Consider the following 70,609-nt stretch of genomic DNA (forward strand, 5'->3'; position numbering starts at 1 on the left):
GGTGGGGTAGATGTGGTGTCAGTTGCCAGCTCTGACAGCAGGAAATGTGTCTGCCTGAGTGCAGGACCCCGGGCAGGCCTGTTGCTGCTGACCCAGTCCTAGTGGAGATGGGGGAGGCAGCGCTGTGGGGATTTGAGGTTGGTGCCCTCCCACTAGGGCCAGGTACCTAGCCTCCACGTTTCTCCTGCCCCTCCTTGATGACACAGCTGTGTGATGTGCAGAGACACTGCACGGTTGACCTTGCACCGGCCTGACCTGAAGGCGCGACCTTGGTGCGAGTGCGTGCTCACTGCCGGGATGGTGAGCCCCCACCGCGGGTGGTGCGGACGCTGAGCCTTGGCACATCCACTCTCCTGCCTTGGCTGGTGCTCTCAGCCCCCCGCCGTGGCCGCTGGCGGCATGCTGCCCCGGCACTCCGCCATCCGGTGCGCCTGCCTCGCTCTGCCTGACCCGGCTTTGCTGGGCGGTGGGTGGGCGGTGGGTAGGCAGCGGGGGTGGCCCCCCGGTCTCCACGTGGAGGCGGGGAGAGCGGGTGCCATTCCCTGTCTGTCCCGTCTCGCCTGCCAGCCCGGCGCTGGGCGTCTGTCCACGGAAGGGCCGGGGGAGCGCTCTCGAAGCGAGAAAAGCGTTGTCCCAGGTCGGGAGCGAGGGCTCCCTGCCCTTCTTGTTTGGGTCTGCCCTTCCTCCCCCCCCCCCCCCGAGCTCTGTGCTTGTACGGTCGGTGAGGCGAGCCCGCTCTTCCCGCTGTCCCTCGCTCAGCAGCCGGCGGTGGTGCGAGGAGGGAGGTGGAGGGGAGGGAGCCCTCAGAGGCTGCCAATGCGGCCTGGTCCCCCTGCGCGTGTGGTGGGGACTGAAACCAAGACAACTCTTAGCGGTGGATCACTCGGCTTGTGCGTCGATGAAGAACGCAGCTAGCTGCGAGAATTAACGTGAATTGCAGGACACATTGATCATCGACACTTCGAACGCTTGCAGCCCCGGTCTCCCGCCAGGACTACCCCTGTCTGAGCATCACTTGATGGTCTATCCTCAGCCCCCATTGGTGCAGCGGTCCCGTCCCTCCCAGGGGATGGAAGGGGAAGCATGCGGCAGCAGTGGTGCAAGGCGATGTGGTGTGGCTGGGACACCTGGCAGGCCCTCACCCTGCATGGCTGGGCCGTTGCCCCGCTAAGTGCAGACGCGGAAAATCCTCGCTCCTGGAGTGCCGCTTTGTGGAGTTCATCCTGCCGGGCCCGAAGGGTGGGTGGGTTGCCACAGCCCAGCACCTGTCGCCGCCGCCCGCCACTGCTTGCCATTGCCACCATACGGGCTCCTCTCCATCACTCTCCTGGTGGTACGCTTGTATCCCATTCCCCTCTGAGGTGTGGCAGCTGGCTGCCTGTCCCCCACCCCTCTCCTTGACTGCTGTCATCTTGGTGCCCACCAAGTCTCCCCACCCCATCCCCACAGCTTGCCCGTGTCCGTAGCATGTTTTGAGCCACTTCCACCCACTGGCTGGCATAAGCCGTGGGGTTATGTTGAGGTCGGCAGCAACGGGTATGGGTCCCGCATCTGGGTGGAGGGGGCAGCGTAGGCCCCAACTAGTGTGAAGGAGGGAGGAGAGGGGAGGGGAGAGGAGAAAAAGGGAGGGGAGAAAAGGGGAAGGGAGAAGAGGGTGCCGTGCCGCTCCGCACCGGGGCGAGAGCGGAGGCAGCGGCCGGGAGGAGGAGGAGGAGCTCAGCCCCAGCCACCGGAGGGCTGCGCGAGCGCGTGAGCGAGCGAGCGTGTGTTTGGGAGCCGGGCCCGGGGGAGGTGCGGACCTTGTCCCCTGTCCCCGCCTGGCTGTCTGCGGGTGGGTACCGCAGAGGTACCGCACCACGCTGCCACGCATGCGTGTCGGAGGTCCCCCCCGCAGTCCTCCCCATTGTGTGGCAGCAACCTCAGGTCGCCGTGCCTCTTCCCCCCTGGTCCTGGCTAGGGGCCTCTGGCCGTCTTCTCGCCGGTGGGCACGTGCCCGCTGACTGAGCCCTGTCTTGGACCTCCTCTGGGAGTCGAAGTGCGAGGGGCAGGTGCGCGTGTGCCCACCCCGCCTCCATCTGATTGCGACCTCAGATCAGACATGGTGACCCTCTGAATTTTAGCGTATTGGTGAGCAGAGGAAAAGAAACTACCCAGGATTCCCTCAGTAATGGCGAGTGAAGAGGGAAGAGCTCAGTGCCGAATCCCCACGCTGTAGTGGGGCGCATGAAATGTGGCGTACAGAGGTCCCATCCCCGGCGCCGCTCTCAGCGCAGTCCGCCCGGAGGATTCAACCCAGCGGGCTCGGTCGGCCGTCTCGGGTCTCGGCGAATCCCCGCCTCCTCCTCCCCTCCGTCCCCTTGGTGAGAGTGGGCAGGCCAGGGACCGCTGCCCAGCCAGCTGCTGACCCCCATTGGGCGCACTTCCCCCATGGTGGTGTGCTGTGACTGACTCTGCCACTCTGGGAAGGGCCCGGTGGGCAGGTCTGTTTCTTCCCACCCCCGCTTGTGGCGGGCAGGGAGGGCGCCACAAGTTGACGGTGGCGGTGACGGTGGCCCCCATCCGGGGGACGGTCCCGCCAGTCCCCAGCATGACTGTCAACTGGGGCAGAGTGTCCTCAGTACACCCCGACCACTTTGTGCCGCCGGGCAGGGTGTGGCCATGCTTGGGCGCCCGGGATCTGCGGCGATGTCAGCTACCCACCCGACCCGTCTTGAAACACGGACCAAGGAGCCTAGCATGTGTGTGAGTCAGCAGCTCGCTCGAAAGCCTGTGGCGCAATGAAGGTGAGTGCCGGCGCGCGCCGGCTGAGCTGGGATCTCGAGGCGGAGGCAGAGCCAAAGGCGCACCACTGGCCCGTCTTGCATGCTCTGTCGGGGAGGCGGAGCATGAGCATCCATGCTAGGAGCCAAAAGATGGGGAACTATGCCTGGGCAGGGCGAAGCTAGAGGAAACTCTGGTGGAGGTCCGTAGCGGTCCTGATGTGTAAATCAGTTGTCCGATGCAGGTGTAGGGATGAAAGACTAATCAAACCATCTAGTAGCTGGCTCTGTCCAGAGTTTCCCTCAGGATAGCTAGCACTCATGGGCAGCAGTTTTACCTGGTTAAGCGAAAGGTTAGAGGTCTTGGGGCCAAAACGATCTCAACTTCTTCTCAAACTTTCCATGGGTAAGACGCCTGGCTTGCTGATGTGGACAGAGAACATGGAATACAAGTTCCCTTACGGTTGAGCCTGTACATTGGGACTTGGAGATCCGGTCCCCAAATGACAGTCTCTGGATTTGACTTGGCGGACAGGCCACCGCTCAAATCAACTGGGAAGAGGATCCATAGAATTCCATGGTTTGTAAATAGCCAAGTGCCTCACCAGCTACTTAGTGATGTGCATGATTGGGTGGATCCCAGTCCTGGGGTGCATTAGGAAGAGTGTCGCCAGCAGGTCGAGGAAGCTGATCCTGCGCCTCTGCTCAGCCCTGGTGAGGCCTCATCTCAAGTACTGTGTCCAGTTCTGGGCTCCCCAGGACAAGAGAGACATGGAGCTACTGGAGAGAGTCCAGCATAGGGCTACGAGGATGATCAGAGGGCTGGAGCATGTGCCCTGGGAGAAACATCTGTGAGAGCTGGGCCTGTTTAGCCTGGAGAAGAGCAGACTGAGGGGGGATCTTATCAATGTGTATGAGTACCTGAAGGGAGGGTGTCAAGGGGGTGGGGACAAACTCTTTTCAGCTGTGCCATGTGACAGGACAAGAGGCAGTGGGCAGAAACTGACCCCCAGGGAGTTCTGCCTGAATATGAGGAGGAATTTCTTCCCTGTGAGAGTGACAGAGCACTGGAACAAGTTGCCCAGGAGGTTGTGGAGTCTCCTTCTCTGGAGATATTCAAAGCCTGCCTGGCTGCAACCCTGTGTAACATGCTCTAGGTGACCCTGCTTGAGCAGGGGGGTTGGACTAGATGATCTCCAGAGGTCCCTTCCAACCTTACTGATTCTATGATTCTATGCTTGGATGGCGTGGAGCCGGGCCGTGGAATGGGAGTGCTTAGCGGGCCACTTCTGTTAAGCAGAACTGGCGCTGCGGGATGAACCGAACACCGGATTAAGGCGCCGGATGCTGACACTCATCGGACCCCAGAAAAGGTGTTGGTTGATATAGACAGCAGGATGTTGGCCATGGAAGTCGGAATCTGCTAGGGAGTGTGTAACAACTCACCTGCCAAATCAAGTAGCCCTGAAAATGGATGGTGCTGGAGCATTGAGCCCATACCTAGCTGTCGCGGGTGATGCGAAGCCACGTGGGCTACACTGCGACGAGTAGGTGTGCAGCTGTGGTGTGCCTTGAAGCCTGGGGTGTGGGCCTGGGTGGAGCTGCCGCAGGTGCAGATCTTGGTGGTAGTAGCAAATATTCAAACGAGAGCTTTGAAGACCAAAGTGGAGCAGGGTTCCATGTGAACCGCAGTTGAACATGGGTCAGTCAGGCCTAAGCGATAGGCGAGCGCCATTCCAAAGCAATGGGTGATGGCCTCCGTTGCCCTCAGCCAATCAAAAGGGAGTCAGGTTCAGATCCCTGAATCCAGAGTGGCGGAGATGGGTGCTGCGAGGCGTCCAGTGCGGTAACACAACTGATCCCGGAGAAGCCATCTGGAGCCCCAGGGAGAGTTCTCTTTTGTTGGGGTGGAGGGATAGTGTAGTGGTTATTACATCTGCTTTACCTGCTGAAGGTCCTGGGTTCACCCCCCAGTGGAATGAGCACCAGGAAGTCTTTGGGAGGTAAAGGAAGTCGGCAAGTGGCATCTGTAACTTGAGGCTAAGGATTGGCTGTAAGGGCTGGGGCAGTCAGGTTGGGGCAGAAAGCAGAGGCAGATGTGCGCTGTGGCTGGACAAATCCCTGTGCACCACACCCATTTCCCCAAGGGGGCACGAGTCAGTGACTCTGGTTGCCAGACCCTTCCAGTGGATCGCCCCAGCTGTGGCAGGCACTGCCTGGCCTCTCCCTCCCTCCTCCTTGAGCACCAGCAGCCACCACTGCCCCTCCTCCACCCATCTGCAGGGCTAAGGGTGGCTGCTGGGGCTCGCGGACGAAGGAGAGTGGGGCCAGGCAGTGCCCTACCTGTGGCTACCTTCAATGGTTTAGCATGGGGAGCCAAGATCCTGGACTCGTGCCAGGATCGTCCCTGTGGGAGAGGAAAGAAAGTGGATGAAGCGTAGGGCGGTGAAGAAGGGTCATTACCTCAGATACCAGAAGCTGTTCAATCTGGATCGAAGGAAGCTTGCTGGTATCATTCTTGATAACATCGAAGCACTATGGTGCCCCCTTCCGATGGAGGAACTGTATAGCTCCTTCCAAAAGAAGTGGGAGGAGGGAAAGCCTTTCGGTGGCCTGGGTACCTTCCTTAGTGCAGGAATGACGGATAATTCTGCGTTCAAGTTTATGATCTCCCCGGCGGAGGTCGGGAAAAATCTGGCGGAGATGAATAAAGCCTCTGCCCCCGGTCCGGACGGCGTGTCGGTAAGGGACATTATCAAGATGGATCCCCACGGCAGCCAATTGGCCGAGATGTTCAATTTATGGCTCTTGGACAGGAACATCCCGGACTGGGTGAAGGAATGTAGAACGGTCCTGATTCCAAAATCTTTGGACCCGGCAAAAATAGAGGACATTAAGAACTGGCGACCCATCACCATCGGGTCGATTATTTTACATCTATTTTCACAGATCCTAACAGCACGGCTGCAGCGAGCATGCCCGATCAATAGCCGTCAAAGGGGTTAAATATCATCCCCCAGCTGTGCGGAAAACCTGACGTTTCTCCAAATGTAATCAAGCATGCCAAGAAAAAACATAAGGCATTGGGCGTTGTCTTCGTGGACCTGGCAAAAGCTTTCGATTCTGTCTAACACCTGCACATCTTCCAGGTCTTCCGACAGAAGGGCGTGGATAGTCACATTTGTGACATCATTGCGGAAATGTATAAGGATAGTATTACACGGATCGAAGTTGGGAATAGCTGTTCCGAAAAGATTAACATCCTCACCGGGGTAAAGCAAGGTGATCCAATGTCCCCGCTTCCGTTTAATCTATCAATAGATCCTTTGTTATGTAAGTTGGAAGATATGGGAAAAGGATTCAAATAGGGAAACAGCTCCATAACATCGTTAGCTTTCGCAGACGATCTGGTCCTATTGAGTGACTCTTGGGAGAATATGCAGAGCAACACTGAAGTGGTGGAAGAGTTTTGTCAACTTACCGGGCTGAAAGTCAATGCTTCCAAATGCCACGGATTTTTCATTAGGCCCACAAAAGACTCGTATGTTATTAATGACTGTGATCCGTGGAAGATCGACGGTGCTCAACTGGATATGATTGAGCCCGGTAGCTCTGAGAGATATTTGGGCCTTGGGGTGGATCCGTGGATCGGTCTCGTCCGCCCGGAGCTACGTGAGAAGCTGGCTTTATGGGTTGAGAACCTAGGGAAAGCCCCTTTAAAGCCACTTCAGAAGGTAGAAATCTGCAAACATATGCTATCCCTCGACTGCTATATGCAGCAGATCGTGTTGGTGCAAATGCCACATACCTTCACTCCCTGGACCTGGCGATTAGAACTGCAGTGGAAGGTTGGCTTCACTTACCTTCCAGCATATGCGATCCATCTTGTATGTCAGCAATAGAGATGGCGGTTTGGGGTTAACCCGCCTTGCAAGTCAGATTCCATCTTTGCAGGCTCGCCGCTTGTTGCGGATCGCTCGCTCCAGTGATAACATCACTAGGGCTGTGGTCCTAGAAGAAGGGATCCAGGAAGAACTTCAGAAAGTCTGGATCGCTGCTGGAGGGAGAGCGGATCAAGTTCCATCAGTATGTGGCGAGTTTTTGGTGGTTGCCCCCTTAGCTCCGGAAGGCGACGAGTGCTCTACACTAACGAGAGTTAGAAAACTGGGCCAATCTAAGATTTCAAAGCCGCGGGATTAAGAACTTTGAAAATGATATCACCAGTAGCAATTGGCTAATACACTATAGAGGCATTCCTCACAGGAAGTTGTTGATGGCTATCCAGCTACGCGCCAATGTTTATCCCACCAGGGAGTATTTGGCGCACGGGCTGGGGCCAGAAGCATTGAAGAGTTGCAGGCATTGTTCTGCAGAATGGGGAACTTGCTCCCATATTATTGGATACTGTCCTGCAGTCCAGGAAGCCCGGATCCGAAGGCACAACATCTTGTGCGAAATGCTGATTAATGAAGCAAAGAGACTGGAGTGGGAAGTGTTTGTTGAACCCAACTTCAGAGACAGAAACAACAAGCTTCTTAAGCCAGATATGATAATGGTGAAGGGATCCTGGGCGAAAGTAGTCAACTTTACGGTACGCTGCGAAAGTAAGATGACATCCTTGAGCGACGCAGCGGCAGAAAAAGTCCAAAACTATCGACATCTAGAAGAGCAAGTGAAGGAGATGACAAAAGCTGGAGAGATGGAGTTCCTGGGCTTCCCGACTGGTGCGCGAGGGAAGTGATATGAAGGCAATGAAAGATTGCTCGCCGAGCTTGGGCTCTCCCAAAGCTGCATGAAGGGGTTGGCGAGGGCCTTCTCACGAAGAGCTCTGCTGTCCTATCTTTACGAGTAAAGGTAAGGGTGTGTGATCTTTCTTATTTGTATTACAAAGTTTCTTTGTATTACAATGCCCTTCTTCAGAAGGCAAGAACAAAATTCTTCACTCAGACGACTGAGCTTGCTCTTTCTTCTGGAAATGCTGAATTTTGTCCTTGCCCGCTCCCTTGTGGTCGAGCGTTATCGTAGGGACATAAGATCTAGTTCCCAAATGACCGTTACTGAATTTGACTCAGGTGGACGGGCCGCCTTTATAACTAACTTGGAAAAAGAACCGTCAGGTTCGTAAATAGACAGGACCATAGTTACTAACTGGGCTTAGCTGCAGAGGCCACACCTCCACGTGGTCCCACTGGAGGCCCATTATTGGGTAACCGAGTTGGCCTCTTCCCCAGTGTGTAGGGTGTTATAGCCGCTTCCACCCTATTGATTGAGTTCACCGTCCAATCAATAGTACTCTAGATGATGCAAATTTTCGACCGCAGGTGTATCACATTTGTGTGTCCAAAGCCCTTTGCCTGAGGGCTACATTTAAAGGCTCACCAGTTGAACTTGGGGGATTGGTTCTTCTGGTTGTATCTGAACCCCCATAGACAATCTGTACGTTCTTAGGTTGTGAATTTCATTTCGGTGGATACCCAAACGGGAGAAATTTCCCAGGAAACTGCAGTGTTGAGGCCTGCAGTGGTAACATCAGGTGAATGGGTCCACGTGACACAAAACTTGACATTTTTCAGCTCGACTTATGAGGGTGAAGAGGAGAGAGATCTGCCCCCCATTCCTGATTGCATTAAAGATCTGCCAGAGGTTTATGAGGTGTTGCCATCTGCCAAATCACCCCCAAGGGTCGGAGCTGAAATATCAGCCCGACAGGAGGGGGAGGAGGAAGGCGATGTGCCAACAACTTCCTCAAGGCTTGCAATCTTTTTTGCTACTGTGACAAGTCCGATCCTTGGTGCCAGTGGGCCGGTAGCAACTGATGTGAGCACACCGGTTGTGAAGGTCCCTGATCCAGCATGTCCATGCTGCGGCATGAGGATGGGGAAGATGGCGGCTCTAATTGAACATCTGAGGAGGGCCCATGTTCGGCGGAGAATCTTATATCAGTGCTCCCGTTGTGGGAGGACTAATGAAAAACATCACAGTATTGCCTGCCACTTCCCAAGGTGCCAAGGGGCCCAATGGGAACCTGAAGAGGATGATGGACTGGGAAAGGACGATGGGAGTTTGAGATGTGAGGAATGCGAGAGAGTGTTTAAGACTAAGAGCGGCCTCTCTCAGCACAAAAGATTCATGCACCCACAAACTAGGAATCTGGAACGTATAGAGCAAGCTTGTCCGAAGGGAAAAGGAAGGAAGGGTATGCATAAGAGCTGTTGGTCTGAAGAGGAGACAGCGTTATTGCTCGATTTGGAACAGAAGTTCCACGAAAGAAGTGCCACGAAAACACCAAACAAATCAGCGACAAGCGACAGCAGCTGGCGAGTGCGAAGCCAACAGCATCAGCTGAGAAGGCTGCCCCAGGGGATGTACCGGTGGAGAGTGTGGATATACAGCTTGTTAAGAAGGAATATAGAAGGTTTATTGCTGAAGCGATTTATTCAGGACCCCAGTCTTCGAGCTGGAAGGAAGCGTGTAAGAAGATCCAGGAGGGTATCGAAGATGGTGGGGACATCGTAACAGAGGCATCGGAGCAATGTCTATCACAGCTGGCGGGGCACATTCTCACTGCTAAATTGAAACAACGCAGGAGGAATCAGGCCAGGACCGTTCCTGTGAGAGAGGAGAGGAAATGGATGAAGTTCAGGGCGGTGAAGAAGGGCCAGTACCTTAGATATCAGAGGCTGTTCGATCTTGATCGAAGGAAGCTAGCTGGTATCATTTGGGATAACATCGAAGCACTACAGTGCCTCCTTCTGATGGAGGAACTATATAGCGCCTTCCAGAAGAAGTGGGAAGAGGGAAAACCTTTCGCTGGTCTTGGTACCTTCCGGAGTTCAGGAGAGGCTGAGAACCCTACATTCAAGCTTATGATCTCCCTGGCGGAGATTGGGAAAATCCTGCTGGAGATGAACAAAAGTTCTGCTCCTGGTCCGGATGGCATGTCGGTGAAGGACATCATTACAATGGACCCTCAAGGCAGCCGGTTGGCCGAGATGTTTAATTTATGGCTCTTGGCCGAGAAGATCCCGAAATGGGTTCAAGAATGTAGGACAGTCTTGATTCCAAAATCTTCGGACCTGTCTAAAATAGAGGACATTAACAACTGGCGACCCATTACCATCGGGTCAATTATTTTGTGCCTATTTTCGTGGATCCTGACTGCAGAGTTACAGCGAGCGTGTCCGATCAATAGCCGTCAAAGGGGCTTTATCTCATCACCCGGCTGTGCGGAAAATCTGACGCTTCTCCAGATGCCAATTAAACATGCCAAGAAAAAACACAAGACATTGGGTGTTGTCTTTGTACACCCGGACAAAGCATTTGATTCGGTCCAACACCAACACATCTTCCACGTCCTACGGCAGAAAGACGTTGACAGTCACATCTGTGATGTCATCGCAGAGATGCACAAGGACAGTGTTACGTGACTCGAAGTTGGGAATAGCTGTTCTGAAAAGATTAACATCCTCACCGGGGTAAAACAGGGTGATCCAATGTCCCCGCTTCTGTTCAGTCTATCAATAGATCCTTTATTATGCAACTTGTAAGATATGAGGAAAGGATTTAAATATGGAAGCAGTTCTATAACATCATTAGCATTCGCGGATGATCTGGTCCTGTTGAGTGACTCATGGGAAAATATGCAAAGCAATATTAAAGTGGTGGAAGAATTTTGCCAAGTTACTGGGCTGAAAGTTAACGCTTCGAAATGCCACCGATTTTTTATTGGGCCCACAAAAGATTCCGATACGATTACCAACTGTGATCCGTGGAAGATCAATGGTGCTCAATTAGATTTGATGGAGCCAGGCAGCTCCGAGAGATATTTGGGCTTAGGGTTGGACCCGTGGGTTGGTGTTGCCCGGCCGCAGCTACGTGAGAAGCTGGCTTTGTGGATTGAGAACATAGGGAGAGCCCTATGTTGCACTTCTCCTGGGCCCGGCTCCCGAAGACTCACTCGCTCGCTCATGCACTCACGCACATTTCCACCCGCTTGGGCTGAGTTCCTCCTCCCAGCCACTGCCTCCGCTCTTGCTCTGGTGTGGCATGGAATGGCACCCTCCCCTCCTTTCCCCTTTTGCCACCCGTCAGGGCCCACGCTGCCTCCCACCCTGCTATGGCACCTGCCGCATCACTGCCGACCACTATGCAATGCCATGGCTGACACCAGCCAGTGGGTGGAAGTGGATCGACACATGCTATGAACGGGGGTGCAATGCAGGGTCGGGGGGGCTTGGTGGGCACCGAAACGGCAGCAGTGAGGGCAGAGGGTGGAGACAGGCAGCCAGCCACCCCACCCCAGAGCATAACAGAGGACCAGTGCACCACTGGGAGAGTGATGCAGAAGAGCCCACACGGCGACACTGGCAAGTGGTGTCCAGCGGCGGTGACAGGTGCTGGGCCACAGCGATGGGCCCACCCTTGGGGCCAGTGGGACGAACTCCGCAAAGTGGGTGTGTATCCGTACTATGTGATAGTTGGCGGGAATGGTCCGTGTTGTAACTCTTGTGTCTGTACTACACAATACTTGGTGGCAATGGTCTGTTTTGTAACTTTTTGGTGTCTAGAACAATACCGCTGTGTTAAGCAGAATACAAATAAGTAACTAACAAGGTCTTGGAAATCTGTGAGAAAGAGCAGCGGTTGCTAACATATAGATTCTGTGGCTTCCAGCCACAAAATAACCATGAGAAGCTGTCAACATGAAGGTCAGAAGTTGAAGAGTAATGAAATAGCAACCCCCAAAGTCAATGTGGCCCCCGAAATAAGTCTGCACGTATGCCCAGTATCACAGCCTGGTTATGCAACTGGGGCGGAGTCGAGCTAGACTCCCTGCACCTGTTGGCCCCATGTGCCAGGACTCCTGCCTACAGCGAGTAATCATAAATACCGGAATTTTTCTGAAGGAGAGTGAGGCTGCTACACAACAGAGGACCACGTTGCCCCCTCAGGGACGCCCGAAAAGATTGTGACTGCCAACTTTCTCTCTTTCATCATGCAGCCGATCGGGACAAGCATTGGAGTGGTCCTTCTCGAGATTACCATCGGGTTGGTCTCTTTGTAAGTATTTACTAATAAACTGCTTGCTGCTGAAGGGCGTTTGTGTGTGTGTGCCTGTGTTTGTGCTGGCTTACCAAACTGGATGTTTGGCTCCCGGGAATCTAACTGCCACAGGGTGCTCTGGGAGTGGGGGTTTCCTGAGTCTGCACTTAGGGGGACGAAGGCCCAGCTGCATGGGGCACAGGCCTGCCAAGCGTCTCAGCCATGCCACACCGCATCAGCCACACAGCGGCAGCCACCGAGCCCGGTGGGCAGGGAGGGGAGGACAGGCGCAGCAGGGCATGCCGGCTGCAGCGGACGGTCAACAGACCTGGGTGGGCCAGCTAGGAAACCGGGTGCACACACCAGGGTCCCGGCTCTGCTGCTGCCGCCAACTTGCCACCACCACCACTGCCTCTGCTGCACACTTCCCCCTGGCCCTGCTGCCTGCTTCAGGGATGGGTGTATGGAGGGTCCCTGCGGAACCTAAGCGTCGGAGCCTGCCCGCCATCAGGAGTGTCCCCGCCCACTCACCCATGGTCCACCAGCCCAGCGCTTCCAAATCAGGGAATGGTGCCTGCTCTCCCTGCCTCCACGTGGACACCGGGGTTGGGGGGTGGGGCACCCCCTCCACAACCCAGCGAAACTGGGTCAGGCAGAGCGAGGCAGGTGTGATGGATGGCACAGTGACGGGTCTGACTGCAGGGTGCCACCAATGCCTGCAGTGTGGGACTGAGTGCAATGGCCAAAGCAGAAGAGTGCAGAGGCCTGGTGTCCACATTATCTGCGGTGAGGGCTCACCGTCCCAGCAGCGAGCATGTGCTTGCACCAAGGTTGCATGATCGAGGCAGGTTGGCACAGGCTGACCATGCAGCATCCCTCCGCCAAGACCAGACCACGGAGAGAGGGAGTAGGGTACCCCTCTCCGACCTACCTGCCCAGGGGGTGAGCATGGGGCATGCCCGCTAGCATGGTGGGGGGGAGTGCGATGCTGCACATGCTGACCCCTCAGCCCTCTGGAAGCACACCCAGTGCCCCTTGGGTTGCGTCGTGCCACCCAAGTCTTTAAACCCCTTTTCAACTCCTCGACCAAGAACCACCGGGCCAAGTGCCTGGGGCCCACGGCCATCCCGACCAGCGGTGGCTGTCAACAACTGCAGTTGCCAGAGGACCTTCTCTCCTCTCCTGCCAACCCATAGCACAGACTCCAAGGAACGCTGTGGAGTGACTAGAGTGGTGGGCAGGGAAGGGTGGTAGGTGCACGGTTGGTGCGGTGCGCGCAGTACCCAGGAGGAGCGAGCTGGCACACAGGACCACATGGCTGGGTCATCAAGGTGGGGCAGAAGAAAGGCAGATGCTAGGTACCTGGTCCTAGTGTGAGGGCAACAACCTGAAATCCCCACAGGGATGCCTCCCCCGCCACTCCGAGGCCCACGACAGCGGCAACAGCTCTGCTTGGCGTCCCGCACTTGGACACCTTTGCTGAGAAAACAGCCACCGGCATCAGAGCAGGCGAGCAGCACCACATCTACCCCACCACAGGCGACAGTGAGCATCTCCAGCACACCCCTGCCCTGGCATGGCAACAGGCATGGGAGAGCGACACCACGTCCACTGTGCAGCCTCAAAGAGGCACCGCACGTTGTCCCACCTGCCTGCTGCTGCACGTGCCATTGCCTCCCGGCACACAGACTTTTGCTGCTGCTCTTGTCACCACCACCTTTGCAGCCCTCCAAGTCAGCCCGCTCCCAAGCAGGGAAGGAAACAACATAAAATGAGAGCTGGAGACACTTTTGCTCAAGGAGGGGACTCCTGCTCCCTCCCACCCTCACCCCTGCTGCTCTCACCACCACTGCAGTCATGGGGAGAGGCGGATCTGCCCTGGAGGAACTGGAAAAGGGGAAAGGATGCCTGTTCCCCCCAGCACATGCTGGACATTGGCCCTTTCTCTCTGACCTAAAAAAGCTTGTGTCAAGGCCTGACCCTCAATAGATCGCAGCAAGGGAGCTGTTCTACTACATACAAAACCCTGACCCAGAATAAGGTTGCCTACGAATGATTTAACACTGGGTTCCCCATGAACACGCAGTTCGCAATGGGTGAGAGACAGCGTCACATCTGTCCACGCTCTAGTCCCGACAACCTGTGGCATTCTGCACTGGGCCTGTCCCGGCTCATCCTGCTTGTGCAGAGAAACTGCAAGCCGGCAATCAGCTAATGAAAGCCCACTGAGGCACCTTGGTGATTTCGTAACACTATGTTTAGGGGCGATTCTGGTTACTTAGAGATGTTCAGTCAGAATCCCACAGGTGGAGACCTCGTTCCTCAGACAAGCACAGGCACCAAATACCTCAAGCTGCGGTTCCTCTTGTACTGAGCAGGATTACTATTGCAACAACACATCAGCAGCAGAGCACAAACTAAGCTGTCTCACAATGGCCTATTCCCACCTCACGCTCCCTGTCAGTGGGTGAACAACCCAAGGGTTGACAAAATCTGCTTCACAGTGATAGCAAGAGACGACATGAAAGGATCAAAAGGCAACATTGCTATGAATGCTTGGCCGCCCTCACGCCCTCACCGGGTAAGTGAAAATATGATCACAGTTGTGGTATTTCACCAGCAGCCAAGTCTTATTCTACATCTCTCATGTTTCTTCACAATACCAGACTAGAGTCAAGCTCAACAGGGCCTTCTTTCACCACTGATTCCACCAAGCCAGTTCCCTTGGGGTGATTCCGCTGGATAGTAGGTAGGGACAGTGGGAATCATGTTCAGCCATTCATGTAAATCTCTGACTAGATGATTAGGCATTTGGCTATTAATCAACCACTAAATTGCTAAGACACCTTTTCTGAATTGGGCTTCATATGCATCCCGACCGCCCTTGTCAAATTCTGTGAGCATCACTGGGGACAAGATCCCACGTCCCATACCTACAGGGCTCAACCACAAGGGAGCAGGGCAAGGACAAAATTCAGCGCGTACAGAAGACTGAGCAGACCCATGTCATCTTTGTGAAGAATTTTATTGTTGCCTTCCATGGAAGGACTTTGCATACACAAAGTCACTAAGATGTCATTATACACCAGTTAAAATGAAACATCCTTACCTTTGCTGGAAAAAGATGTGGATAACACCCACAATCCTGATGTGCTGACAGAGGTTGCTTTTTGATCTTAAGCACTCTTCCATCCTTTGACTTCCACATAAACACCTTCATCGCTTTTAGCTTCAGCTGGGGTTAACTGGCATCTCAGGAAGTGGCAGGCAATACTATATTTCTCGTTAGTCCTCCAACACAGGGAGCACTGATACAGGAATCTTTGCCGACCGTGGGCCCTCTGCAGATGTTCAGTTAGAGGTACCATCTTCCCCATCTTGATCCTGCAGCACAGACGTGCTGGATGTTGATCGGGGACCTTCACAGCAGCATACTCGATGTCAGTTGCTCCCCCACAGTCAGTGAAAGGAGTACAAGCTGTGAGGGAGATGTCAGCTCACTGCCTACCTCAGCCTCCTGTGGGGCTTCCTCAACTCCGGTCATTGGAGATGATGCAGCAGGTGCCAACACATCGTGAACCTCGGGGAGATAATTCACACAGGCGGGGATGGGCATGGGAGTACTCTCTTCCCATCCGTCCTAAACTGAAACAAACAGATGTCACATTTGGGCATAGGTGGACCCACTCCTTAGATGTTACCCTTTCAGGCTTAGGCACTGCAATCTCCTGGGAGACCTTGCCTGTTTTGGGGTGCCACCAACACAAAATTCACAATCCAGGGTCTTATAGGGCTGGCTAGCATGTCTGTGGGGATTTGGATATGACCCAGAAGATCCAGCCCCAGGGTCAACCGGTGTGCCTTTGATCAGCCCTCAGGCAAAGGTCTTTGGACATGGGGGAAGGGTAGAGTTGCAGTTGAAATTTTTGGTTCACCTCATATACTATGGTCGGTGAGGTCAGTCACTAGGGTGGAAGCAGCTATAATGCTTGCACACTGGGGCAGAGGTCGACTTGGTTACCTGAAAATGGGCATCCAGGGGGACCACGTGGAGCTGTGAGCTCTGCAGCTAAGCCCAGCTAGTAACTATGGTCCCATCTTTTTATGAACCACAGAATACTGTGGCATCTTTTCTGAGTTGATTATAAAGGCGGTCTGTCTGCCTGAGTCAGGTCAGATGAAGGTCCTTTGGGAACAAGCTCTTACATCCCAACACTACAAGCTCAACCACAAGGGAGCTGGGCAACAGCAAAATTCAGCACTTCCAGGAGACTGAGCAAGCTCATGTTGTCTGTGTGAAGAATTTTGCTGTTGCCTTCCACAGAAGGACTTTGTGCTACAAAGTCACTGTGATGAAATAGAAGAAAGTTTAAATGCCCTTACCTTTACTGGCAAAGATGTGGGCAATACCAACGGAGGACAGGAGAGCTCTTCTAGAGAGCTCCTCTAGAGAAGAGTCTCGCTATCCCTTTCATGTGGCTGGAGGAGAGCCCAAGATCAGCGAGCAATCCCCCATTGCCTTCATAACATTTCCCTCGCTCACTGATCGGGAAGCCCAGGAACTCAACCACACCAGCTTTTGTCCTTTCTTCCACTTGCTCTTCCAGATATTGGTATTGCTGGACTTTCTTTACAGCCGCGTCACTCCGGGGTGTTAACTCACTCTCATAGTGCACTGTAATGCCCACCACTTTCACCTGGGATCCTTTAACCATTATCAAATCTGGCTTGAGGAGTTTGTTGTTGTTATCTCTGAAGTGGGGTTCCATAATTGCCTCCTACTCCAGTCTCTTTGCCTCCTCTGCCAGCAATCCACACAAGATGTGATGTCACCAAATCTGGGCCTCCTGGACTGCAGGACAGTAGCCGATAATATGGCAGCAAGTTTCCCAGGCCGCAGCACAATGTCTGCAATTCTTAGGCACCTCTTGTCCTGGTCCACGGGCTAAATTCTCCTGAGTGGGATAGACTTTGGCCTGCAACTGGATCGCTGTTATCAACTTCCTGTGGGGAATGCCTCAATAGTGCACGAGCCAGTCATTACTGATGTTATCATTTTCAAAGTTCTTAAAACCATGGCCTTGTGATTTTAGATTGGCCCAGTTTTCTAACTCTCCTTTTCTCCATTTACTAGGAACCAGCGAGATGACTCTGGGAGCAGAGGTGTATGCAGTCCCGCAACTGCCGTATGCAGCAGATCATGCCGGGGTGAATGCCACATACCTGCATTCCTTGCACCTCACAATTAGAACAGCGGTGAAGAGCTGGCTTCACCCACCTTCCAGTTCTTGTGATGCCATTCTATATGCCAGCAATCAAAATGGCGGTTTGGGGCTGACACGGCTTGCGAGCCAAATTCTGACAGTACAGGCTCACCAGCTGTTGAGGATCGTTCACTGCAGCGATTACATCACAAGGACTGTAGTTCTTGAAGAAGGGATTCAGCAAGAGTTACAGAAGGTCTGGATCGCTGCTGGAGGGAGAGCCCATAAAGTGCCATCAGTATGAGATGAATTCTTTACAATAGTCCCATCCGCCCTGGAAGGCAATGAGTGCTCTTCAGAGTGGGAGTGTCCTGCTCCAAAAGTTGCCTACCCAATACCTAGCAAGTGGAGGAAACGAGAGTTAGAGAGTTGGAGCAATCTTAAATTGCAAGGCCGTGGAATTACGAACTTTGAAAATGATACCATCAGTAATGATTGGCTGGTATATTATAGAGCTGTTCCTCACGGGAAGTTGATGACAGCAATCCAGCTACGGGCCAATGTCTATCCCACCCGGGAGTATTTGGTGCCTGGACTGGGAGGAGAGGTACCGAAGAATTATAGACATTGTTCTGCAGCCTTGAAACTTGCTCTCATATCATTGGCTACTGTCCTGTGGTCCAGGAGGCCCAGATTCGACATCATAACATCTTATGTGGAGCACTGGCCAAGGAGGCGAAGCGACTGGAGTGGGAGGTAATCACAGAACTGCACTTCAGGGACAAGAACAATGAGCTCCTCAAACTGGATTTGGTAATGGTGAAGAGAACGTGGGCAAAGTGGTGGACCTTATGGTACACTGTGAGAGTGGACTACCATCTCTGAGAGATGCAGCGACTGAGAAGATTCAGAAATATCAACATCTAGAAGAGCAAGTGAAAGAAAGGACAAGAGCTGGAGTGGTTGAGTTCCTGGGCTTCCCAACTGGCCCTCAAGGGAAGCAGTATGAGGGCAATGATGGATTGCTCGATGACCTTGGACTCTCTTCTAGCCACATGAAGAGGACAGCGAGGGCCTTCACAAGAAGAGCTCTCCTTTCCTCTGTCGATGTTATACACATCTTGGCCAGCAAAGGTAAGGATGTTTAAATTTTGTTTGTAATACAGAGGTTTTCTTTGTAATACAAAGTCCTTCTTCCGAAGGCAACAGCAAAATTCTTCATGCAGACGACACGGGCTTGCTCAGTCTTCTGGAAACGCTGAATTTTGCCCTTGCCTGGCTCCCGTGTGGTCGAGCTGTATGGTTGGGGTGTGTGATCTTATTCTCAAATGACTGTCACCGGATTTGACTCAGGCGGGCAGGTCGCCTTTATAATCAGATCGGAAAAGGTGCCACAGTACTCTGTGGTTCATAAAAAGATGAGACCTTAGTTACGCTAGTGACTGACCTCACCGACCAGTCAATAGTATACGAGGGGACCCAAAATCAGCCTGAGGGCTGATCGAAGGCGCACCAGTTGAGCTTGGTGGGCTGGTGCTTCTCGGTCATATCCGAACCCCCACAGATATGTTCACCAACCCTTAAAAACCTTGGGTTGTGAATTTTGTGTCAGTGGCCACCCAAATGGGAGAGATCTCCCAAGAGACTGCAGTGCCAAAGCCTGCAAGAGTAACATCAGCGGAATGGGTCCACCTTTCTCAAAACTTGACATTTTTCAATTTGGACTGTGATGGACGGGAAGGGAGTAATCTCATGCCCATCCCCGACTGCATTAAAGATCTGCCTGAGGTTTATGAGGTGCTGGCACCTGTCAGATCACCTCTGATGACTGGACGCTGGGGAAACCCCGCAGAAGCATGAGGTAGGCAGTGAGCTGACATCTCCCTCAGGGGCCGCAATCCGTTTACCTACTGTGACAAGTCCCATGCTTGGTTCCAGCAAGGAGGCAACGGACGGGAGTATGGCAGTTGTGAAGGTCTGCAATCAACATCCAGCATGTGCTGCAGAATCAAGATGGGGAAGATGGTGGCTCTCACTGAACATCTGTAGATTGCCCACAGTCGGCACGCAAAGCTTGCCTCTTCATGCCAAGAGTAGTGTCATGACACATGGCTGGCTTGTGTTCTTGCCCTCTGAAAACTTCCGCCAGGTCAACTCACAGCTTTCTGCTAGGAGTACCACCCTGCTCAACGCCTCCCCCACAAACGAGGACTCACAAGGAAGAGCTGTGGGCATGCAAAGCTTGCCTCATGCATACCCAGAGCAGCCCCACAAAACATGCCAGCTGGCCCTCTGACCCTCCCAACACTGACACGAGGCTACTCACAGCTTACTCACAGGAGTTCCATGCTCTCAAATGCCTCCCTCAACAGCCAGGACTCACAGGTAAGAGCTCTGGCACATCAAGCTTCCCTCTTGCATGGCTAGAGCAGCCCTGCAAGATGAGCCTGGCTTGTCTTCCTACCTCCTGGAACTTATTACAGGCCTACTCACAACTTATTCCCAGGGTAGTCACCCTTCTGTAAAGCCTCCCACATGAACTAGGACACACAGGCAGGAGCTCTGGGCATTCCGAGCTTGCCTTGTGCATACCGAGGATAGCCTCATTACATGTGCCTGGCTTGCCTTCTTGCCCTCTGCACGCGTACACCATGCTGACTCACAACTTTCTGCTTGGAGTGCCAGCCCGCTCAGATGCCTCCCTCACCAACCAGGAGTCACAGGGAATAGTCCTGGGCATATCAAGCTTGCTTCCACAGATCTAGAATACCCTCACACCATGTGCCTACCCTCCCAACACTTAGGCCAGTCCTACTGACAGTTTAATCCTAGGAGTTCCACCCTGCTCAGACACCTACCACACCCACCAGGACACCCAGCCAAGAGGTCCTGGCATGCTGAGCTGGCCTCCGCATGCCTAGGGCAGCCCCACAACACATGCCTGGCTCGTCTTCCTACCCTTTTGACACTTATACCAGACCTACTCACAGCTTCATCCTAGCACCCTGCTGAAATGCTTACCCCACAAACCAGGACACAGAAAGAAGACCTCTGAGCATGCCAAATCTTGCCTCTGCATGCCTGCCCACATCATGTGCCCTGATTCCCTTCTTACGCTCCTGACGCTTAAACTAGGCCTACTCACAGCTCATACCTAGGAGTGCCACCCTGCACAGACACCTCCCCCACCAACCAGACCACAGGCAGAAGAACCCTGGGTATGCCAGTGTTACCTCTGCAGGCCAAAAGTAGCCCCACGACATGCGCCTTGGTTGCCTTCTTACCCTCCCAATATTTAAGGCCAGGGGAAATCTCAGCTTATTCCTGAGAGTGTCACCCTGCTCACACACCTCCTCCATGAACTAGGACTAACTGGGAAGAGTTCTGAGCACACAAATCTTGCCTCTGCATGCCGTGAGCAGCCCCACAACACCTGCCTGGCACACCTTCCTACCCTCCCAACACTTACACCCGGCCTACTCACAGCTTACTCCTAGGAACTGCACCCTCCTCAAATCCTTCCTTAATAGCCAGGACTCACAGGTAAGAGCTATGGGCACAGCAAGCTTGCCTCTGCATGCCTAGAGCAGTCCAACAACATGTCCCTGGCTCGTCTTCCTATCATCTCAAAATTTATACCAGGCCTACTTGTACCTTACTCCCAGGAGTATCACCCTGCTAAAAAGCCACAAACAATGACCCACAAGGAATCACACAGAATTACAGAATGGTTGAGGTTGGAAGGGACCTCTGGAGATCATGCAGTCCAGCCCCCCTCCGCTCAAGCAAGGTCAACTGGAGCATGTTAGACAGGATTGAGTCCAGGCGGGTTTTGAATATCTCCAGAGAAGAGGACTCCGCAGCCTCTCTGGGCAACTTGCTCCAGTGCTCTGTCACTCTCATAGCAAAGACATTTTTCCTCACATTCAGGCAGAACTTCCTGTGTTTCAGTCTGTGCCCGTTGCCTCTTGTCCTGTCACTGGGCACCACTGAAAAGAGTCTAGCTCCATCCTCTTGACACCCTCCCTTAAGGTATTTGGAGACATTGATCAGATCCCCCTCTCAGGCTTCTCTTCTCCAGGCTACACAGGCCCAGCTCTTGCAGCCATTCCTCATCAGAGTGATGCTCCAGTCCTCTAATCATCTTCATAGTCCTACACTGGACTCTCTCCAATGGTAGCTCCATGTCTCGTAGTGGGGAGCCCAGAACTGGATGCAGTCCTCAAGATGTGACCTCTCGAGGGCTGCGCAGAGGGGGAAGATCACCTCCCGCAACCTGCTGGCAACACTATTCCTAATGCACCCCATGATACCACTGGCCTTCCTGGCTACAAGGGCCCATTGCTGCCTCCGGGTTAGCTTGTTGTCCACCAGCACTTCCAGGTCCTTCTCCGCAGAGCTGCTTTCCAGCAGCTCAGCCCCCAGCCTGTACTGGTGCACAAGGTTATTTCTTCTTAGGAGCAGGACCCTGCACTTGCCCTTGTTGAACCTCAGGAGGTTCCTCTCCACCCAACTCTCCAGCCTGGCCAGGTCTCTCTGAATGGCAGCACAGTCCTCAGGACGTATCAGCCACTCCTCCCAGCTTGGTAGCTTCAGCAGACTTGCTGAGGAGGCACTCTGTCCTTTCCTCCAGGTGCCTGAGGAATAGGTTGAACAGGATGGGACCTAGCACTGAGTCCTGGGGGACACTGCTAACTCCAGGCCTCCAATTAGACTCTGTGCTGCTGAGCACAGCCCTCTGAGCTCTGCCTTTCAACCTCTTCTCAATCCACCTGACAGTCCACTCATCTAACCCACTGTTCCTGAGCTTCTCTAGGAGGATGTTATGGGAGCCAGTGTCAAAAGCCTTGCTGAAGTCAAGGTAGACAACATTCACTGCTCTTCCCTCATCTACCCAGCCAGGCATTCCATCAGAGAAGGCTTTCAGATTGGTGAAGCAGGATTTCCCCTTGCTGAATCCATGCTGACTACTCCTGATCACCTTCTTTGCCTCCATGTGCTTGGAGATGGCGTCCAGGAGGAGCTGTTCCATCCCCTTTCCCGGGATGGAGGTGAGGCTTACTTGCCTGTAGTTGCCTGGGTGCTCTTTGTAGCTCTTTTGGAAGACTGGAGTGATCCTGGCATTCTTCCCGCCCTCAGGCACCGCTCCTGTTCTCTATGACCTTTCAAAGTGATGGAGAGTGCCCTAGCAATAACATCTGCTAGCTCCCTCAGCACTTGTGGGCCCATGGAGCTTTGCTTCTCAAGTTTGCCTGCATGATCTCTAATTCGATCCTCCTCAACCAAGGGAAAGTCTTCCTTTCTCCAGACTTTCACTCTTGTCTCCAGGCTCTAAGCTTCCTTGGGGGTCTGGCCTTAGCAGTGAAGAGTGAAGTAAAGGCGGCATTCAGTAACTCTGCCTTCTCTGTATCCTTTGTCACCAGGGCCTCCACCAATTCCACAGGGGGACCACATTTTCCCTAGGCTTCTTTCCGCTACTGATGTATTTGAAGAAGCTCTTTCTGTTGTCCTTCACATCCCTTGCCAGATTTACTTCCAGGTGGGCCCGAGCCTTCTTCATTGCAGCCCTGCATTCTGTGACAACGTTGCTGTATTCCTGCTAAGTGGTCTGTCCCTTCTCCCACATTCTGTGTCCTTTCTTCTTCTCTCTGAGTTTTGCCAGGAGCTCCTTGCTCATCCATGCAGGTCTCCTGCCCACTTTGCTTGACTTCTTCCTCAGAGGGATGCACTGAATTTGCACTTGGAGAACGTGATGCTTGAATATTAACCAGCTCTCCTGGAGTCTCCTTTCTTCAAAGGTCCTAACCCATGGAATTCCTCTGAGCAGGCCCCTGAAGAGGCCCAAGTTTGCTCTCCAGAAGCCCAGGGCTGCAATCCTGCTTATTGCCCTGCTTCCTCCATGCAGGATCCTCAACTCCACCATCTCATGGTCACTGTAGCCAACTCTGCCCTCAGCCTTCATGTCTCCAACCAGTCCTTTTATTTGTTGTTAGTACAAGGTCCAGCAGCACACTTCTCATTGTCTCCTCCACCACCTACTGCCAGCAGAGTAGGTTTCCCCTTGTGGCAGAGAGCTACCAAGTGGTTTCACTTGCTAACTGTAACTACTTACACGGAGCTTTAAGTAGGATAATGAAATACCTACCATGCCAGCCATCACTCGTACTAAAAAGTTAAAAAAAAGAAAGACTACATGTATTGGGGGCAGCAAAGAATGTCAGTAGAAATGTATTGCATTGACTGGAGGCACTGGAAGAAGAGTGACTGGTGTGCCAATAATAAAAGGTGTTCAGAAAAGAGGAAAGGAGAATGAGAGTGAGAGAGGATCTACCCGACTAGCCCATTAGATGCAGGTTGTGAGTGTAGCCAGCTTACACAGAGCTTTGGGCAAGGACTCCAGTACTGGAGTGGCAGCCCTAGCACCAGCTGGAAAGCTCAGTGTATTTTGGCAAATCCTGCTGGATTCAGTTGAAAAAGTCCCAGATGCCCCTGCAAGAGAGTTCAAGGCCACTACTGAGCTCAGGACAGGACAGGCTTGCAGGACAGGACTGCCCTTGACCTTTCCAGTGGGGCGATCTCACAGGAGCATTTCATAGGGGTTGACACATAGGGCAGTGTGAGAGGAAGGAGTTCTGGCTGGCTGCATTGGCTCCTCTGTCCGCGTGCCCAGGTGGTTGCACTCCAGTGCTTGGCCACTTTCCACTAAGAACTGGCTTGAAAGCCTCAAGCAGAGACTCCCCTTGCAGAGGTCCCCAACACACGAGGGTCGTCATGGAGCAGCTCCACATGAGCACCCCGACAGTGCTCACACTGGAGCTTCCTAGCAGAGATGAATGGTGTTTTGTACAGAAAGATTTATCCGTTACATTCATGCAAATAACTGTGGGATAGCACATGGGGGTTTAAACACATCTCCCTTCATCCTGCCTGAAGAGAAACCCACTGCAAGGCAGAGGCTGGTCACTCCAGCTCGGAGCAGGCACCAACCATCTTTATTTTGCATTTGTCGGTGAAATTTAGCACAAAGAAATGCGCCTCCTCCCTTTCTAATGCCTTCATTGCTGCAAAAGGGGACCAGTGGGAGCTCCCATGCAGAAACACATCCTCTCCATCCTTGGGACGCAATTCCCACTGCTGCAGCTGGACATCTATGGCACAGCTGTGAGAGAGAGCTGCCTTGGGAGCAGGGAATGAGATGCACTCCCTGTTTCTGCGGCTGTCCTTTCCATGCCTCTCCAAAGCTCCCAGGTAGCTCATTGCTGATTTCCAGCCCCATCAAGGAAAGTTTCATCCTAATTTTGAAATTTGAAATTCAGCATAGTTATTGTGGGAATCCAGGGGGACATCTGGCTAAACAAGCTGCCTTGTCCTTGAATGGTGACAAACAGGTCCTAAAGCATGTGACTGCATTCTGAAATTCAAAGAATGAATTATCTAGCCAGGGAAAACAGGGGAGGTGGAAGTTTCCTCATGAAACGTGGGACCCAGAGGGGCAGCCAGTGTCTGACATGGTAGCAGGCTCCCCCGTGTCTTGGACTCTGAGAGGAATCAGTAAAAGATTCTCTGTCCTCTAGTTGCTCCTGCCTCATGCTCCTCACCAAGCCCATTCCTGCAGCACAAGAGACCTCACAACCTGCAGCCCAGCCCTCACACCTTCACCAGCTGTTCCCTCTGCTCTGCCTCTCCCCTTTCCTCTCAGCACCATGCCCTTTCAGTCCAACACCCCACAAGCCCTGCCCTTCCTCTGCCTCCCAGCTCCCACAGCCCTTGCAGCGAGGTTTAAAAGATGGCTGGAGCGTTAGGGGCCGAGTAGGAGCATCTTCAGGCTTATGCTTCAGGCAGGCACATAGGGTTTGGGCTTTGTGCTTAGTGGAATCAAGGAAAACTTTTGGGTGCTGGCTCAATGCTGGGCTTGGCATTTGCGATCAATGTTTGCGGTGGGGGTTAGACTTTGGGCAGAGTGCTCTGGCTTTATGTGGGAGGGAGGCCTCGAGCCCGCTTTCTCCCTTCTAGGCAAGGGATGAGGGCCAGCAATTACCTTCAGGCACAGGCTCAGGGTTAGGGGAAGGGACAGAGAGGGCAGCTTCAACATAGCTCTTTGGATTTGGCCTCAGTGAGTGGAGGGAGGAGAGAAGCAAGGTGGAAGAATATGGCTTCAGGTTAGTGCTTCGGTTTGGGGGAGAGACTGCCCACAGGGGCTCTCGCAGCTCCCAGTTGCAACTTACCTCCCCAAAACATGTCCTCTCTCTTGGCCAGCATCTGGGAGCCCTTCCTGTCCTTGCACGCTTGCCTCCAGCTCCGGCATGTTTGGCTGAGGGAACACAGAGCACCTCCTCATAAGCACTCGAGTGATCATCCTCCTACCTGTCTCTGCCTCTGCCCTCCCATAACCTCTTGGTCCTCTGTTAACTACCCACAAAGGTTCTGCTGAAGACCTCACAATGCCTGCCTTATGCTCCTCACCAAGCACATTCCTGCAGCACAAGTGACTTCACAGCCTAAAGCAGCCCTCACACCTTCACCGGCAGCTCCCTCTTGGCTGCCTGTAGCCTCTCCTCCCCTCTCCACACTCTTTCAGTCCAACTGGTGCAGAGAGGCCATCAGCTTTTTTGTTGGGACACTATCTGTAGTCTCAGAGCCTTTCTCTCAGGCCATAGGAGCAAGTGAAGACTTTTGTAAGTTTTCCCGTGAAGTGAAGGCTTACTATTTTGATTGCCTGCTACAGGGAAAAAGAAGGAATACTTCATTTTTTTAAATATATTCTGTATAGCAGAAGAGATTGACCGCAGGGAAAGTGACAAACTTGTGCTCTAGTTCCAAACCACTGCATTACCTGCATCGGCTAGTGTAAGGATGATTGTTGAATCCTCTGCTTGAGGAAAACTTGCCACTTTCAGGTGGTTTATGCTGTGGGCTCTCCTAGAAGCATTAGTACCGCCCCACGGCGGCAGCTGGCAGAGCAAACGACAGGTATAAAAGTACACAAAGTGAATGACAACAGAACCCTCCTCCTTTCAGGTTACACTTAAAAAATCACAACATGTATCTTGAACTGTCTTTGCATCTCAGCTTTGAAATCATAGGCAAGGGATATGCCAAGTAGGGAAAGTGCATCCTTCTTGCCAAGGACTGGGTTCACAGCACTCATTTTTCAAGCGATCCAGGGATATGGGGGTTAGAGGAGAACAGAGGCCAAGGACCCCCTCTCTAAGTGACTGAACAAACAGGCAGTGCCACTTGCCAGAGGAAAAGCGGGCAGTTATCCAGTGTTAGCACTGTCTCTGTCTTCACAGTCCTCCATGTAGCCAGAAGCTCCTTACTTTTGCTTTGCTGTAGCTCTTTGCTCAGCTAGTTGCAAAGGCAGTTGAATGACCACAGCCTGCTGCCTCTGTGTAACGGCTTCAGCACTGCACTGAGCTCTTCTGGTGCCTGGATGTCATATTGCCCAGGGCACGAGCAAATTCCCCAGACATGGGGTAGGAAGCCCCAGGAAAGCATTGTGGTCTGTTTTTTGGTCTGCAACACAAGGTTTCAGGAATCAATTAGAAGATCAGCAGCCATCCCTCCAGCCATTCCTCCAGCCAACTCTTCCTTGAGATCCCTGGGAGGGCTGAGACTCGGGAAAAGAGTCATATCTGATGAGCTGGAGAGAGGACAGGAACAAGAGCTAGTTCTACATAACATCTGTATTACAAGTGCCTCTGGCTTTACATTCTGCACTTTGGGAACAAGAGCTTGCCTTTTTTCATAGATAATATGTCTTCTTTTTCTCATATCAGTTTTGTTTCTACAATGTTTCAGAAAAACAGGAAAGAGAAAATTGTCTCGAGGTTTCTTTTACCTAGAGGAAAAAAGCTTAGCTGATAGATAGACGATCTTGTAGAGTAAAATTAGCTATGGCTGTAACATGCACAAATGCAGCAGACGTACTTATGACCCTCTCTCTTCTTAAAAAAAAATATACTCATTTGATGTAGATGGTATAAATATATCCTTCAGTGGTGTTTATTCAAAAAACATTTCTATTCTATTCTAACTCTACTGAGGAACTAGAACAGCTCAGAAGCTGATTTCTGGACATAAGATAAGTCTTAGGAGCCTTGAATACCTGAGGTCAGATCTGGAATACCCCAATATTGCCCATGAATAATGCTTGACTCCATCAGGTATCTTGCCTACAGCTTACATACACCTTTTTCTCTGTAAGGCAGAAATGGCCACCTGCAGCTTAAATGCATTTGGTGGCATGACTCTGTGTTGGGAGTAATCTCTTGTTGAATCTAGGTAAAGGAAAGAGAAAAGAAAAAGGCAAAGACAAAGCCAAAGACAATGACAATGACAAAGAAAAAGGGAAAGACAAAGACAAAGAAAAAGAAAAGGAAAAAGGAAAAAGGGAAAGGGAAAGAAAAAGAAAAAGGGAAACAAAAAGGGAAACAAAAAGGGAAACAAAAAGGAAAAGAAAAGGGGAAAGAAAGGAAGAGGAAGAAAAAGGGAAAGAAAGAAAGAGGAAGAGAAAGAAAGAAAGAGAAAGAGAAAGAGAAAGAGAAAGAGAAAGAGAAAGAGAAAGAGAAAGAGAAAGAAAGAGAAAGGGAAAGGGAAAAGGAAAGGGAAAGGGAAAGGGAAAGGGAAAGGGAAAAAGAGAAAAAGAAAGAGAAAGAGAAAGAGAAAGGAAAAAAGGAAGGGAAGGGAAGGGAAGGGAAGGGAAGGCAAGGCAAGGCAAGGCAAGGCAAGGCAAGGCAAGGCAAGGCAAGATTACAGAAGTTGAATGGCATTGTGCTGATTAAGGTGCCGTGAATAGTATCATCTGGCTAACATCAGGTGAAAACGCTAGGAGCTCCTGTCCTAGCAAGTGGCCAGAGAACATGAATTTGTCTCACAGTCTGAAGAGACAGTCACCTGCATGGCAGGGCAGGCAGTCCTTGTGTTTAGAGCAGTTTTGGAGGGACACAGGCATTTCCCTAGCCGCACCTTTTCACCCTCCCCTTTGGACCAGAAAAATCCTGTCCAGCTGCTGCCACCAAATGGTCTGCCTTTCACGCTACAGGTCCTGCAACATTACCAGATGTGGTCAGATCTAAGCGGGACCTTTGTGTTCCCAGGCACACTCAGCATCTCTTTTGTTTTTGAACTGGACTCTGTTCTCTGACCAGTCCAAGCTCTTTTTCAGAGTCACGTCTGAGTGCAGTCTTCCCCTAGCTGAGAGAGGTGGCAAGCATAGGCAGCTGGGAATGAGCAGACCAGCTCTCCTGGGTCGGCAGGAGCTTTTCTGCCTCTAGTGATTCACTAGTGTTCACACGGAGAGCAAGGGAAAAGTCAAGGATTTCTCCCATTGAGAACATCACATGATGTGGGCACCTGAAAATTAAATAAATGTACAGCTAGACTCATCTGCTCTGCCTCATTTCCTGGAGAACAGCATGTGAAAGTGCTGAACCTTCACCTATGGAAGAATGTGTACATCAGAGCTTGTCACACTCTGTTATCCATATAGTCTGGAAAAATAGCACGCATGGTAAATTGATGTGAGGTCAGGGACAAAGCCCTCTACAATGGGTTGGGTCACTCCCGTCTTTCATTGCTTTGAGAGGAGGCTGGTGGTGACTGATTCCAACACAGACAAATCTGCCCAAGAGGGGAAAGTAGGCAATGAACCAGTCCTCTTTCCTCTGAGAAGCAGCTGGCCATGGTGCTTATTTCATCTTTCATGGTAGTAAATGAGATAATATATCCACTGGGTCACTGGATTAACTCACCTTCACTCAACTCAGGGCATCCATCTCCTGGAGCTGTCACCTCCACGTGCCCACTGCTGTAGAGCAGGACTAACTCCTCTGCTGCTCGTGGGCAGAAGGCACTGATCCTTATAGTGCACTCAGCCAGTGCAAACTGGAGTTCAAGGTAGGAAACTGCCAAAAGGTGCTCAAGAGGCATAAAGAGGCCATGCGGAGGGCTTCTGTATGAAATGGAATGTGTTTTGCTCATGGAAGTCCATGTAATTTCTTGGTGCCTTTTTTTCCTTTGACAGTCCTCACTGACCAGAGGGAGGAAATAATGTCCAACAGCAGCTTCCTCACTGAGTTCCTTCTCCTGACATTCGCAGACAAACGGGAGCTGCAGCTATTGCACTTCTCGCTGTTCCTGGGTGTCTGCCTGGCTGCCCTCCCGGGCAACGTGCTCATCATCACAGCCGTAGCCTGCGACCACCGCCTCCACACCCCCATGTACTTCTTCCTTCTCAATTTGTCCATCCTGGACTTTGGTTCCATCTCCACCACAGTCCCCAGATCCATGGCCAGTTCCCTGTGGAACACAAGGGCCATTTCCTTCTCAGGATGTGCTACCCAGGTCTTTCTATTTCTTTTCTTCATTTCTTCAGAATATCATCTTCTCACTGTCATGGCCTATGACCGCTACATTGCTATCTGCAGACCCCTGCACTATGGGACACTCATGGGCAGCAGAACTTGTGTCAAAATGGCAGCAGCTGCCTGGGGCAGTGGTTTTCTCAATGCAGTGCTGCACACTGGAAACACATTTTCAATTCCACTCTGCCAAGGCAATGTTGTGGAGCAGTTTTTCTGTGAAATTCCCCAGCTCCTCAGGCTCTCCTGCTCTGACTCCTACTTCAGGAAAGCCGGGGTTACCGTGGTTAGCTTTTGTGTAGCTTGTGGGTGTTTCGTGTTCATCGTGCTGTCCTACGTGCAGATCTTCAGGGTCGTGCTGAGGATCCCCTCTGAGCAGGGCTGGCACAAAGCCTTTTCCATGTGCCTCCAGCACCTCACTGTGGTCTCCCTGTTTGTCATCACTGCAGTGTTTGCCTACCTAAAGCCCCCATGCATCTCCTCCCCAGCTCTGGAGCTAGTGGTGGCTGTTCTGTACTCATTGGTGCCTCCAACAGTGAACCCTGTCATCTACAGCATGAGGAACAAAGAGATCAAAGAGGCACTGATGAAATTGGTTCAACGTATAGTATTTTACCAGTCATAGGCTGCCTTCTGTCTTCGTGAGCGATTCCCAGTTTCTCGTAGGCTGGCTTACGAGGTGTGGGCCCAGTGAGGAATGGGGCAGGGGACATGGTAACAAAGGGCATGGAAAAGGCAAAGGTTTACAGTGCCTTCTTTGCCTCAGTCTTTCCTGATAAGACATGGCTTCAGGAGTCTCAGGTCCCTGAGACCCATGGGAATATGAGCAGTGAAGATTTACTGTTGGTGGAGGGGGATCAGACTAGAGAAGATCTGAACAAATTGAAGTTATGGGACCTGATGAGATGCATCCATGAATGCTGAGGAAGCTGACAGACATCCTTGCTAGGCCACTCTCCATCATCTCTGAAAGGTCCTGGCAGTCAGGGCAGGTCCTGGAAAAAGCAAATGTCTCTCTGACATTCAAGGATGAGGATCAGGGGAGCTATAGGCTAGTCAGCTTCTCCTCGATCCCTGGGAAGGTGATGGAGCAAATCTTCCTGGAAGCTATTTGCAAACACATGAAGCACAAGAAGGTGATCAGGAGTAGTCAGCCTGCATTCACCAAGCGGAAATCATGCTTAACCAGCCTGATGATAGCCTTCTATTATGGAATGACTGGCTGTGTAGAGGAGGGGAGAGCAGTGGATGCTGCCTACCTTGACTTCAGCAAGACTTTCAACACTGTCTTCCATACTATCCTACCTGGGGTTTGGCAAGGAGCTGTTGGAGACCTTCTTTCTTCCCTCTGCCCTGTTCTGCTCTTTTGTCAGCCCATGGGCACCTCCACAGTCCCTCTGCACTGGGTAAAGATGAGTCTCCATGTGCCATCCTCTGACCCCAGGTAGGAACAAGCAGTGCCTATCTCTGCTCGGTCTAATGTAGGTGCTCAGAGCAGGCCAGAGGAACAGAAGAAGAAGGTGCAACAGGCACAATGGCACAAGTAGCATCAAGAGAAATTTCAGCTGGGTATTAGGAAAAAACTGTCACCATGAGAGTGGAGCAGTAGGGGTGCAAGGGCCCAGAGATTTTCAGACCTTGCCTGGACAAAGTACTGGCCAATGTAATCTACCTGGGAAGTTAGCCATGCTCAGAGCAGAGGTTTGAGTATAGATCTCCAGATGTCCCTCCTGACCCAGATCCTCTAGGATAGGTAAGAGGTCTCCGGGCATGATAGTATACTCCCATGGGGCTGAGATCTTTCTAGCAGTTTGTCACTAGTAGATGAGGAGGTCTCTGTCACTCTCTAGTTCCCATGAAGCGAGACTCAGTCACATGCTGGTCCCCATGCCATCCTTCAAGGGGTGCCTTTCCTGAGGAATGAAGGTGCCCTGAAGACCGTCCTCAGCTCCGATCAGCTGGGAGTGGTGAAGCACAGTGGCTCAGACTGCAAGAGCAGCAAGGGACAGAGCAGCAAGAATGGGTACAGTGAGGGGAAATGGAAGAGAAGTGGCTCTAAATGAAGAAGCAAGTATAGCAGCCGCTGGAAAAGCTCTTCCATTTCCCACCTGCGTCATCTGACCATGTATTTGAGCCTTCCTCAGGCACAGTCCCAAGAGCAACTAGCCAGCTCTGACCTTCTGGACCTTGGCACTCACAGCTCCCCATTACTACTGTGTTGCCACCATGGATGGTCTTGGGTGTAAACTTCTCCTAGATGTGGCTGCATAATTTCACCATCTGCTCCTGGAATTCAGGCTCAATCTCACTGTCATGATGCTCCTCCAAGTGTGGCAGGTCCCTCTTGGTGGCCAGCTGGTCAAAACCAAAGCACTTCTGGTGTGGGGAGAACTGGTGAATGCATTCCTGGGAATGGTTATAGAACCAGGTTTCCTGGCTGCTACCTGTGGAGGCAGGCTAGGGAGCAAGCTCACAGGGCTTAGGCTTTTGTTGTCTTACGCTGAAATGCAGCTGTCCAGAGCTGGACACATCCTGCCCTTCCTGAAGCACAGCACCGAGCACAGCGCCATTCCTCTACCGGGCTTTAATTTCAGCACATTCTCTAGGTACTTGTCTTCTGAGATTTCCTTCCCATCCACCTTCAGTTACAATGTGAAGTCCTGCACAGCCCAGAGAAAGGATAGGGAGAACTAGAAAACTTTGTCTGACTCCTCCAGCTCATCTCCACTCCCCCTAGGAGTTGCTTTCACCTTTACATTCTCCATCAGCTTTGTCACATAGCTGGGGAGCTGGCTAAGGAAATAGAGACCCTGGATCCTCAAGCCAGCGCACTCTACCCTTTCCACCCATCAGCATTTAATAAGGAGAAGTGGAGATTCTGCAGGGACAGAGAACAGCCTGAAGTCACCAGCAGGAGCAGGGCTGAAACCCTCAGCCTGAGGTGTGGGGCACAGGATTCCTGAGGTCCTGTGTCACTGTGCCCCACCAGGAGGCTCTGATCTCCCCAAAGAAAGCAGCCATCTGAGGACCTGGAATGTGCAAACCCCTAAGCTAACGCTTAGAGAGAGGCAGTCTCTCTGGTGCTGCTGCCCTGCTGAGGATACTGCAGCTGGCCCATGGCCTGCTGGTTGATGGTGCCCTTGCTGTTATAGACCAGAGCACTGGACAGCAATATGGCTAGCTCAAAGATCCATGCATTGCTCTGGAACAAGCCTGGCTCATACCAAGAAACTCTGTGCAAGACCCCTAAGAGTGAGTAAAGCTCTAAATTCCCAGGCCTTAAATGTCCAACCATGGGCCATGGCAGGGACAGCTTTTTGGAGAGATTCACACACGTAATATCACCACGTCTTCCTATAGCCACCTTGTCCTCAACCCTTAACTCTCAGAGTCCCACAGGCTTCTGATTACTAGAAAGTGTTGAGGAATCTGGCAACTTGTCAACCTCAGGAGTCTTCTAGCTCCTCTGGCTGTCAGCACCACAGAGACAGCTCCAGTTCAAAAGGCACTGCAAGCCTGCAAGGCACTAGATTTCAAAAGGCCCACCAGCCTAACGGCTGCTGAGTAATCACAGATCCAGAATGAGAGGGAGCGTGGCTGTGAAGACATGATGTCTCACCAACCAGCATGGCCCCAGCCACAGACTTCCTCCAGTACCCTGCAGACAGCCAGGATCCCAGGCAGAATGAGGGCTCTGACAGTCAAAGGCAAACGTTAAGGATGCCAGGCAGGACTTCATGCACCAGAAGACTTTATCCACATAGTTCTACACTGGCCTCCTGCCCCACAGGTTGTCTCTTCCTGGCACATGAGGGAAGGCAGTGAGAACACCTTGAGTCCTGCCACATGGCTGGGCCCTTGAGAGCTTCCACAAAGAGTTTTGTCAACACAAAAGGAAGTCTCTGCTTCTTCCACACTTTCCCCATGTCACTCAGCCCTTCAGTGTCTGGCAGCACCACAGTGTGTCCAGGCCAGCACGGGTGAGGAGCACAGCACATCCAGATAGCTTTGATGTAGGACTGCATGGCGAAGACCAGAGAGAAACCTGTGGAGAGGACACAAGGGGCTCAGTAGTGTTAGATAGAGAGCAGGAAAACCAAGGCATCTTGGCTGCCAGGGGCTGGTACCTGGGCAGCTCACCACCTCTCCCATCCTCTCACAACCCTGCCTGGTCATGAGGTGGGACCTGCCAGCTCAGTACAGCCCTGTGATGGCCACCACCACCACAGGCTGTGTGAACTATGACAACACCTACATGCAGGGTCTTCTGCTGCACCACCAGCCCCCACCTCTGCATGTTCTCAATCAGGCAGATGGGCACTTTGATGTGGATTTCAGGTGCCATTGCTCACAGCAAATAGAGCTTGCACAGAGGACAGTGAGACAGATATTTGGAGCCCTTGAAAATTATCATAGTTTGTTCAATCTCCATCTTCAGAAGTTAAAAGAAAAGCGAGAGTTTTAAGATTTTTGTGGACTATAAAGGGAGCAAAAGATGTTAAGTCAGAGGCAAAGTTCAGCTGTTTAGTTGTAGCAGATCAAATGAAGCTATGATACATATTCAATGTACTATGCTTGGAAACTACAAAAACATATAAAACCCTTCTTGGCAAATTCCCCATTGGTCTCCCTGAGAATTACATGCTATAACGTTGCGTATTTCAATAAATGGCTTTTGATTCTACAACTTTCTCCTGCTTGTGAGAGCTTGCCGTACAAATAATCAGCAATCAGTTCAACTCCCCATGAGTTGAACCCACAAGCGTCATGAGCTTTCTGCGTCCCTGAAATGCTATGCCTTGATGTTTTCTGAAATGAAGTCCCATAAGGCTCAGAGGCTTGATCCCAAGAGAAGTTACCAGAGAGAGAGAAATTTTCCTTTACTGGAAAGAAATGTGATTGTTTCAGTGAAAGGGAGTACTATATAAAGGTTTCCTGACACCACTGAACAGTCTGCATTAATTTTCTTTGAGAGTGGTATGTTATATGATCTACTAAACTACAATAATACTTCAGCTTTGGGAAAGATTCAGTATATTCAGCTAGGATTTGGAATGAAGAAAATGATTAGAAAACCTTTTCTGAATTAGAAAAAAAAAGAAGAAAACATAGGATTTCAGAATGATCGTTGCTTAAAAATTAGGTAACCAGCCAGCTGTCCTTCCTTCCTTCATCCTTCCTTCCTCCCTTCGTTCCTCACTTCCTTTTTTTCCTAGCTTCCTCCCTCCCTCCCTTCCTTCTTCCCTCCCTCCCTCATAATTTTCTTTCCTCATTATTCTCAAATACGCCGTTCCTTTCAGTGAGCTGGCACACAGGTGGCAGTTTTGACACTGGTACTGACCATCTGGGTTACCACATTTTCTATTATTTGTTGAAACAGCTGGGGTGGAAAATCAAGGAATTCTTTCGAGTCACTTTTCCAGACTCAGTAGCTGATCTCTTCCATTCCTGAGGCAGCATCAGCTGATGATACACCTTACGGAAGAGGACTCTGGGAAAAGGAAATAACAGCTCAGGACAGAAGACAGCAAGTTACTGCCAAGTTATTTTCTCTTTCCCTGCAGGGATGGATAACCAGACAGAGGTGAGGAAGTTCATCCTCCTTGGCCTGAGCAATCTTCAAGGGCTACAACAATTCCTGTTCATGCTATTTTTACTGCTGTACCTGTCCAGCCTGCTGGGGAATACAGCAATCATGACTGTAGTGGTATGTGAACCCCGGCTCCATACCCCCATGTACTTTTTCCTCTGCAACCTCTCCTGCCAGGATATTTTCTACTCCACAGTAACCATACCCAAGATGCTGGCTGGCTTCCTCTCAGGGCACCAGAGCATTTCTTACACTGGCTGCCTAAGCCAGCTCCACTTCTTCCACTTCCTGGGAAGTAGTGAAGGTTTTCTTCTGGCTGTCATGGCCTATGACCGCTGTGTGGCCATCTGCAACCCCCTGCGCTACACCCTGATCATGAGTCCACGGGCCTGCCTGCTGCTGGCTGCAGCTACTTGGGCTGCTGGCTTCCTTCATGCTCTGATGCACACAGTCATGACCTCCCAGCTGCATTTCTGTGGCCCCAACCACATCCACCACTTCTTCTGTGACATCAAGCCTGTGGTGAGGCTGGCCTGCGATAGCAACCAGATTAACCTGAGCCTTCTCAACATCATCACTGGGAGTATTGTGATAGGCCCCTTTGTCTTCACACTCTCCTCTTACCTGTACATATTTTCCTTCCTCTGGATGAAAGTCCAGTCCAAGGAGGGAAGGAGGAAATCCTTCTCCACTTGTGTCTCCCATCTCACAGTAGTGGTCTTATTCTATGTCCCTGTTATTTTTAATTATGTGCCACCTTCCTCGGGAAGTTCACCCAGGCAGGACATGATAGCCACCCTCATGTATAATGTTGTCACATCGGTCCTCAATCCTTTGATCTACACCCTGAGGAATGTGGAGGTGAAATGTGCCCTAAAGAGAAGACTTTTCTCCAGACAGCTACTAGTGCAAAAAATGTTCTGCCTTGCAGCATGTGTGGGGTAGGAGGCAATGGGAAATGCAATCAGAGGCACTTTTGGCTCAAGAATGTGTTGTGCAGAAATCTGCTTTTCACTGCCAACAGCCTGGGTCCCTTCAGAAAAACCCTACATACTGGATATGGTCTTATGTCTCCTATCTTGGGCAATATCAGTGCATAAAGATGAATCTATGTTGGTGGAACTGCCATTCCTATTCATCCAGCTGGAAAAGAGAAGCGGCTCCAGAGAGTGATACTTCCAAAAAAACACCTTTATTACAGTGATTTACTCTCAAATGTCACTTGATTCTTTATTTTTCTTTCTTTCTTTTTTAAGGCAGCCAAATCCCACTTCCAGTCAGAGCTGTCAAGAGAAGCCAGGGAATGGTTCATCTTATCCTAAAGCCAACAGATAAGGAGGGATTTAGTTGTTTCTGTGGGATTCATTTGGCCATGTACAGAGATGTACGTTACGTCACTTGAAATACTCTGGGTATCTCAGCTGATATCTCTCTGCTGCTCCAGAAAGATTTAGATCCTGTGCCAGATCCACCAGCCCTGTATGGCTGTCAGATAGCCCAGGGCATCTGAGATGGTGCTAGACACTTATGTTTAGGCAACTGAATTCCACCTCCATCGCCTAGATCCACAGTGGTTGAAACTGATGTTTAGACATTTGTCTCAGAGGGAGGAATGTACGTTTGGAACCTCAAATGTAGGTGCCTTAATCTCAAATTGAATCTCTCCCTTAATCCCAAAATTATCTTCGCTGTGGTTCTAAGAGTACCCTCTGCAGGAGGGTGGTGTGACTTCTTTACTTCTACCTTCCTGCTTTCTCTTTCCTCGTTTACACTACTATATGTATCTACCTAAAATCTGCAGCTAGCTCCACATGTAGTTCTACTAGCCACTAGCCTCAGAGTAGCTCTTTGTTTGTTCATTTGATTTTTACTGTGAGGTATCTGCATTGATTAATGTAGTCATCTGCAACAGGAGCAAAGTGAGATCCATTTTTTTCTTAGGAAGTCAGTTGCAAGGGGTGGGGCAGGGTTGCCAAGAAGCAGCCTCCTGTCTTCTCCTATTTACTTCTGTTTTCTTATTGTTCAACCTTCACCAGTGTCTCTTTTTCATAAGAATACATTTTATGGAAAAGCAGATTACACTGTGCCTGGAGCGGCACAGTGCATCCTCTGCATCTAGTTTATATGTGGCTTGTTAACAGTTACAGAAGGAATGGGCCAAACACTGGACTAAACTGTTAGTTCATGTGTTTGAAGGTTAGTCACTGTAAATACAAAGAACAGAAGAACAGTGATGGCAGAGAAATGCCAGTTACCTGCTCAGTGCAAAGGAGCACCCTGACTTGGATATTCTTAAGGCCATCCAAGGAGAGCGAATTTCCCATTGTCCCTGGGGCCTTGGAGGGAGTGTTTCTTCCAAGGTGAGTCCACCTGAGGACTCTCCTTGAAAGCCTTGTGGACTGAAGCGGTTATTGCGTAAAGGGAGAGAGGGTTTATCGTGGGAAGCAGGACAAGAGCATTTGGGAACTGTGCAGAACTTTAAGGAGGCTTTGGGAATGTGTGAGACTTTAAGAGATCTTCAGGAGAAGGACCAAAGGTGGGGAAAGGGATCAGAGTGGACTGGAGAGAAAGAAGCTTGAGGGAAAAAGAGTTTAACTGGCCATGTATGAACAGGTCACTATGTTTGTCTAGCCATGCCCAGCACCTGATCAACCCTACCTAGCCAAACGAGTGAAAAGAACACCAGAGCAGTGTCCCACTTATTCTACAGAGTAAGCTTATTCTCCTCTAATGTCCTTTCAGAGAGGTCCATTCAGATCTTTCACGTGTCTTCTCAGTGCCAGACTAGAGTCAGTCTGAATAGGGTCTTCTTTCCCCACTGATTACATCAAGCCCACTCCCTCGGCTGCGGTTTTGCTGGATGGTAGATAGGGACAGGGAGAATCTTGTTCATCCGTTCATGAACAACACTGATTAGATGATGTGGCATGTGGCTATTTATTAAACACTTGTGTCCTTATATAGAGGTCCCTTTTCCAGGTTAAGGAGATCCAACAAGCCTAAGTTAGCTGGTGGTGATGACACGATTGTGAGAAAGTTTGCCCAATCAAGTATTTGTCCATTTATTTGGGTAAGCTGGCCCTCTGACAGCTTAGCCTCTGAAAACATGAGCAATGTTCAGGACTTAATTTTCTTCTGCAACTCTGGTCTTCACAGTCCAGTCCAAGGGTTTTTCCAATGACTATGATATTTCTCAGAGCTGACAGGTTGTATCATATTCAGCTTTGATACCACACAACGTCCACAGATCATAATCATTGGTTGTATACATATCCTCAGCAGCTTTTATAAAGAACCCATGACACTTCTCACCTTTCCTGAGAACCACCCCCTTGCTGCCCTCCAGGCACGTCCCTGCTTCTCAGAAAGTCTTTCCCCAGATGAGAGTGCCCACGCCGGCCGGCTGCTGCAGGTCCCCCTGCCCTGTACTCCCTGCAAGGCTCTGTGCAGGCACTGCTGCTCTGCAAACAGCCAATGTGGTGCCACACGGCTGCGGGGCGATTCCACAGCGCCCGTCCTTGTTAGAGCAAAAAGCAGACCCAAAAGGATAGTTAGCATGCCACTGGCAGTCCCTGCCTCCCATTTTATGCAGCTGTGGAAGGTGCTCAAAGGGACCAGGCAGCATTTCCGAGAGCACGAGGTATGTTATGGGGCTGCGCTGGATCCAGCCTATGACATTTCAAAGAGAGTACAAGGGATGACTCTCCGGTGTCTTTTTCCCTGAGCCTGCTGGGTCTCCACTGCCTCTCCTGGGATTGCGGAGCCTTCCTTTACCTATACATTTCCTGATTTTGCTTCACTCACCGCCCACTCCCACTATACTATGGTCCTGGAAATGCTCTGAGCTCCCCTGGCAGCTTATTACCTCTCCAGGCAGATGGTCATCAATCACTAGCCCCAACAGATATGTTACTGCCTCAGGAAGGTTACTCTGTGATCATTCAACACCTCTAAAGACTCAGGGCCCAAATAAGCAAACTCTGAATCTAAACTTAGTTCTCTAACAAGCTGCAATGAGACACTGATCGCGTCCACCTGAGTCCATGAAGAACCCAAGCAAAGCAACAAGCCCTTTGGGGATACCATTCCATCACAACTTTAATGACTCCAATTTTGGAAGAAGAGCCAAGTGTAAACTCACTGCATTCAGGAGATTGCTTTCTATTGTGGAGAGGCTATTAGAGAGGACAGATTTGTCCGAGAAAATGGAGCCTTCATGCCCTCACAGGTTGCATACTTCCACTGGGCAGTCAAGTGCTAAAACAGAAGAGACCTCCCGGTCTACAAAGAAGCACTGTCCCTACAACCTGTCTCTAGCTCCACCCTTGCAAAAACACTCGACCCTTCTGGGATGCCCCAGAACTTTGCCCTGCACCTCAAAACGCCTGCCTGATGCTCCTCACCAAGCACATTCCTGCAGCACAAGTAACCTCACAACGTGCAGCCCAGCCCTCACCCCTTTACCTGCACTTCCCTCCTGGATGCCTCTAGCCTCTCCTCTCAGCACCATGCCCTTTCAGTCCAACAACTCACAAGCCCTACCTTTCCTCTGCCTCCCAGATCCCACACCCCTTCCAGTGAGGCTTAAAGGTGGCTGGAGAGTTAGGGGCCAAGAGGGAGCATCTTTGGGCTTCAGCTTCAGGTATCCATGCAGGGTTTGGGCTCTGTGGTTAGTGGGAGCGAGCGAGCCTGCTTTCTCCCTTCTAGGCAAGGGATGAGGGCCAGCAATTACCTTCAGGCACAGGCTCAGGGTTAGGGGAAGGGACAGAGAGGGCAGCTTCAACATAGCTCTTTGGATTTGGCCTCAGTGAGTGGAGGGAGGAGAGAGGCAAGGTGGAAGGATATGGCTTCAGGTTAGTGCTTCGGTTTAGGGGAGAGACCGCCCACAGGGGCTCTCACAGCTCCCAGTCACAACTGCAGCACCATTCCCTCAAGGCTCCTTACCTCCCCAAAACATGTCCTCTCTCTTGGCCAGCATCTGGGAGCCCTTCCTGTCCTCACATGCCATCCTCCAGCTTCCGCATGCTCAACTGAAGAAACATAGAGCACCTCCTCATCAGCACCCAAGTGCTCTCCCTCCAGTCTACATCCCTCTCTGATCCCCCCACAACCTCTCTGACCCTCTGGCCTGCCTGTCACCCTTGCCATGAGCACCTCACAATGCCTGCCTGATGTTCCTCACCAAGCCCATTCCCGCAGCACAAGTAACCTCACAACCTAAATCAGCCCTCACACCTCCACCGGCAGCTCCCTCTTGTCTGCCTGTAGCCTCTCCTCCCCTCTCCATGCCTTTTCAGTCCAATCGGTGCAGAGAGCCAGTCAACATTTTTTGTTGGGACACTACCTGTACTCTCTAAGCCTTTCTCTCAGACCAGAGAAGCAATTGAAGCAAGCCTTGATTAACTCAGGTCAGAACTGGAATACCCCAATATTGCCCATGAATAATGCTTGACTCCATCAAGCATCCTGCATACAGCTTACATACACCTTTTTCTTTCTCTGTAAGGCAGAAATGGCCACCTCAAGGTTATATGAATTTACTGGCATGACTCTGTGTTGGGAGCAATCTCTTGTTGAATCTAGGTACAAATAGAAAAATGAGAGGAGAGGAGCGGAGAGGAGAGGAGAGGAGAGGAAAGGAGAGGAGAGGAGAGGAGAGAAGAGGAGAGGCGAGGCGAGGCGAGGCGAAGTGAGGCTGGGAGCTCCTGCCCTAGTAAGCTGCCAGAGAACATAAATTTGTCTCACAGTCTGAAGAGACACAGTCACCTGCATGGCATGGCATGCAGTCCTTGTGTTTAGAGCAGTTTTGGAGGGACACAGGCGTTTCCCTAGCCGCACCTTTTCACCCTCCCCTTTTGAGCAGAAGAATCCCGTCCAGCTGCTGCCACCAAACGGTCTGCCTTTCACACTACAGGCCCTGCAACATTCCCAGCTGTGGTCAGATCTAAGCGGGACCTTTGTGTTCCCAGGCACACTCAGCATCTCTTTTGTCGCCTTCTCCTGAGAATTGCTTGAACACCACACCAGGCCCAAAAGTGCAGGTATATGTGAAAATAACAGTAAATAACAGTTTCCTGGCTTCATTTCCTGTTTGATGTCAGGCAGGCAGAACATACCCAGCCATAGTATTTCATGTGTCCGGTCACCCAACACATTGGATATAATCAGAGAGAGATCTGGAGCAGTGCTGTTACTGTGAGAGCTGTACTGCGGGTGTGCTTGGTGCAGCCGGGGCTGTCAGGGCACCAGGTGACCTGCTCCTGGCATCCTCCAGACTGGGACTCCACTGAGACATGCTGTGGGGGAGAGGGGAGCTGTTGTTAGGACACAGGATGTCCCACTGTTACGCCAGGTCCTGTTAGAGAGGCACTGCAGGGACACACCTTCCCCCCGGGCACTGTGCCGGGTTTTGCAGGATGGAATTTTGGTGGAGAAAAGGAGGTGCGAGCACCCTGAAAAGTTGGGCCCAAGCTCAGAAAGAACGGTGCATAGGACAGAAAAATGGGTTGCGAATAGGGGATGGTGGTTCTTCTGACAGTAGATGTGTAGATGCCTGTGGATGGTGGTGATGCTGGTTTGCCTCAGGTATGTCTCAAGTCTCTGATCTAAAGGGGAAGCATCAAGCCTCAGCAGTAATAGCTAGAAGCAGTTGCTTCTCGTAGCTAGCCTAGCCTATCTTTTAATAGCACTTCTGACATGGTCTTCCACAGCATCCTTGTAGCCATGAAGCTCATGAAAGGGAGCAAGGGACAAATGCAAAATCTTGTGTGTGGTATGGGCTCTCCACTGTGGCAGTGCAGGCTGGGGGCTGACTGCTTGGGTGACAGCTCTGCTGACCAGGTCCTGGGGGCCTGGTAGACAGGCAACGGTAGACAGGCCCGGCAGACAGGTGGGAGTATCTGCCAGCAGCGAGGCCTACCAGGGATAGAGGCTGGCAAGACACAGGGCTGTATGAAGATGACCGGAGCTGGTCGAACAAGGTAAGAGATGATTCCCCTTTACGAGGCATGCATGAGACAACATGTGGAGTACTGCACCCAGTTTTGGCTGCCACCACTATAGAAAATGACTGACACACTAGAGCAACTGCAGTGAGGAGATACCAAGAGGTTCCCAGGTACCTCATCTTAGCTCCCCCGTGTCTCTCCCCCGGTGCTCAAGTAATAAAGCTGTTGTTCAGATTCTCTCCCCCATTCACCTAGGCAATCAGCACTTTCTCTCATAACGAAGGCTAGTCTCCTGTCACCCTGGCTACATTCATTAGCAAGAGCTCGGGCAAGAAATTTCCAGAGTGCAAAAACATGGAGAAGTGCCCTCATCCCCAAAAAACAACAACCCTCCCCTCCTAACCAAAACACTAAGATAGCAGTAAGAGCTCCAGTGAGAGAAAAATCAAAGTAGGTGCAAGCTTTGTGTCCCCACACAATCCCACAAGAGAGAAAGCTATTCAGAAGAGATAACTCAGCTGCACAAAATCGCCACACGAGACTGTGGTATCTTGGCAGGACGCTTCAAACACTGCAGACATATTAAGAGAGATAACAACGGAACGGGGGGGCCTAACAAGAGCAAACTTCAGCACAAAACCAGACACTAGACTAATACAATTTAGATGGTGCCTCTTTGTGCTTCCTTGATACACTGCAGGTAGCAGCTTACACAGGAGACAAGGCTTACCAGTGAAGCCTTTCCTTCACCCTTTTCATTCTCCAGTTTAAATTCTTGGAATTTTTGTCTCCCAGAATTTGCTGGTAATGACTTAGGAGGAAGCCTAAGGCTGTGAGGGGGGAAGTTTGCATTTCTAGATAATACCTAAAGATCAACTGGAAAAGCTAGGACGCTGTTGTAAGAAGATAATTCCAATGAACAAAGAAGCAAAACATTTAATGATTTTTTCCCCTGCTTCTAAAGTTATGAAAAGAAAGGATTTAAAGTCATATTTCAATGGACTGTGAGTTCAGTTTTTCTGACCAAGAATATATAAAACTAATCATTAAATCTACAGGTAACTATCGTGTGAACTCTAATTCAAGTTAAGTGTAATTAAACAACTGTCATCAGACAAAAGAAGTCTGTGGGGTTGGATTTTTATTTCTCTCTCTCTTTTGCCCTTACTCTATTCAAACATCTGGGAAGTGGTGGAGCTTACCAGGCAATGCAGTGGGGCTGCTGTGAGTCCTGAGGGAGGTGAACTCTGGTGAGGATGATGCAGGAAACCGCAGGCTAGGAATACCAGGTTTGACCCTCAGGGCACTGGTACACTGCTGGTGATGGAAGCAGTGCTGCCTCTAGATTATCCTGCAGCCCTTGGAGTCCTTCCTCCCATTAAACACAGCACGCCAGATTTTAAACTCTGTACCCTTGATGGGCCCTGCTAATGCAGCTTCAGAGGAGCACTCGCAGGCAGGAGAACGTCTGGTCCCTGAGGCAAGTGACGTTTTGTGAGTCAAGGGAAAGCTGAAGGCTTCAGAGCCAGGCATCATAATGCCACTGTACACGGAGGAAAACTCTGTGTGTGTTTGTGAGGGGTGGGTATGTGTCCGTGTGTTTGTGGCAGGGTAAATGTTCTGTTACTTTGAAGTCTGCAAGAACCACAGTCCTCCTCAAATTCTCTTTACAAAATGATGCTGCATAGAGACTCTCTTTGGCCTCTTCCCCAGGGGACATGTTGCAGGATCCCATGTGCCTCCAGGGAATCTGTGTGTCAGGGGAACAGCATAAACATGAGAACTGGTGGACAAGTTCCAGCTGAAGTGTTTGTGACCTTAGGTAGCAAGATCAAGGCACCAGTGCCCAGGACAGCTGCCTTCTAGGCTCTCCTCTTGGAAGTGCCTCTGAGCACCGCTGCACTTGCCAGGCCAGGAAGGGCTTCAGAGAAACCACACAGGAGAGACAACACGTGCCCCTAGGCTTGAGCAGGAGACTACTGTAGAATCCCTGCTACAGCTTGAAACATTGTCACATCATGTAAGGGCACCAAGGACTTGAGAGCTTGACCAAAATGGAACTGAGATGGGCTGCCTACATTATTGGACAGCCTGTCATCATTTGTGGGGGTTTCCTGTGGAACTACCCCCGAGAACTGCTCTTGGGGGTGTTACTGATACCCTTCCTGTCTGATGTGCAGCTGTGTGTTAGCTCTTGCTTAGCCACTGCTGGTGCTGATGCATCCCTTACCACCTACTTGGTCTGCTGCAAGACCCCTCTGCAACGCCCAAGCGGAGAGGGAAGCCTACGTGCTACTCGTGTGGGGAAATGCAGGGGCTGGGGATAAGCTTTTGCTTTAAGTTAGTGATGGGGAAGACTGTAGCTCTGAAGGCTCAGAACACCTGGCACTGGCCTGTGTGAGGTATTGCAAGTTGCCCTTCCTCTGGCCATAGGCCTCTCTGTTCCTTCTCAGATGAGTTCCTGGGTTAAAGTCTCCTCTTTGGAGATGATGGCACCAGCAAGACTGATGAAATCCGACAGAGAGCAAGGTGTGTGTTTGTTTGTTTGTTTGTTTACGCTGCCTCTCAAGGAGCTGCCACTGGAACTAGGATTTGGCTTCTGTGCTTCTGGAATCCCAGTCCAGTGTTCTAACCTGGAGGTCATTGTGCGCCCTTTGCTTCTCTTTCCGCTGGTGAACCAGCTTAGCCATCTCTTCCTGTCACCTAATCCACAGGAGAGCAATAATATTGAATGGGGTGGAGGGGAGGGATTTCTGTGCTTTGAAGGCCAATATCGGAACATTTGCCGAGGAAAGTGCTGCTTTGAGAAGCAGTTTTCCCAGCCCTTTCTTGCCCAGCACTGTGGCTGGGGCTTCTTCTCACCACTTGTTGATTAGCTTGCTACTACCTTTTTTGCTTTATCTCTAGTATTTGTATCTTGGCCGCTTTGGAAGCGAGCACTGCCGTTTATGTGAGTCTTTTTAATCTGTCATACTCTGTTCAGTTGTGAATGCTCCTATTGGAATTTTTTCTCTCCCATTCTCTCCCAGCTCCCACTTACTTTTAACCTGGAATAACACCTGCCTCTTTCGGGCTGGCCTTTCCAGAAGCAACTCATTTCAGCCTTACTCTGATGCTTTGCTTGCATATCCTTTCCAAGATGTGACATCACATTTGCGTCTGCTTTTCTGCATTTTATTAGGGACAGGAAGAGAAACCTGAGCTCTCCAGAGGGGAATCCCTGGCAAGGTGTGGGTCCAGAAGCTTGCCACGAGCTTCTGTGCTCACGGATCTGCATACTCAGAAGCAATATACTGCAACAGCCCAGGGCTTGCTCCATGTTTACTCAGCAGGTTTGTTTTGGAGAGGAAAAGCTGGACAGCCTTTTGTTACTTTCTTTCCCACTTCCACTTAGGATACCCCTAGCCTACAATCCATCACTGCCCTAGAAGAATGAGTCCTAGTTTAGAAGCAGTTTTATTTATGCCCTCAGATGCAAAAGCAAAGCTGACCTTCAGCACTTGCAGGACTAACTCAGGCTGCTCTCAGCAGGTAATTTCCCTGGTAGCTGCCTGCAGCTCTTGTGGAGGATTTCGTTTTCTATAGCCATCTCATCCTTTTGCCTTTCTCTTCCTGAGATGGAGACAGGTGATATTCTGTGAGCCAAGGGGAAGCCGAAGGCATCAGAGCCTGGCATCAGAATGTCCCTCTGTAGGAAGCAAAACTCTGTGTGTGGGTATGTGTGTGTGAGTGTGTGTGGAGGGAGTGTATGTTCTTATTCTGCTCTCCCACGCTGAGTCTTTGGAACAAATACCTGATGGAGAGTCTGGTGGGTTGTCCAAGGGGCTTCTCTCCCATGTCCCAGGGGGCTTGGGTCCACAGGTCAGCTGCACCACCATCTATGGGCCTTTGCACTCCTGCAGGCATAAGATTTCCCCCATTCATTGACTTCCACCTGAATTTATACCTCGTTCTCCATCCTATTCTTTTTTGGAACTACCTTTCCACCGCCCCTGCATTTCCTTTTCTCCACCCAAACTCCGCACAAGTAAACAACTTACCTTTCTCCTGGGCCCCCATTCTAGTACATCCATACCTACTTTTGGTGTTTCCGACACTCTTTCCTAGGCAATTTTGACTGAATGTGGCCTTTCTCGCAGAGCTCTCTACATCAAGCTGCTCTCACATCCCAAGAATCCCTTCTGACCCTATGGATCATGCTGGTCATATTTCATATCCATTATGTTTTTTGGGGAACAGAATTATCTTACTAATTTTAGCCTTGATACTGCTACCTAGTACAAATTCCTCACAGGCAGCTTGCATAGCAGAGAAATGCCAGAACCCAGTTACTACTCACAGAATATCTCTGCCTGCAAACAGTTTTCCTCACACCTCTGGTACTCAGTAGAAGTTATGGGGAGTTTTGAGGCCTCATGTTCCTGCAGGACCTCTTGTTCAGTCGCTCCTATTAGCATCAGGTGCATTTTGTCCCTCTTCCCCACCCAGCCCCCTCTGACTTTTCTCTACTTTCAGACTTGCAGGATCAGGGAGTGGAAGGGCAACTCCCAGCAGACTTTGGTGACTCCTGCTGACACATTCACTGCAGTGCAGGAGCAGGCCCTCCACAAAAGTGCCAGCTCACTCTACCTTTGCAATGCCTTTTTGGGGGTGAAAAGACTGCCTGGCTTGTGAAGGAGGGGATGTTTGACAAGGAAGACTACTCTGCAGGTTATTACAGTTGAGAAGGAAGGTTGGAAGCAATCTGAAGGAAAAGGAAAGGAAAAAGAAAAAAGAAAAAAAAGCAGGTTGAAATTCAACTGAAGGATTATTTATTCATTTATTTAGTTAGTCATGAATAATGCCCACCAATTTAAGGCTGGTCTTGCAAAAAGCATTTAATTTGAGCCCTACTCTGCTTCTTCTCTGGCACGTTCTTTCCATTGAGTGTTGTGTAGTGTGTTTCAGCCTTCTCTGCACACACTGCTACAAGCTATGGCCTTCCCCCAGAACAGGCCGTATATTTGGAATGACACATTCTGATTTCAACATACTCTTTTCTGTCCTTGAAAGTCCGTCATGACAAATTTGGTGAGTTTCTGTCCTTGTTCAGAAGTGGACAGTGATCCTCCATGACATGTCCTGCCCCTCTCTGCCCCACTGCAGAGAGAACTGCTGTGGAAGGTCTGGTGAGCAGCTGGGTGACCGACAGAGTAAAGCAAAGTTGCCCTGCAGTGTGCTCTGTATGCTGACCAAAACCAGTTAGGGCCAGACATGCCTACTCTGTTTTGTCAACACTGTCCAGCTGCTTCACAGTCAGCAACTACTCGAGCTTTGCACAGTTGAGATAAGGAAAGAGCTCCAGGAGATAAAAGGGGCCCCGAGGATACATTAAAGTGAATCCAGCCTGGGCATCCGACCCGTCAGTCCCACAGCCTGCCAGCACTGACCCCTTGGTGCGGTTCCCGGGGTTCCTCATGCAGTTTGGTGGGTAAGTCCTTCTTAAATTTACTTTGTTGTAACCCCTTACATGCCTTGACTGCCTCTCAGTGTCTGTATCCAACCCTCCTTTTCCACACCTTGCAGCCCCCCTTATGGCAGGGTTGGCAGGTACTGGTGTGGAGATGCCTCCGTGGGGACAAAAGGGCAAGATGGAGACAAGGAGCCACAACCTTGGGTGGCTTGCTACAGGTCAGTGGGCACCCGTAGCTCACGAGTGAGCAGAGTGGGTCTCCTCTGAAGCATGGCTGGAGCTTGTAAGTGAGCTGGGGTAACCCCAAACAGGCTAGAGGAAATGTTCTCCAAGCTCTAACTGGAGCAAGCTGGGCTGGTGGAGGGAAAGGCAGCAGGGGATCTGGGATGGATCCTGCTGACTGCACTGCACACCCTGGGTGAGGTATTGTTAGTGCAGCACCCACAAATTGGGCAGCTGGGAAGTGATCTCCAAGCCACTGAGAAGACTTGCCAACTGACCCGAGAGGTGGGAACCACCACTGTGGAATGAGGGGAAAATCTGCGGCACTGCTGTACGTTGTTATGGCTGACTGCATTGCAGATCACCCACATTGGAATTTGGAGTCGGGACAAGAGGGGACGTGAGATGTCCATCCCCTGGCAGGCCAGGCACTGGTGTAAAAAGAGGATTGGGATCTGGAAATTTGGGACGGTAATAGCTGGGACTGTGATGATCCCCCCACCCTCTGCCCCTGTTCAGTGTGAGACAGCGAGCATGAGGAGGAGGTAGCTGCCTGGGCAGCAGTAGAGCAGCAGCTTCCTGGACCGAAGGCAGCCAGTACTCAAGGAACCAGCACTATTTATGATAGTAAAGCTTCGGAGCTGCAGGATAGGCGGGGACACTCTCAGCAGAAGCCCGGTGAAGGGTTCTTAGAATTCCTGTTAAGGTTGTGGCATGATGGGGCAGATGTACTTTGCTTTCTCACAAAGGAGCTTGATGGAAGGGACCTCTCCCCCAAGAGCCCATGCTGCAAAGCCCTCTCCGTAAGAATCGGCAGCAAAACAAAAGCATATTCCCCTCCCTGATGGCCTGGCTGATGGGTGCAGGGTGCTTAACTTGCCTGACTGTGCAGACGTTGATGATGGTCTACCTGAGAGGACTGCTGTCACAGCAGAGAGAAACCAGCTGCAGCAATTAGGAATGTTGTCCGGAATGTATTCCCCCCAGTTTACTGGATCAGCTCAGATCCCTGTGTGTGGATCAGATCAGATGCCTGTGTGCAAAACCATCCAAAGTAAGAGGCTACAAACTGACCCTCATTCCCCCACTCACCACACCTTCAAGTTATGGGGCTGCCTATGATTAGAGGGTGAGCAGGAGTGGTCGGGGAAGCTGCAGCACTGCTATCTCAGGTAGCAGAGCTGTCATCTCAGCAGAGACAGGAAGGTGGGAAACAGGTGGGAAAATGTGAAACAGAAAGGGTGAGTGGCAGCACTGGGTTTCCAGCCTTGCTGTGAGCGGACATGCCGTGGGAGGAGGGAGAAGGTAAACCCCAAAGCAGAGCTGCTCAGGCGATGGCTGCAGCTCAAGGCGGAGCAGCGCACTAAGTGCGGCGGGGTGGGGAAGCTCGGGAGCAGCCCGAAGGAGAAAAGGGAAGAACCAGCGGCACCTACTGCCGCGCCTGCAGCATGCACGGAATGGCAGCTAGCAGCCCGACACAGCACCGTTCCCTCGGCTGCCAGCGCCTTCAGTGGTCCTGTCTGGGCAGTGAAGCAGAAGGATGGTTGCTGGGGAACAGCAGTGGACTACTGCCTTTTTGTAAAGTCCTTCTCAGAAGACCACAGGAAAACTCTCCAAAGAGACGGCATGAGTTAGCTCAGTCATCTGAAAGCACTGAATGCTGCTATTGGCTGAACGTTTGGTGTTTGCTTGAGGATGTAGGGAGAATAAGGCATCTGCCCACAGAAGAGGTGGGAGAGTGCATGGTGTCATCCAGGTGGCTGTATGTGCATGTGGTGGGGGTGGGCATCATCTTTGGGGTGGCGGAGCTGGAGGCTGGAGAGAAGAGCAAGGAGCTCAGAAGTGTGGGGCTGGTTTGTCATGGGTGCGTGGGCAGCAGACAGGGGCACTCCTGGTGGCTATTAGCAGTGATGCTGGGGGTCTTGAGGGGACTCCCATCCCTGTGCAGCCAGTGTGGTTTTCCCACTGGGCCAGGCTGAGCTGGGCACCCGGGTCAGACTCCAAGTGAGAAAACGGTTGTAGCAGGTCAGGAGTGAGGGCTCCCCATCCTTCTTGTTCTGCTCTTCATGCTGCAACCATGTCACGCTGCCGGACAAGGTGTGGCTGCACTTGGGCGCCCGTGGTCCACAGTGATGTCGGCTGCCCACTGAAGCCATCTTGAAGCACAGACCAAGCAGTCTAGCATGTGTGCGACATGTCAGCGGCTTGCACAAAAGCCCGTGATGCAGTGAAGGTGAGGTCCAGTGCATGCTGGCTGAATTGGGATCCTGAGGCAGGGGCAAGGGCAAGGGCGCACCACTGGCCTGTTTTGCCTGCTCCATCAGGGAGGTGGAGCATGCGTGTCTGTGCTAGGATTCAAAAGATGGTGAACTATGCCTGGGCAGGATGCATTGCCCTCAGCCAATCGAAAGGGAGTCAGGTTCAGAGCCCCGAAGCCAGAGTAATGGTGATGTGTGCTGCAAGGCGTCAGTTTCGTAATGCAGCTGATGCCAGGGAAGTTGTTGGGAGGCACCTGGGGAGAGTTCTGCTTTCTTTGTGAAGGGCTGGGCACCCTGAGATGGGTTCATTTTGAGAGAGGGCCCCACACATTGGAAAATGTCGCGGTTCTGTGGGCATCCGGTGAACTCTCACTGGCCTGTAAAAATCCAGGGGAGAAGGTGTAAATCTCATGCCAGGCTGTATCCATATCTGCTGCAGGTCTCCAAGGTGCACAGCCTCTGGTATGCTGGAACAATGTAGGTAAGGGAAGTCAGCAAGCCAGACCTTTGACTTCAGGATAAGGATTGACTCTAAGGACTGGGTCGGTTGTGACATCACATGAAGCAAGGCTGGGTGTGCTGTGCAGCTGGCTGAGGTGCTGTGCACCACACCTGTCCCCTCTGCCTGCTGGGCAAGTGACTCTGGACATGCCCCGGCCCTGTGATGCCATGCTATATGCCAGCCACAATGACAGTGGTCTTGGCCTGTGTGGCTGGCGAGGCAAATTCCAAATATTCAGGCTTGTTGGCCACCTCAACTAGCTCACTGCACCAATAACATCAGAAGGATTATTGTCTTCAGGGAAGGGATCCAGAAGGATTTTGAGAAGGCACAGATGACTGCTGGAGGGAGAGCAGACAAAATTCCATCAACTGGGGATCAACTCCCCATAACAGCTCTGGCTTCTGTGGAAGGTGGGAAGGCAGCATCTGGAGGGGAAATTCCAGTTCCCAGGGTCATCTCTCCTCTTCCTAGCAAGTGGAGAAAAAGGGAGCTAGAGAACTGGGCCAATCTAAGATCGCAAGGCTGAGTATTAACAACTTGTAGAATGATAACATCAGTAATGATTGGCTTATACCCTACCAGGACATTCTCCACAGAAAGCTACTAAGCACAACAGAGCTACGTGCCAATGTCTATCCCACAAGGGAGTGTTTGGCTTGAGGGCTGAGGGAAGGGCTGCCTAAGGGGTGCAGGCTCTGTCTGCGGAGTAGGAAACCCGTTCCCGTACTATTGGATATGGCCCTTCAGTCCAGGATGCCCAGATCCAGAGGCACAACATCTTGTGTGGTGTGCTGGGAGAAGGAGCAAAAAGGCTGGGGTGGGTGTTATATTTAGAACCTAACCATGGGGATAACAACAATGAGCTCTTCAAGCCAGATTTGGTGGTACTTAAGGGGTCTTGGGTGACACTAGTGGACATTACCGTTTGCTATGAAAGTGTGTTGTCATATTTAGGTGACGCATCGGCAGAAAAAGTCCAGAAGTACCAATATCTGGAAGAACAAGTGAAGGAGGTGATGAGACCTGGAGAAGTGCAGTTCCTGGGCTTCCCGATCGAGACTCACGGAAAGCGGTACAAATGCAACGACAGGTTCCTTGCAGGCCTTCAGTGGCCGTCTGAAGAGGATAGCGAGGCTTTTCTTGTGCAGGGCTCTCCTGTGCTCTGTGGAAATCCTGCACATCTCTACCAGCAGAGGTAAGATTTTTACTTTTTTAATAGGCTTTATTTACTTGTGTGACTTTGTTACTCCAGAGTCCTTCCATGGAAGGCAACAGTAAAATTCTTCACAAAGATGACATGGGTCTGCTCAGTCTTCTGTACGCGCTGAATTTTGCTCTTGCCCGGCTCCCTTGGGGTTGAGCCCTGTAGGTATGGGACGTGGGATCTTGTCCCCAGTGACGCTCACCGAATTTGACAAGAGCATACGGGCTGCCTACCAAGCCCAATTCAGAAAAGGTGTCATAGAAATTCAGTGGTTGATTAATAGCCAAATGCCTCGTCATCTAATCAGAGATGTGCATGAATGGCTGAACATCATTCCCACTGTCCCTACCTACTATCCAGCGGAACCACCCCAAGGGAACGGGCTTGGCGGAATCAGTGGAGAAAGAAAGGCCCTGTTGAGCTTGACTCTAGTGTGGTGCTGTGAAGAGACATGAGAGATGTAGAATAAGGCCTGTCTGCTGGTGAAATGCCACTACTGTGATCATATTTTCACTTACCTGGTGAGGGCATGAGGTCAAGCCCCCAGAGGTGTCCCACTCTGGGGACAGCGTCTGTTGGGGATTTTGTCCGGGTCACTACACCTGTCAAACTGTTCCATAGGTGTCCCAAGGCGACCTCAGGGAGGACAGAAGTGTCCTGTGGAGCAGAAGGGCAAAAGCTCGCTTGATCTTGATTTTCAGGGCAAATAGAGACCATGAAAGCAGGGCCTCCTGAGCCTTCTGACTTTTGGGGTTTTAAGCAGGAGGTGTCAGAACTGTTGCCACAGGGATAAGTGGCTTGTGGTGTCCAAGCATTCATAGCAATGTTGCCTTTTGATCCTTTCATGTCGTCTCTTGCTATCACTGTGAAGCAGATTTTTGTCAACCCTTGGGTTGTTCACCCACTGACAGGGAGCATGAGGTGTGTTTAGACCATTGTGAGACAGCTTAGTATGTGCTCTGCTGCTGATGTGTTGTTGCAATAGTAATCCTGCTCAGTACAACAGGAACCACAGCTTGAGGTATTTAGTGCCTGTGCTTGTCTGAGGAGCCACTGGAGTGAGGTCTCCACCTGTGGGATTCTGACTGAACACCTCTAAGTAGCTAGAATCGCCCCTAAACGCAGTGTTACGAAATCACCAAGGTGCCACAGTGGGCTCTCATTGTCTGGCCGCCTGCTCTGCAGTTTCTCTGCAGAAGCAGCAGGGCCAAAACAGGCCTAGTGCAGAATGCCACTCGTTGTCGGGACTAGAGCGCGGACAGATATGGCGCCGTCTCTCACCCATTGCGAACTGCGTGTTTGTGGGGAACCTGGTGCTAAATCATTTGTAGACAACTTGATTCTGGGTCAGGGTTTCATACACAGCAGAGCAGCTCCCTTGCTGCTATCTATTGAGAGTCAGCTCTTGACAGAAGCTTTTGTCGGTTGGCCAGGAGGGGCCAATGGCTGGCACACGCTGGGGGAATGGTCAGCCTTTCCCCTCCTCCAGTTCCTCCAGGGCCAGATCCTCCTCTCCCTGTGCCTCCACTGGAGGTGACAGTGGCAGGGGTGAGGGTGGGCAGGAGCAGGAGACCCCTCCTTGAGCAAAGGCCACTCCAGCTCCAGTGTTCCTTTTTTCCCCTGTCTGCTTGGAAGCAGGTTGACCTGAAGGACTGCTGCAAAGGTGGTGGTGTCCTGAGCAGTGGCCAAAATCAACATGCAAGGAGGCAGCTGCACCTGCATCAGCAGTGCGATGGGTCAACCTCTGTTGTGTCTTTCAGACTGCATGGTAGATGTGGTGTTGCCCTCCCATCCCCTTTGCCATCCCAGGGCAGGGGCACATGGGAGATGCTCACTCTCGCCTGTGGTGGGGTAGATGTGGTGTCAGTTGCCAGCTCTGACAGCAGGAAATGTGTCTGCCTGAGTGCAGGACCCCAGGCAGGCCTGTTGCTGCTGACCCAGTCCTAGTGGAGATGGGGGAGGCAGCGCTGTGGGGATTTGAGGTTGGTGCCCTCCCACTAGGGCCAGGTACCTAGCCTCCACGTTTCTCCTGCCCCTCCTTGATGACACAGCTGTGTGATGTGCAGAGACACTGCACGGTTGACCTTGCACCGGCCTGACCTGAAGGCGCGACCTTGGTGCGAGTGCGTGCTCACTGCCGGGATGGTGAGCCCCCACCGCGGGTGGTGCGGACGCTGAGCCTTGGCACATCCATTCTCCTGCCTTGGCTGGTGCTCTCAGACCCCCGCCGTGGCCGCTGGCGGCATGCTGCCCCAGCACTCCGCCATCCGGTGCGCCTGCCTCGCTCTGCCTGACCCGGCTTTGCTGGGCGGTGGGTGGGCGGTGGGTAGGCAGCGGGGGTGGCCCCCCCGGTCTCCACGTGGAGGCGGGGAGAGCGGGTGCCATTCCCTGTCTGTCCCGTCTCGCCTGCCAGCCCGGCGCTGGGCGTCTGTCCGCGGAAGGGCCGGGGGAGCGCTCTCGAAGCGAGAAAAGCGTTGTCCCAGGTCGGGAGCGAGGGCTCCCTGCCCTTCTTGTTTGGGTCTGCCCTTCCCCCCCCCCCCGAGCTCTGTGCTTCTACGGTCGGTGAGGCGAGCCCGCTCTTCCCGCTGTCCCTCGCTCAGCAGCCGGCGGTGGTGCGAGGAGGGAGGTGGAGGGGAGGGAGCCCTCAGAGGCTGCCAATGCGGCCTGGTCCCCCTGCGCGTGTGGTGGGGACTGAAACCAAGACAACTCTTAGCGGTGGATCACTCGGCTTGTGCGTCGATGAAGAACGCAGCTAGCTGCGAGAATTAACGTGAATTGCAGGACACATTGATCATCGACACTTCGAACGCTTGCAGCCCCGGTCTCCCGCCAGGACTACCCCTGTCTGAGCATCACTTGATGGTCTATCGTCAACCCCCATTGGTGCAGCGGTCCCGTCCCTCCCAGGGGATGGAAGGGGAAGCATGCGGCAGCAGTGGTGCAAGGCGATGTGGTGTGGCTGGGACACCTGGCAGGCCCTCACCCTGCATGGCTGGGCCGTTGCCCCGCTAAGTGCAGACACGGGAAATCCTCGCTCCTGGAGTGCCGCTTTGTGGAGTTCATCCCGCCGGGCCCGAAGGGTGGGTGGGTTGCCACGGCCCAGCACCTGTCGCCGCCGCCCGCCACTGCTTGCCATTGCCACCATATGGGCTCCTCTCCATCACTCTCCTGGTGGTGCGCTTGTATCCCATTCCCCTCTGAGGTGTGGCAGCTGGCTGCCTGTCCCCCACCCCTCTCCCTGACTGCTGTCATCTTGGTGCCCACCAAGTCTCCCCACCCCATCCCCACAGCTTGCCCGTGTCCGTAGCATGTTTTGAGCCACTTCCACCCACTGGCTGGCATAAGCCGCGGGGTTGTGTTGAGGTCGGCAGCAACGGGTATGGGTCCCGCATCTGGGTGGAGGGGGCAGCGTAGGCCCCAACTAGTGTGAAGGAGGGAGGAGAGGGGAGGGGAGAGGAGAAAAAGGGAGGGGAGAAAAGGGGAAGGGAGAAGAGGGTGCCGTGCCGCTCCGCACCGGGGCGAGAGCGGAGGCAGCGGCCGGGAGGAGGAGGAGGAGCTCAGCCCCAGCCACCGGAGGGCTGCGCCAGCGCGTGAGCGAGCGAGCGTGTGTTTGGGAGCCGGGCCCGGGGGAGGTCCGGACCTTGTCCCCCGTCCCCGCGTGGCTGTCTGCGGGTGGGTACCGCAGAGGTACCGCACCACGCTGCCGCGCGTGCGTGTCGGAGGTCCCCCCCGCAGTCCTCCCCACTGTGTGGTGGCAACCTCAGGTTGCCGTGCCTCTTCCCCCCTGGTCCTGGCTAGGGGCCTCTGGCTGTCTTCTCACCGGTGGGCACGTGCCCGCTGACTGAGCCCTGTCTTGGACCTCCTCTGGGAGTCAAAGCGCGAGGGGCAGGTGCGCGTGTGCCCACCCCGCCTCCATCTGATTGCGACCTCAGATCAGACATGGTGACCCTCTGAATTTTAGCGTATTGGTGAGCAGAGGAAAAGAAACTACCCAGGATTCCCTCAGTAATGGCGAGTGAAGAGGGAAGAGCTCAGTGCCGAATCCCCACGCTGTAGTGGGGCGCATGAAATGTGGCGTACAGAGGTCCCATCCCCGGCGCCGCTCTCAGCGCAGTCCGCCTGGAGGATTCAACCCAGCGGGCTCGGTCGGCCGTCTCGGGTCTCGGCGAATCCCCGCCTCCTCCTCCCCTCCGTCCCCTTGGTGAGAGTGGGCGGGCCAGGGACCGCTGCCCAGCCAGCTGCTGACCCCCATTGGGCGCACTTCCCCCATGGTGGTGTGCTGTGACTGACTCTGCCACTCTGGGAAGGGCCCGGTGGGCAGGTCTGTTTCTTCCCACCCCCGCTTGTGGCGGGCAGGGAGGGCGCCACAAGTTGACAGTGGTGGTGACAGTGGCCCCCATCCGGGGGACGGTCCCGCCAGTCCCCAGCATGACTGTCAACTGGGGCAGAGTGTCCTCAGTACACCCCGACCACTTTGTGCCGCCGGGCAGGGTGTGGCCATGCTTGGGCGCCCGGGATCTGCGGCGATGTCAGCTACCCACCCGACCCGTCTTGAAACACGGACCAAGGAGCCTAGCATGTGTGTGAGTCAGCAGCTCGCTCGAAAGCCTGTGGCGCAATGAAGGTGAGTGCTGGCGCGCGCCAGCTGAGCTGAGATCTCGAGGCGGAGGCAGAGCCAAAGGTGCACCACTGGCCCATCTTGCATGCTCTGTTGGGGAGGCGGAGCATGAGCATCCATGCTAGGAGCCAAAAGATGGGGAACTATGCCTGGGCAGGGCGAAGCTAGAGGAAACTCTGGTGGAGGTCCGTAGCGGTCCTGATGTGTAAATCAGTTGTCCGACGCAGGTGTAGGGATGAAAGACTAATCAAACCATCTAGTAGCTAGTTTCCCTCAGGATAGCTAGCACTCATGGGCAGCAGTTTTACCTGGTTAAGCGAAAGGTTAGAGGTCTTGGGGCCAAAACGATCTCAACTTCTTCTCAAACTTTCCAATGGTAAGACGCCTGGCTTGCTGATGTGGACAGAGAACATGGAATACAAGTTCCCTTACGGTTGAGCCTGTACATTGGGACTTGGAGATCCGGTCCCCAAATGACAGTCTCTGGATTTGACTTGGCGGACAGGCCACCGCTCAAATCAACTGGGAAGAGGCTCCATAGAATTCCATGGTTTGTAAATAGCCAAGTGCCTCACCAGCTACTTAGTGATGTGCATGATTGGGTGGATCCCAGTCCTGGGGTGCATTAGGAAGAGTGTCGCCAGCAGGTCGAGGAAGGTGATCCTGCGCCTCTGCTCAGCCCTGGTGAGGCCTCATCTCAATTACTGTGTCCAGTTCTGGGCTCCCCAGGACAAGAGAGACATGGAGCTACTGGAGAGAGTCCAGCATAGGGCTACGAGGATGATCAGAGGGCTGGAGCATGTGCCCTGGGAGAAACATCTGTGAGAGCTGGGCCTGTTTAGCCTGGAGAAGAGCAGACTGAGGGGGGATCTTATCAATGTGTATGAGTACCTGAAGGGAGGGTGTCAAGGGGGTGGGGACAAACTCTTTTCAGCTGTGCCATGTGACAGGACAAGAGGCAGTGGGCAGAAACTGACCCCCAGGGAGTTCTGCCTGAATATGAGGAGGAATTTCTTCCCTGTGAGAGTGACAGAGCACTGGAACAAGTTGCCCAGGAGGTTGTGGAGTCTCCTTCTCTGGAGATATTCAAAGCCTGCCTGGCTGCAACCCTGTGTAACATGCTCTAGGTGACCCTGCTTGAGCAGGGGAGTTGGACTAGATGATCTCCAGAGGTCCCTTCCAACCTTACAGATTCTATGATTCTATGTTTGGATGGCGTGGAGCCGGGCCGTGGAATGGGAGTGCTTAGCGGGCCACTTCTGTTAAGCAGAACTGGCGCTGCGGGATGAACCGAACACCTGGTTAAGGCGCCGGATGCTGACACTCATCGGACCCCACAAAAGGTGTTGGTTGATATAGACAGCAGGATGTTGGCCATGGAAGTCGGAATCTGCTAGGGAGTGCGTAACAACTCACCTGCCAAATCAAGTAGCCCTGAAAATGGATGGTGCTGGAGCATTGAGCCCATACCTAGCTGTCGCGGGTGATGCGAAGCCACGTGGGCTACACTGCGACGAGTAGGTGTGCAGCTGTGGTGTGCCTTGAAGCCTGGGGCTAGGGCCTGGGTGGAGCTGCCGCAGGTGCAGATCTTGGTGGTAGTAGCAAATATTCAAACGAGAGCTTTGAAGACCAAAGGGGAGCAGGGTTCCATGTGAACCGCAGTTGAACATGGGTCAGTCAGGCCTAAGCGATAGGCGAGCGCCATTCCAAAGCAATGGGTGATGGCCTCTGTTGCCCTCAGCCAATCAAAAGGGAGTCAGGTTCAGATCCCTGAATCCAGAGTGGCGGAGATGGGTGCTGCGAGGCGTCCAGTGCGGTAACACAACTGATCCCGGAGAAGCCATCTGGAGCCCCAGGGAGAGTTCTCTTTTGTTGGGGTGGAGGGATAGTGTAGTGGTTATTACATCTGCTTTACCTGCTGAAGGTCCTGGGTTCACCCCCCAGTGGAATGAGCACCAGGAAGTCTTTGGGAGGTAAAGGAAGTCGGCAAGTGGCATCTGTAACTTGAGGCTAAGGATTGGCTGTAAGGGCTGGGGCAGTCAGGTTAGGGCAGAAAGCAGAGGCAGATGTGTGCTGTGGCTGGACAAATCCCTGTGCACCACACCCATTTCCCCAAGGGGGCACGAGTCAGTGACTCTGGTTGCCAGACCCTTCCAGTGGATCGCCCCAGCTGTGGCAGGCACTGCCTGGCCTCTCCCTCCCTCCTCCTTGAGCACCAGCAGCCACCACTGCCCCTCCTCCACCCATCTGCAGGGCTAAGGGTGGCTGCTGGGGCTCGCGGAGGAAGGAGAGTGGGGCCAGGCAGTGCCCTACCTGTGGCTACCTTCAATGGTTTAGCATGGGGAGCCAAGATCCTGGACTCGTGCCAGGACCGTCCCTGTGGGAGAGGAAAGAAAGTGGATGAAGCGTAGGGCGGTGAAGAAGGGTCATTACCTCAGATACCAGAAGCTGTTCAATCTGGATCGAAGGAAGCTTGCTGGTATCATTCTTGATAACATCGAAGCACTATGGTGCCCCCTTCCGATGGAGGAACTGTATAGCTCCTTCCAAAAGAAGTGGGAGGAGGGAAAGCCTTTCGGTGGCCTGGGTACCTTCCGGAGTGTAGGAATGACGGATAATTCTACGTTCAAGTCTATGATCTCCCCGGCGGAGGTCGGGAAAAATCTGGTGGAGATGAATAAAGCCTCTGCCCCTGGTCCGGACGGCGTGTCGGTAAGGGACATTATCAAAGTGGACCCCCAAGGCAGCTGATTGGCCGAGATGTTCAATTTATGGCTCTTGGACAGGAACATCCCGGACTGGGTGAAGGAATGTAGAACGGTCCTGATTCCAAAATCTTCGGACCCGGCAAAAATAGAGGACATTAAGAACTGGCGACCCATCACCAGCGGGTCGATTATTTTACATCTATTTTCACAGATCCTAACAGCACGGCTGCAGCGAGCATGCCCGATCAATAGCCGTCAAAGGGGTTAAATATCATCCCCCAGCTGTGCGGAAAACCTGACGTTTCTCCAAATGTAATCAAGCATGCCAAGAAAAAACATAAGGCATTGGGCGTTGTCTTCGTGGACCTGGCAAAAGCTTTCGATTCTGTCTAACACCTGCACATCTTCCAGGTCTTACGACAGAAGGGCGTGGATAGTCACATTTGTGACATCATTGCGGAAATGTATAAGGATAGTATTAAGGATCGAAGTTGGGAATAGCTGTTCCGAAAAGATTAACATCCTCACCAGCATTAAGCAAGGTGATCCAATGTCCCCGCTTCTGTTCAATCTATCAATAGATCCTTTGCTATGTAAGTTGGAAGATATGGGAAAAGGATTCAAATAGGGAAACAACTCCATAACATCGTTAGCTTTCGCAGACGATCTGGTCCTATTGAGTGACTCTTGGGAGAATATGCAGAGCAACACTGAAGTGGTGGAAGAGTTTTGTCAACTTACCGGGCTGAAAGTCAGTGCTTCCAAATGCCACGGATTTTTCATTAGGCCCACAAAAGACTCTTATGTTATTAATGACTGTGATCCGTGGAAGATCGACGGTGCTCAACTGGATATGATTGAGCCCGGTAGCTCTGAGAGATATTTGGGCCTTGGGGTGGATCCGTGGATCGGTCTCGTCCGCCCGGAGCTACGTGAGAAGCTGGCTTTATGGGTTGAGAACCTAGGGAAAGCCCCTTTAAAGCCACTTCGGAAGGTAGAAATCTGCAAACATATGCTATCCCTCGACTGCTATATGCAGCAGATCGTGTTGGTGCAAATGCCACATACCTTCACTCCCTGGACCTGGCGATTAAAACTGCAGTGGAAGGTTGGCTTCACTTACCTTCCAGCACATGTGATGCCATCTTGTATGCCAGCAATAGAGATGGCGGTTTGGGGTTAACCCGCCTTGCAAGTCAAATTCCATCTGTGCAGGCTCGCCGCTTGTTGCGGATCGCTCGCTCCAGTGATAACATCACTAGGGCTGTGGTCCTAGAAGAAGGGATCCAGGAAGAACTTCAGAAAGTCTGGATCGCTGCTGGAGGGAGAGCGGATCAAGTTCCATCAGTATGTGGCGAATTATCGGTGGTTGCCCCCTTAGCTCCGGAAGGCGACGAGTGCTCTACACTAACGAGAGTTAGAAAACTGGGCCAATCTAAGATTTCAAAGCCGCGGGATTAAGAACTTTGAAAATGATATCACCAGTAGCAATTGGCTAATACACTATAGAGGCATTCCTCACAGGAAGTTGTTGATGGCTATCCAGCTACGCGCCAATGTTTATCCCACCAGGGAGTATTTGGCGCACGGGCTGGGGGCAGAAGTATTGAAGAGTTGCAGGCATTGTTCTGCGGAATGGGAAACTTGCTCCCATATTATTGGATACTGTCCTGCAGTCCAGGAAGCCCGGATCCAAAGGCACAACATCTTGTACGAAATGCTGGTTAATGAAGCAAAGAGACTGGAGTGGGAAGTGTTTGTTGAACCCAACTTCAGAGACAGAAACAACAAGCTTCTTAAGCCAGATATGATAATGGTGAAGGGATCCCGGGCGAAAGTAGTCAACTTTACGGTACGCTGCGAAAGTAAGATGACATCCTTGAGCGACGCAGCGGCAGAAAAAGTCCAAAACTATCGACATCTAGAAGAGCAAGTGAAGGAGATGACAAAAGCTGGAGAGATGGAGTTCCTGGGCTTCCCGACTGGTGCGCGAGGGAAGTGGTATGAAGGCAATGAAAGATTGCTCGCCGAGCTTGGGCTCTCCCAAAGCTGCATGAAGGGGTTGGCGAGGGCCTTCTCACGAAGAGCTCTGCTGTCCTATCTTTACGAGTAAAGGTAAGGGTGTGTGATCTTTCTTATTTGTATTACAAAGTTTCTTTGTATTACAATGCCCTTCTTCAGAAGGCAAGAACAAAATTCTTCACTCAGACGACTGAACTTGCTCTTTCTTCTGGAAATGCTGAATTTTGTCCTTGCCCGCTCCCTTGTGGTCGAGCGTTATCGTAGGGACATAAGATCTAGTTCCCAAATGACCGTTACTGAATTTGACTCAGGTGGACGGGCCGCCTTTATAACTAACTTGGAAAAAGAACCGTCAGGTTCGTAAATAGACAGGACCATAGTTACTAAGTGGGCTTAGCTGCAGAGGCCACACCTCCATGTGGTCCCGCTGGGTGCCCATTATTGGGTAACCGAGTTGGCCTCTGCCCCAGTGTGTAGGGTGTTATAGCCGCTTCCACCCTATTGATTGAGTTCACCGTCCAATCAATAGTACTCTAGATGATGCAAATTTTCGACCGCAGGTGTATCACATTTGTGTGTCCAAAGCCCTTTGCCTGAGGGCTACATTTAAAGGCTCACCAGTTGAACTTGGGGGATTGGTTCTTCTGGTTGTATCTGAACCCCCATAGACAATCTGTACGTTCTTGGGTTGTGAATTTCATTTCGGTGGATACCCAAACGGGAGAAATTTCCCAGGAAACTGCAGTGTTGAGGCCTGCAGTGGTAACATCAGGTGAATGGGTCCACGTGACACAAAACTTGACATTTTTCAGCTCGACTTATGAGGGTGAAGAGGAGAGAGATCTGCCCCCCATTCCTGATTGCATTAAAGATCTGCCAGAGGTTTATGAGGTGTTGCCATCTGCCAAATCACCCCCAAGGGTCGGAGCTGAAATATCGGCCCGACAGGAGGGGGAGGAGGAAGGCGATGTGCCAACAACTTCCTCAAGGCTTGCAATCTTTTTTGCTACTGTGACAAGTCCGATCCTTGGTGCCAGTGGGCCGGTAGCAACTGATGTGAGCACATCGGTTGTGAAGGTCCCTGATCCAGCATGTCCATGCTGCGGCATGAGGATGGGGAAGATGGCGGCTCTAATTGAACATCTGAGGAGGGCCCATGTTCGGTGGAGAATCTTATATCAATGCTCCCGTTGTGGGAGGACTAATGAAAAACATCACAGTATTGCCTGCCACTTCCCAAGGTGCCAAGGGGCCCAATGGGAACCTGAAGAGGATGATGGACTGGGAAAGGACGATGGGAGTTTGAGATGTGAGGAATGCGAGAGAGTGTTTAAGACTAAGAGCGGCCTCTCTCAGCACAAAAGATTCATGCACCCACAAACTAGGAATCTGGAACGTATAGAGCAAGCTTGTCCGAAGGGAAAAGGAAGGAAGGGTATGCATAAGAGCTGTTGGTCTGAAGAGGAGACAGTGTTATTGCTCGATTTGGAACAGAAGTTCCACGAAAGAAGTGCCACGAAAACACCAAACAAATCAGCGACAAGCGACAGCAGCTGGCGAGTGCGAAGCCAACAGCATCAGCTGAGAAGGCTGCCCCAGGGGATGTTCCGGTGGAGAGTGTGGATATACAGCTTGTTAAGAAGGAATATAGAAGGTTTATTGCTGAAGCGATTTATTCTGGACCCCAGTCTTCGAGCTGGAAGGAAGCGTGTAAGAAGATCCAGGAGGGTATCGAAGATGGTGGGGACATCGTAACAGAGGCATCGGAGCAATGTCTATCACAGCTGGCAGGGCACATTCTCACTGCTAAATTGAAACAACGCAGGAGGAATCAGGCCAGGACCGTTCCTGTGAGAGAATAGAGGAAATGGATGAAGTTCAGGGCGGTGAAGAAGGGCCAGTACCTTAGATATCAGAGGCTGTTCGATCTTGATCGAAGGAAGCTAGCTGGTATCATTTGGGATAACATCGAAGCACTACAGTGCCTCCTTCTGATGGAGGAACTATATAGCGCCTTCCAGAAGAAGCGGGAAGAGGGAAAACCTTTCGCTGGTCTTGGTACCTTCCAGAGTTCAGGAGAGGCTGAGAACCCTACATTCAAGCTTATGATCTCCCTGGCGGAGATTGGGAAAAACCTGCTGGAGATGAACAGAAGTTCCGCTCCTGGTCCAGATGGCGTGTCGGTGAAGGACATCATTACAATGGACCCTCAAGGCAGCCGGTTGGCCGAGATGTTTAATTTATGGCTCTTGGCCGAGAAGATCCCGAAATGGGTTCAAGAATGTAGGACAGTCTTGATTCCAAAATCTTCGGACCCGTCTAAAATAGAGGACATTAACAACTGGCGACCCATTACCATCGGGTCAATTATTTTGTGCTTATTTTCGTGGATCCTGACTGCAGAGTTACAGCGAGCGTGTCCGATCAATAGCCGTCAAAGGGGCTTTATCTCATCACCCGGCTGTGCGGAAAATCTGACGCTTCTCCAGATGCCAACTAAACATGCCAAGAAAAAACACAAGACATTGGGTGTCGTCTTTGTACACCCGGACAAAGCATTTGATTCGATCCAACACCAACACATCTTCCACGTCCTACGGCAGAAGGACGTTGACAGTCACGTCTGTGATGTCATCGCAGAGATGCACAAGGACAGTGTTACGTGACTCGAAGTTGGGAATAGCTGTTCTGAAAAGATTAACATCCTCACTGGGGTAAAACAGGGTGATCCAATGTCCCCGCTTCTGTTCAGTCTATCAATAGATCCTTTATTATGCAACTTAGAAGATATGAGGAAAGGATTTAAATATGGAAGCAGTTCTATAACATCATTAGCATTCGCGGATGATCTGGTCCTGTTGAGTGACTCATGGGAAAATATGCAAAGCAATATTAAAGTGGTGGAAGAATTTTGCCAAGTTACTGGGCTGAAAGTTAACGCTTCGAAATGCCACCGATTTTTTATTGGGCCCACAAAAGATTCCGATACGATTACCAACTGTGATCCGTGGAAGATCAATGGTGCTCAATTAGATATGATGGAGCCAGGCAGCTCCGAGAGATATTTGGGCTTAGGGTTGGACCCGTGGGTTGGTGTTGCCCGGCCGCAGCTACGTGAGAAGCTGGCTTTGTGGATTGAGAACATAGGGAGAGCCCTATGTTGCACTTCTCCTGGGCCCGGCTCCCGAACACTCACTCGCTCGCTCATGCACTCACGCACATTTCCACCCGCTTGGGCTGAGTTCCTCCTCCCAGCCACTGCCTCCGCTCTTGCTCTGGTGTGGCATGGAATGGCACCCTCCCCTCCTTTCCCCTTTTGCCACCCGTCAGGGCCCACGCTGCCTCCCACCCTGCTATGGCACCTGCCGCATCACTGCCGACCACTATGCAATGCCATGGCTGACACCAGCCAGTGGGTGGAAGTGGATCGACACATGCTATGAACGGGGGTGCAATGCAGGGTCGGGGGGGCTTGGTGGGCACCGAAACGGCAGCAGTGAGGGCAGAGGGTGGAGACAGGCAGCCAGCCACTCCACCCCAGAGCGTAACAGAGGACCAGTGCACCACTGGGAGAGTGATGCAGAAGAGCCCACACGGCGACACTGGCAAGTGGTGTCCAGTGGCGGTGACAGGTGCTGGGCCACAGCGATGGGCCCACCCTTGGGGCCAGTGGGACGAACTCCGCAAAGTGGGTGTGTATCCGTACTATGTGATAGTTGGCGGGAATGGTCCGTGTTGTAACTCTTGTGTCTGTACTACACAATACTTGGTGGCAATGGTCTGTTTTGTAACTTTTTGGTGTCTAGAACAATACCGCTGTGTTAAGCAGAATACAAATAAGTAACTAACAAGGTCTTGGAAATCTGTGAGAAAGAGCAGCGGTTGCTAACATATAGATTCTGTGGCTTCCAGCCACAAAATAACCATGAGAAGCTGTCAACATGAAGGTCAGAAGTTGAAGAGTAATGAAATAGCAACCCCCCAAGTCAATGTGGCCCCCGAAATAAGTCTGCACGTATGCCCAGTATCACAGCCTGGTTATGCAACTGGGGCGGAGTCGAGCTAGACTCCCTGCACCTGTTGGGCCCATGTGCCAGGACTCCTGCCTACAGCGAGTAATCATAAATACCGGAATTTTTCTGAAGGAGAGTGAGGCTGCTATGCAACAGAGGACCACGTTGCCACCTCGGGGACGCCCAAAAAGATTGTGACTGCCAACTTTCTCTCTTTCATCATGCAGCCGATCGGGACAAGCATTGGAGTGGTCCTTCTCGAGATTACCATCGGGTTGGTCTCTTTGTAAGTATTTACTAATAAACTGCTTGCTGCTGAAGAGCGTTTGTGTGTGTGTCTGTGTTGGTGCTGGCTTACCAAACTGGATGATTGGCTCCCAGGAATCTAACTGCCACAGGGTGCTGCGGGAGTGGGGGTTTCCTGAGTCTGCACTTAGGGGGACGAAGGCCCAACTGCATGGGGCACAGGCCTGCCAAGCATCTCAGCCATGCCACACCGCATCAGCCACACAGCGGCAGCCACTGAGCCCGGTGGGCAGGGAGGGGAGGACAGGCGCAGCAGGGCATGCCGGCTGCAGCGGACGGTCAACAGACCTGGGTGGGCCAGCTAGGAAACCGGGTGCACACACCAGGGTCCCGGCTCTGCTGCTGCCGCCAACTTGCCACCACCACCACTGCCTCTGCTGCACACTTCCCCCTGGCCCTGCTGCCTGCTTCAGGGATGGGTGTATGGAGGGTCGCTGCGGAACCTTAGCGTCAGAGCCTGCCCGCCATCGGGAGTGTCCCCGCCCACTCACCCGTGGTCCACCAGCCCAGCACTTCCAAATCAGGGAATGGTGCCTGCTCTCCCTGCCTCCACGTGGACACCGGGGTTGGGGGGTGGGGCACCCCCTCCACAACCCAGCGAAACTGGGTCAGGCAGAGCGAGGCAGGTGTGATGGATGGCACAGTGACGGGTCTGACTGCAGGGTGCCACCAATGCCTGCAGTGTGGGACTGAGTGCAATGGCCAAAGCAGAAGAGTGCAGAGGCCTGGTGTCCACACCATCTGTGGTGACGGCTCACCGTCCCAGCAGCGAGCATGTGCTTGCACCGAGGTTGCATGATCGAGGCAGGTTGGCACAGGCTGACTGTGCGGCATCCCTCCGCCAAGACCAGACCACAGAGAGAGGGAGTAGGGTACCTCTCTCTGACCCAGCTGCCCAGGGGGTGAGCATGGGGCGTGCCTGGTAGCATGGTAGGGGGGAGTGCGATGCTGCACATGCTGACCCCTCAGCCCTCTGGTAGCACACCCAGTGCCCCTTGGGTTGCATCGCGCCACCCAAGTCTTTAAACCCCTTTTCAACTCCTCGACCAAGAACCACCGGGCCAAGTGCCTGGGGCCCATGGCCATCCCGACCAGCGGTGGCTGTCAGCAACTGCAGTTGCCAGAGGACCTTCTCTCCTCTCCTGCCAACCCATAGCTCAGACTCCAAGGAACGCTGTGGAGTGACTAGAGTGGTGGGCAGGGAAGGGTGGTAGGTGCACAGTTGGTGCGGTGCACGCAGTGCCCACGAGGAGCGAGCTGGCACACAGGACCACATGGCTGGGTCATCAAGGTGGGGCAGAAGAAAGGCAGATGCTAGGTACCTGGTCCTAGTGTGAGGGCAACAACCTGAAATCTCCACAGGGATGCCTCCCCCGCCACTCCGAGGCCCACGACAGCGGCAACAGCTCTGCCTGGCGTCCCGCAGTTGGACACCTTTGCTGAGAAAACAGCCACCGGCATCAGAGCAGGTGAGCAGCACCACATCTACCCCACCACAGGCGACAGTGAGCATCTCCAGCACACCCCTGCCCTGGCATGGCATCAGGCATGGGAGAGCGACACCACGTCCACTGTGCAGCCTCAAAGAGGCACTGCACGTTGTCCCATCTGCCTGCTGCTGCACGTGCCGTTGCCTCCTGGCACACAGACTTTTGCTGCTGCTCTTGTCACCACCACCTTTGCAGCCCTCCAAGTCAACCCGCTCCCAAGCAGGGAAAGAAACAATATAAAATGAGAGCTGGAGACACCTTTGCTCAAGGAGGGGACTCCTGCTCCCTCCCACCCTCACCCCTGCTGCTCTCACCACCACTGCAGTCATGGGGAGAGGCGGATCTGCCCTGGAGGAACTGGAGGAGGGGAAAGGATGCCCATTCCCCCCGGCACGTGCTGGACATCGGCCCTTTCTTTCTGACTGACAAAAGCTTGTGTCAAGGCCTGACCCTCAACAGATCGCAGCAAGGGAGCTGTTCTACTACATACAAAACCCTGACCCAGAATCAGCTTGCCTACGAATGATTTAACACTGAGTTCCCCATGAACACGCAGTTCGCAATGAGTGAGAGACGGCGTCACATCTATCCATGCTCTAGTCCCGACAACGAGTGGCATTCTGTACTGGGCCTGTCCCGGCTCATCCTGCTTGTGCAGAGAAACTGCAAGCCGGCAATCAGCTAATGAAAGCCCACTGAGGCACCTTGGTGATTTCGTAACACTATGTTTAGGGGCGATTCCGGTTACTTAGAGATGTTCAGTCAGAATCCCACAGGTGGAGACCTCACTCCTCAGACAAGCACAGGCACCAAATACCTCAAGCTGCGGTTCCTCTTGTACTGAGCAGGATTACTATTGCAACAACACATCAGCAGCAGAGCACAAACTAAGGTGCCTCACAATGGCCTATTCCCACCTCACGCTCCCTGTCAGTGGGTGAACAACCCAAGGGTTGACAAAATCTGCTTCACAGTGATAGCAAGAGACGACATCAAAGGATCAAAAGGCAACATTGCTATGAAAGCTTGGCCGCCCTCACGCCCTCACCGGGTAAGTGAAAATATGATCACAGTTGTGGTATTTCACCAGCAGCCAAGTCTTATTCTACATCTCTCATGTCTCTTCACAATACCAGACTAGAGTCAAGCTCAACAGGGCCTTCTTTCACCACTGATTCCGCCAAGCCGGTTCCCTTGGGGTGATTCTGCTGGATAGTAGGTAGGGACAGTGGGAATCTCGTTCAGCCATTCATGCACATCTCTGACTAGATGATGAGGCATTTGGCTATTAATCAACCACTAAATTGCTAAGACACCTTTTCTGAATTGGGCTTCGTATGCATCCCGACCGCCCTTGTCAAATTCTGTGAGTGTCACTGGGGACAAGATCCCATGTCCCATACCTACAGGGCTCAACCACAAGGGAGCCAGGCAAGGACAAAATTCAGCGCGTACAGAAGACTGAGCAGACCCATGTCATCTTTGTGAAGAATTTTATTGTTGCCTTCCATGGAAGGACTTTGCATACACAAAGTCACTAAGATGTCATTATACACCAGTTAAAATGAAACATCCTTACCTTTGCTGGAAAAAGATGTGGATAACACCCACAGTTCTGTTGTGCTGACAGAGGTTGCTTTTTGATCTTAAGCACTCTTCCATCCTTTGACTTCCACATAAACACCTTCATCGCTTTTAGCTTCAGCTGGGGTTCCCTGGCATCTCAGGAAGTGGCAGGCAATACTATATTTCTCGTTAGTCCTCCAACACAGGGAGCACTGATACAGGAATCTTTGCCAACCGCGGGCCCTCTGCAGATGTTCAGTTAGAGGTACCATCTTCCCCATCTTGATCCTGTAGCGCGGACGTGCCGGATGTTGATCGGGGACCTTCACAGCAGCATACTCGATGTCAGTTGCTCCCCCGCAGTCAGTGAAAGGAGTACAAGCTGTGAGGGAGATGTCAGCTCACTGCCTACCTCAGCCTCCTGCGGGGCTTCATCAGCTCCGGTCATTGGAGATGATGCAGCAGGTGCCAACACGTCATGAACCTCAGGGAGATAATTCACGCAGTCGGGGATGGGCATGGGAGTACTCTCTTCCCATCCGTCCTAAACTGAAACAAACAAATGTCACATTTGGGCATAGGTGGACCCACTCCTTAGATGTTACCCTTGCAGGCTTAGGCACTGCAATCTCCTGGGAGACCTTGCCTGTTTTGGGGTGCCACCAACACAAAATTCACAATCCAGGGTCTTATAGGGCTGGCTAGCATGTCTGCGGGGGTTTGGATACGACCCAGAAGATCCAGCCCCAGGGTCAACCGGTGTGCCTTTGATCAGCCCTCAGGCAAAGGTCTTTGGACATGGGGGAAGGGTAGAGTTGCAGTTGAAATTTTTGGTTCACCTCGTATACTATGGTCGGTGAGGTCAGTCACTAGGGTGGAAGCAGCTATAATGCTCGCACACTGGGGCAGAGGTCGACTTGGTTACCCAAAAATGGGCATCCAGGGGGACCACGTGGAAGTGTGAGCTCTGCAGCTAAGCCCAGCTAGTAACTATGGTCCCATCTTTTTATGAATCACAGAATACTGTGGCACCTTTTCTGAGTTGATTATAAAGGCGGTCTGTCTGCCTGAGTCAGGTCAGATGAAGGTCCTTTGGGAACAAGCTCTTACATCCCAACACTACAAGCTCAACCACAAGGGAGCTGGGCAAGAGGAAAATAGAGCACTTCCAGGAGACTGAGCAAGCTCATGTTGTCTGTGTGAAGAATTTTGCTGTTGCCTTCCACAGAAGGACTTTGTGCTACAAAGTCACTGTGATGAAATAGAAGAAAGTTTAAATGCCCTTACCTTTACTGGCAAAGATGTGGGCAATACCAACGGAGGACAGGAAAGCTCTTCTAGAGAAGAGTCTCGCTATCCCTTTCATGTGGCTGGAGGAGAGCCCAAGATCGGCGAGCAATCCCCCATTGCCTTCATAGCATTTCCCTCGCACACTGATCGGGAAGCCCAGGAACTCAGCCACACCAGCTTTTGTCCTTTCTTTCACTTGCTCTTCCAGGTGTTGGTATTGCTGGACTTTCTCTACAGCCGCGTCACTCCGGGGTGTTAACTCACTCTCATAGTGCACTGTAATGCCCACCACTTTCACCTGGGATCCTTTAACCACTATCAAATCTGGCTTGAGGAGTTTGTTGTTGTTATCTCTGAAGTGGGGTTCCATAATTGCCTCCCACTCCAGTCTCTTTGCCTCCTCTGCCAGCAATCCACACAAGATATGATGTCACCAAATCTGGGCCTCCTGGACTGCGGGACAGTAGCCGATAATATGGCAGCAAGTTTCCCAGGCCGCAGCACAATGTCTGCAATTCTTAGGCACCTCTTGTCCTGGTCCACGGGCTAAATTCTCCTGAGTGGGATAGACTTTGGCCTGCAACTGGATCGCTGTTATCAACTTCCTGTGGGGAATGCCTCAATAGTGCAAGAGCCAGTCATTACTGATGTTATCATTTTCAAAGTTCTTAAAACCATGGCCTTGTGATTTTAGATTGGCCCAGTTTTCTAACTCTCCTTTTCTCCATTTACTAGGAACCAGCGAGATGACTCTGGGAGCAGAGGTGTATGCAGTCCCGCAACTGCCATATGCAGCAGATCATGCCGGGGTGAATGCCACATACCTGCATTCCTTGCACCTCGCAATTAGAACAGTGGTGAAGAGCTGGCTTCACCCACCTTCCAGTTCTTGTGATGCCATTCTATATGCCAGCAATCAAAATGGCGGTTTGGGGCTAATGTGACTTGCAAGCCAAATTCCAACAATACAGGCTCACCAACTGTTGAGGATCGCTCACTGCAGCGATAACATCACAAGGACTGTAGTTCTTGAAGAAGGGATTCAGCAAGA

At 52.0% G+C, this 70,609-nt stretch overlaps 2 protein-coding genes, 2 non-coding genes and 1 pseudogene across 4 annotated transcripts; 4 read left to right on the forward strand and 1 right to left on the reverse strand.

Annotated features, from left to right (window-relative positions):
* Nucleotides 1-863: 863 nt before the first annotated feature.
* On the forward strand, nucleotides 864-1,014 carry LOC134154861 (5.8S ribosomal RNA). Its single transcript, XR_009961374.1, has one exon. It is a non-coding gene; the product is annotated as a 5.8S ribosomal RNA (ribosomal RNA).
* A 28,042-nt stretch (nucleotides 1,015-29,056) lies between these two features.
* On the forward strand, nucleotides 29,057-29,992 carry LOC134154825 (olfactory receptor 14C36-like). The gene has a single exon (XM_062601475.1). The coding sequence runs from the start codon at nucleotides 29,057-29,059 to the stop codon at nucleotides 29,990-29,992; it is 936 nt and encodes a 311-aa protein (XP_062457459.1).
* Nucleotides 29,993-31,620: 1,628 nt separating this feature from the next.
* On the reverse strand, nucleotides 31,621-33,712 carry LOC134154852 (guanylate-binding protein 1-like; annotated as a pseudogene).
* Nucleotides 33,713-34,933: 1,221 nt separating this feature from the next.
* Nucleotides 34,934-35,902, forward strand: LOC134154826 (olfactory receptor 12D2-like). Its single transcript, XM_062601476.1, has one exon. It carries the CDS (start codon nucleotides 34,934-34,936, stop codon nucleotides 35,900-35,902), a length of 969 nt encoding a protein of 322 aa, XP_062457460.1.
* Nucleotides 35,903-54,249: 18,347 nt separating this feature from the next.
* On the forward strand, nucleotides 54,250-54,400 carry LOC134154862 (5.8S ribosomal RNA). The gene has a single exon (XR_009961375.1). It is a non-coding gene; the product is annotated as a 5.8S ribosomal RNA (ribosomal RNA).
* The last annotated feature ends 16,209 nt before the right edge of the window (nucleotides 54,401-70,609 follow it).

The sequence above is a fragment of the Rhea pennata genome, unplaced genomic scaffold (assembly GCF_028389875.1).
Source record: "Rhea pennata isolate bPtePen1 unplaced genomic scaffold, bPtePen1.pri scaffold_46, whole genome shotgun sequence".
Classification (NCBI taxonomy): domain Eukaryota; kingdom Metazoa; phylum Chordata; class Aves; order Rheiformes; family Rheidae; genus Rhea; species Rhea pennata.

What these genes read in the sequence shown, in the direction of transcription:
- LOC134154825 (XM_062601475.1), top strand. Translation starts at nt 29,057, where the DNA reads ATGTCCAACAGCAGCTTCCTCACTGAGTTCCTTCTCCTGACATTCGCA.
- LOC134154826 (XM_062601476.1), top strand. Translation starts at nt 34,934, where the DNA reads ATGGATAACCAGACAGAGGTGAGGAAGTTCATCCTCCTTGGCCTGAGC.